The sequence below is a fragment of the Pistacia vera genome, unplaced genomic scaffold (assembly GCF_008641045.1).
Source record: "Pistacia vera cultivar Batoury unplaced genomic scaffold, PisVer_v2 Contig441, whole genome shotgun sequence".
Lineage (NCBI taxonomy): Eukaryota > Viridiplantae > Streptophyta > Magnoliopsida > Sapindales > Anacardiaceae > Pistacia > Pistacia vera.
The window spans coordinates 577,915-650,003 of NW_022196270.1; the positions used below are offsets into that span (position 1 = coordinate 577,915).

General features: G+C 38.6%; 1 protein-coding gene, 1 non-coding gene and 2 pseudogenes across 2 annotated transcripts; 2 read left to right on the forward strand and 2 right to left on the reverse strand.

Moving 5' to 3' along the window:
• Positions 1-6,590: 6,590 nt before the first annotated feature.
• Positions 6,591-8,368, reverse strand: LOC116144343 (annotated as a pseudogene).
• Positions 8,369-14,494: 6,126 nt separating this feature from the next.
• LOC116144344 lies at positions 14,495-16,544 on the reverse strand (annotated as a pseudogene).
• An 11,431-nt stretch (positions 16,545-27,975) lies between these two features.
• LOC116144365 lies at positions 27,976-28,082 on the forward strand. Its single transcript, XR_004130246.1, has one exon. It is a non-coding gene; the product is annotated as a small nucleolar RNA R71 (small nucleolar RNA).
• Positions 28,083-41,051: 12,969 nt separating this feature from the next.
• LOC116144345 (uncharacterized protein K02A2.6-like) lies at positions 41,052-41,492 on the forward strand. The gene has a single exon (XM_031429800.1). It carries the CDS (start codon positions 41,052-41,054, stop codon positions 41,490-41,492), a length of 441 nt encoding a protein of 146 aa, XP_031285660.1.
• Positions 41,493-72,089: the final 30,597 nt, after the last annotated feature.

Consider the following 72,089-nt stretch of genomic DNA (forward strand, 5'->3'; position numbering starts at 1 on the left):
AATTGATATGAGTTTGTAGATGGTAGAGTGAAACTTATTTTTATGCTACATGGCATCCTTGCATTTAAACATTTGCATTTAGAAAGAATTATAAGCATGAAACCATCAATATGCATATATCTCCATAAGAGCATGAAAAAACACTAAAATATGTTAAAGAGAAAATAGAAAGAAACTAGAATATTAAAGATATTCAAATCTGAATTCTTACTTAAAGAAGTATAAAAAAAATAAAAAGAAGAGAAGGTTCTTGCGATAGGGAGCTCGTGAGTGACATAGTCTCACATGCACGCCGCCTTTAGTGGCGGCCTCAGAATTTAGAAAAAGGAATTGTACAGTCCGTTAGAAGTGCGTGTGGATGAGGACTGTACCAAGAATTAGAAAATTCACTCACACGGCTAAGGCTCCAAATCCATGCCTCAACCGAGTACGATCGGCAAGAAAAGAATAGAAAGAAAGAAAGAATAGAAAAGAAAGAAAGAAAGAATAGAAAGAAAAACTAGAAAACAAATAAAGAAATAAAGAAAAAAGAAGCAGGAAACAGAAAATAGAATAAGAAAAATAGAAAAGAAAATGCATACTTTATGCATTTGTGCATTTGCATCATGAATATGCATAATACCATGCTCATTATCATGAGTGGTAAAAAAATTAGAAAACAGAGAGAAAAACATAGAGCCAAACTGAGAAAGAATGGGAAAGAACAGAGAAAGAACAGAGAAAGAACAGAGAGAAGAACAGAGAAAGAATAGAGAATACTCGGGAAATGAGTTGTAAGGAAAGAAAATTCAAGATTTAAGCAACAGAGAGAGAAGGGTAGCATAGCAGGTTTACTTACTGAGCAATTAGTGCTCACTCCATTTTTTTCAATATTTTTGTAGGTAATAGGTGAGTTGTGGTCACCCGGAACGTCACGCAGTGGAAGGGTTGGGCTACACTGTCAAGTTGCTATTTTGAGTATATTTTGTAAATTTTTGTATGTAAAGAAAAATTAAATATTGGCCCATACTTTATTACTCGTTTATATATGTATTTTCATATATATATTTTTAATGAGTTTTATTGATTATTTTACGAGTATACTAGCTAGAAAGAAAGTATTACATAACATAAAAAGTTTCACATGCCCATTGGGAATCTATGGGTTCAATCAATCCGGAACAAGTTAGGCTGAGTAGTCTAGGATTGGAAAAACATCTTGTACTGAATACCATCAGGGAGGATTATAAGTTTATTGAGTTTGGAATAAACATCAAAACCTAGAACCATATCTTTGCTAGGTAAATTAGAACCAAAAACTTTGTGAAAAATAAAACATTCTAGAAAAAATTGGATTTTAATGGGTTTGCTGACCAGATAAGTAGTGAAAGTTTCACTATTAGCACTATAGAAAACTTCTTGATGAGGTTTCCCTCGGAAGGATGGGAGGATCTTTGGATTGATGATAGTGCAGGTAGCACTAGTATCAAAAAATGCTATAACAGAAATAAGATTGGAATATTTAGTGGGGAAGATTTGGACTTTTGTTGTAGGTATGTGAAATGAGAAGGCTAATGATGGAAGAGATTGTGGTATTTGTTGAATATGGTCCTGGTTATGTGTTATGTTTTATGTCCTTAATTTGTTATGTGTTATGTTTTATATCGATGATATTCTCCTCTTCTCAAAAGATGAGGAATCTCATGTTCATCTTCTTCGAAAATTTCTTGATATCATACACTCTTATGGTATTATGCTCTCTGAGAAGAAAATGCAGCTGGGTCAGACAAAGATGGATTTTCTTGGTATGGTCTTTGCTAATTGAAAATATGACCTCTAGACTCATATTGCTAATGAGTTACAAAAGTTCCCAGATGTTCTCATAACCTAGAAAAAAATACAACAATTCTTGGGAATTGCCAATTACATGCGCAGTTTCATTCCCAACATTTCTCAACTCACCTATCTACTTTCCCAGATGCAGAAAAAATCCTCCTTCATGGTCTGCCAAGCAACCCAATGCAGTCAAGAGTCTTAAATGCAAATGCTTCCATACACACTGCATCAACAACATTATCATTCTACTTTCAAGGAATTATTAGCAGTAAAAAATGCTATTGAGAGGTTTGAATTTCATCTGGTTGGACATTATTTCTTTGTTGAAACATATATGAAATCTTTTGATCAAATGCTCCGACTCAATAAGAAAAAAGTTCCACATCAGCAATTACTCCTATGGGCAGAATGGTTCAACAAATATTCTTTCATCGTCCAGCACATCAAAGGTCACACCAATATCATTGTAGATTATTTGTCTAGACCAAAAACTAAACAAGTTTGTTTCATGAACCCTAGGTCAAAACCACTCCCTTGTTTCATGTATCAACCACTAATCCAGTCCAGTTCTTGTTCATCTTCTTCTTTACCAAACCATATGTCGGACACACCTCTTGAATTCGATGACCCATTAGAACTCATACCATTGATGAAAATGTCACCCCTTCATGTTTTCTTATTAGATCCAATGAATTGAAAAGTGTGGACAATCCATGTATGATATGCTAGATGTCCATCCAGATTACCCCTTTTCAAAAATCTTATGTTTACCTCCTAGTCCAGATATCATATTTCTAGAAGAATTATTATGGTTCTTTTGGTATATGTTACACTAGTACCACATTGCAGTTAAATTCTCAGTCCATTATATGTTGAAAATGATTTCCCAGTATCAGACATCCTCAAGCTCTGAGTTACACTTTTTGATGACTTTTCTCGAATGGTTCAAAACCCTGGAAAAATGGAAGCTTGTGTTTGCTCATCAACTTGCTCGATACAGAGGTCCTATGTCAACCAAAATGGCATGGTCCATCATGTTTTTTCATAGACACCACTCCATCAGATCCGATGGCCTATGTTTTTTACAGTATCAAGTCACATTTCATTGATCCTATCCATATGATCTCGTCCATAATATGTTCGACCATCCTCTTGAGATTAGGTCAATTTAGAAAATTCTTTTTTGCGATGATGCCCCGTGGGAACGCTTTCCTCCAGCCTACACTGAGATATTACTCCAAGCCAAAAAACATGTATAAGTGCCATCACTGCTCAATTAAATGCTACTTCAGACTATCTAGAATGGTGGTGCCTAGATTCTTAGCTAGATACTGTGCAGGAAGAAGAGCTTCAATAGTCTCTTGATTACTATCTTCATAAATCCAAGCAACATCAGTACATGCATGCACCAAGTACCTCTGCAAGGTAGTCATCTCAGTCTCCACACATTTCTCTGGATACTTGATGAGAATGCAAAATGTCATATTTTTCCCCCTTTAATGTCTATTCTTTTATACTTATTTGGTGTCTAAATGTACTCATTATTATTTTATTTTGATTTAGGGTGCAAATGGAGGCGTTAAATGCAAAACGAAAGTAATTAGGTGATTTCAGACAGTTTCAACATTGCTTCGTAATCTGGGCACAACTCTCTCATCCGAGCTCCGATTGAGATGATTCAAAATGTTGTGGAACACCAAGAAAGATATCTACAACTTTCATGTTTTGAGTTTGGAGAGATACCCGCTGCATCAAGGTTGGAATTGGGCTTCAAGTTGACACACCTGCACTGCTAACGTTTTGGAACATTCTACCTTATCATGCAATTCAAATATGCAGTTTACTATTGGAAGTTTTGAAGATCTGGTGCACGAAAGTTACAGATGGAAACACCACTTTCCTAGTTTATTAGGACTTTATTTTATTTTTATTTAATCAGATTTGATAAATGTTATTTTAGGATAAAACTTGAATATTTTAGGAGATTGAGTAGAATTCAAAGACTTGAATTGGATATTTTAAGAGGGAGAGAGATCAGATTGGACAGAACACACAGCTTCCTTCTCCTCTTCTTTCTTCTTCTCTTTTGAGTTTTTCATGATGGCCATGAGCGGCTAAATTTTCATAACTTGGTCGAAGGAAACGAGGCCTCGGAATAATAAAAATGTGAGATCTAATCTGTTTTTAGTGTTCAATATATCTTTGAGTATTAGATGTTCTTATGCCTATTTTCATGATTGTCTCATTTAATTACTAGGAGGCCTACTATTTATTATTTGTTGCAATCTAGCGTAAATAGATGTCAAATCTGTAATTGTTTGATCCTCTAATTTGTGAGTAAATAAGAGTTAAGAATTTGCTGCGTCAGGAATTATTAAATCTTAAGAAAAACACTGACTAAATTAAATATAATCGCTTGTGTTTGTGTTGTTTAGCTTCATCGATCTCTCTAGTTCTTAGGCTGCTACTAGATTAAACCTTTAGCGCTGTCTTGGGTTGTTTAGTAGTAAGATTAATTAGATCGCTTGTTCTAATTAACTACAACTAAGGAGAGATAGAAAATAGTTCCAACGTGAATATTCAAAGTGAATTGATATATACTTGCATCTTTGATCAGTGTAAAATTCCGATGGTAGATGTTGATTGACAAGGTTTGTTCTTTTGATTGATTTTGATAATTTAATTTGAATTGTCTCTAGTTGTTTTCCTGAAACTGTTTTCGTTATACTCAAATCCCCCCATCCTTGTTCACGTAGCATAAAAATAGGCTAGACACTTCTGTGGGAACGATCCTTACTCGCACTACAGTATTCTTAGACTTTATTTTGGTTGCCTGCGACAGCACACCAATACTCACTAGATTCATCTTCCGACAAATTCCTACTGACTAGAATCAAGCAAGAGTGTCTCAGTTTCTAAGATAAAGACTCGTGACATGTTAAAACTTGTCAGATAATTAAAGTCTAGTGTCTTAAAATAAATGCTTATGTCCTTTAGTTTTTTCGTAAATAGACGTGGACTATATGAAATTTGCAACTCAAGGCAATAACCCTTATTAAGATAAAAGAGTCAAATATTGTAGGCAAGGTTAATAAATGTTAAAAACAAAAATCCAAAATGTCAAATATGTCAAACATATATTAAATATCTTTAATGTGTATTAAATGTGATGTCTATATTTCTCTATAAATAAAGAAACTTCTCTTCCCGTTGGAGGAGGCATTGTGTAAAATCTAAAATATTTACATGTTTTTTACATTGCTTTCCTGTTAAAAATCTCTTACATTTTCTTTAGCATACATTCTCTCTTGCATATTTCTCTTTTGCACATTTCTTCATTTTCCTTCATACTTTTAAACCTTTCAACCTCAAGGGTGTAGTAATATTCTGATAATGATAAGAATAGCAAAAAGATCTCATATATATCTTCATTTGTGTTTAAAGTGTTTTTTTTTCGCAAGCCTTTTAGATATGTTAGAAGATATGTGAGTATGTGTTGTGTGTGAGATAAGAGGAAGGCTTGACATGATTTGACATATGTTATGTGATCGCTTTCATGTAAGTTAGTTATCATAGTTCCCACATGCATAAAATCTATAATCTTCCAGCACCATCTCTGAGATCTAGTAACCCTTTTGGTTCATCTATTTTAATCAAATATATGTCAAAAAGCGGAGATAAGATTCCCCTTTGTTCAATGGAATATGGATTTTAATCTAGCTACCTACAAATAAATCAAAGTACACAATTTAACAAAACTACTACTTCATCTTGAGCTTTGCATACATTATAAATATTCATTATTTAACAAGTAAATGTTTTAATTTATACAAGAAGAGTAAGATTATAGCAAGGTACTTAATATATCCTTGATTCATAAGCTATCATCACAATGCATATTAGATTATAGATTGCTAACAGTGAAATATTTCGCAGAATATCACAAAAAGTGAAAAACCTTAACTATCATTGATTTAAACCAGAATCATTGAATGTAATGAGCTAAACTATTGACAATAGTTACAGTTCAAAAAATGACTTTCGATTGAAACATTGTCATAACAGGGTAACTCTGCATTTGCATTCGTCATGCTCAGCAGACTTTCCAGCAAATATTAGCCAGTTTCAAAAATGTCATACAACAATAGAAAAGTTGAAAAGAAGCAACATGTAACAAAACTATAGAACAGTTAAAGATGCAATATACATGAAAAATAACCTAATGCCAAGCTATGTCGCATGCCAAACATGCCCTAAGACCACAACATTAACCATCCTTGTCGTAATCATGCTTAAACACTAACAAGTAAATAAAAAAAACAAAAATAAGAAATAGAAAGGTATACCACTTAATTGTACAAAGGCTCCACTTTGCACAATCTATATGTAAACATGAAAACCAAAACAAAAAGGCAATCAGGATCTGAAAGTTGATCCTCTCTTCAACAATTTGATGCAAACAGAATGAGACATTGCAACTATGAAAGCGCATGAGATCATTGTAATAGGCGATGTAAGAAAGTATCAAAATTAAATTATAATAAGCCATTAAAAGTTTAATTTCAAGTAAAAGATACAAATAGAGAAAAGCAACAATAAAAAACAGTTGCAGCTTGAATAGAGCAATTCAGTTATCAGGTATGCAGCAAGCCTGCAGAAATGCCAATATACTATTTTTCTCTCTCAAACGTTCAGATGCCAAAATAGTGCTCTCCAATTTCACCGTTAGATCTCACCAGCATTGCTCTCTGGTTTACAAAACCAAAATTCCCAGCATCACTCTTTAATTTCACCAAACTAAATTCTCACCAGCATTGCTCTCCGATTCATTAAACTAAAATCTATCCTTACTCATTTGTGGGACTGGAGTTTTTCTGCAGCAGAAGCATATGTAAATTTGCTTTTTCATTCAATCCCACATCTTTAAATGCTTGCAAAAGCTGTTACAAGCAGATATATCAAAGTCTGATGTGGTAGATTTTTCCATTGGTCAATAACTTCTTCAATTTCTTTCAGAGCCCAAGCATCAAATAAGAAGAAAGAATGCAATATAGTTTCTGCTTGTCATTTTTTGTTAGTTCACTTAAGGATTTCATATCTGATCGATTTTAACTTTGTTTCCCAAACCTGCATACAAAAATATAAGGAAGTCATAAGTAATCCTTCTCTTGTGTAATACTTTTATCTGCTTCAACCAGAGGGCTAAACTCTGCATTCACAAGATGGCTGGCCTTAATGTATATCCTGACAAGGTTGATGTAATTCAACAAACTATCATTAGAACAGAGTCATACTGATTTCATCCAGAATCTTTCAACTTCATCCATGTTAAGGGTTGCAGCAAGAAATAATCCACAGATTGTAGGTGAATATACAGGCCACATTCTTCGCTTAAGGTCTTCAACAACTAAAGCGACCTTCTCAACTTGACCAACTGACATGTACAAAGTCATCATCTCGTTATACATAAGGGCACTGAATGACAGGTTTGACTCCTTTATTCTTTCATAAAATTTCTCAGCCTTTTCGTCAATTTCGCCCCAGATAAGAGTGGAGGAGAGCAGTACAGGTTTCACTAGTATTTGCAGGGAGCTGTAGACCTTCAAAGTAGCGCTCAGCAGCATCAAATACAAAAACTTTGTCATCAAGTCGATACGAATAGCATAGTCAGAGTCTGATAACGCAAACTCTTCATGAGTAAAAACCATTAGATATCTGCGACTATCAGTTATTAAACAGAATTGCTAAGAATTTCAAAGGATAATATATCTTCTGTACAGCTAGACGCACGCATTTTATAACAGAAACGAGTTTAAGAAATTGCTCCAAAAATAATGCTGGGTTGGCAAGAAAATAATCATGAAAAAATAATTTAAACAAAAATACAATAAGTAATTGAAAAAGCTTCTCCAATTCAACCTGTCTTATTCTTTCACAAATTAGATAGTGATGTATGCAAAGTAAAAATCACTCAAAACAACTAGTAAATATAGATAGTGAATGCGGCCGGTACCATTACTGCCACAGTACATCAGCAGCTCCCAACAACTGAACATGATTTCGGAACATCTCAGATCAAAATAGCGTTTTGAAAGTTAAAATGCTAGAACGGTAATGACCCATTAAAAAAGAACTGATAAATAAAATTTCGTAGCATTTATTAAAAGAAACCTCGGAGAGATGTTGTAACGCTGAGATTTTCTGAGTTCTTTCTGAATCTGTCGAAGTCAAACATGGTTGTTTTGTTCCTTCAGTGACCCATTTCTTAATAACGTTAATCACGCTCCGTTTGGCAGTCTGAGCCTGAAAATTCTAGTTTTGAGATCATCTTTTCCCGGAGCTCGAGTCTCTTCAAGAACGTCACTTGCCAAAACTCCAGAAGACAGAATCTTGAGTGAGAGATTCCCTTGGAGCAGGCGTTGTTCTTGATAATTGTAATGCTTGTTCTGCATATTGAAGAAAGATGTTGGAGAAAGATAATGAAATCGGGAATCTTAAGCACAACTGAATATGCTTACCGTCGAAGACTGAGAAAGAAGGAACGAGCAGCCATGTTTGCAAAGTGACGTCAAATTCGGCAGGTGGATGGGTTATTTGCTTGTTTTTGTTTTCTTGTTGGGCTGTGCAACGGGCTATTCATCTAAAAGGCCCCACACGGGACACTAGACTAAACAGCCAGCAGTTCAGTTTTCTTTTGGGTGAGCTATAATAGTTTAATACCTCTATTACAGAAGCCCATTTCTTAGGACATCTCATTCATATTTAAAATTAAATCTTTTCTAGACACTCATGAATTTCTTAACTGACTGCCCCTTTTTTTTTTTTTTTTAATATCTTAAAAGAGTTAACATTTCAATCCTTCACTTATTTGTTATACCCCCACCATCATATTTATAAAATTTTAGATAATCAATTTGAAAATTCATAAATTAAAGCTAAAAAAAATCCTTATAAATAATCCCAGGAACATAATATAGTTAACATCATATATATATATATAATATATATATATATATATATAGCTTCAATAATTTGAAAGAAAATAATATCAATAATTTATATGTAAACAATTAAAAACTACAATTTTGTATTACTGTAACTTGAATATCTTACAGCAAATCTTTCCTCCACTAAACTATCTTTTGTTTAAGAATGATTTGAGATAAAAAAAAAAATTATGTGATAAAAGTGAGGTGTGAAATTATTTGTAAAGATTATGAAATTGAAGTTAATTTTAATGTTAGTATAGGGATGAATTTGTCATTATAAAATATATTAAAAATTAAGAGATATTTAGTTCATTAGTGGGGTGCCAATAGATCATTCATTTATTACCCATCTTTTTAGGGAAGAGATCTTAGCGCCCATCAAATCAATCAATGATTCAATATACCCATTGCTTAATACCTCAATATATATATATATATATATATATATATATATATATATTTTTTTTTTAAATCCCTTTAATCCTATTTAATACTGAAAATAATTGTTAATTATGTTATTATGGTTTTTGTTTGCACCCTTTTCCCAAGTTTTCAAACATTAATTAGGACTTTTGTTTACACCAACTTTTCCCAATTATTAAAAACTTTTTTTTTTTTTGTTTATACTTCTTTTCCCAATTTCAAATTTGAAACTTACTTTTTCTTTAGACTCATATTCATTATGTTGTGTCATAAGATTAAACTTGTAAAAATAAAAAACATTTAAAAGGGGGATACTGATCAATTTGATAGAGGCTAAAAATCACTTCCCATTTTTTTAGTGTTATTATTCAAACCAATCTCGACATGGAACGCCCCACTTGGGTACGTAGTTTAATTTGTTGTATTATTGATGTTATTGTTTTGTCCTCATTTGAGTTGGTTTGTTTTGTATAGTTTGGTTGACCTTGGTTGAATTGATATTGTGAGTTGGTTGAGTGGTGCCCTGAAATTTGTAAGGTTGGAAATTTTTGTGTACAAACTTCGCCAGGCGAGAAAAAGCTTTGCCGCGCGAGGAAGTCCTGCAACCTAGGTGTAGGTTCTGTAAGTTTTCGCCGGGGGAGAAAAGATTCTTCGCGCGGCGAAGGGCTGACAAAAATGTTTATTAAGTTTTAGAAAATTCTCTTTGGGGCACAATGACCATTCTACCCTAATAGCAGGAAAATGGGGAGTGAAATGTAAGGAAATTGCATGGAGAATAGTTTAAATGGGGTACATTTGCAAAGAATTAAAAGGGCAAAGGTGAAATCCTAAGAAAAGTAAGGGTAAAGGGAAAAAAGTGTAAAATATGAGTAATAAGGGTTAAGTTTTAGAAACCCTTTCATTCTTCTCTTCCACCGCCATACTCATTCACCATTTCTCTCTACTTTCCATCCAATCCTTCAAGGTTTTTAAAGGGTTTTGAGTAGTTTTTGGGTAGAGAGGTGATTTAAAGCATCCTAAGGTAAAGACCTTTATTCTAGATGTGAAATTTAGCTATAAAGGTTAAGTCTTATTGGTTATTGTTTAAAAGTTAGAGAAAAGACATCTACAAAGGAAAAGAGAAGTGCTAGTGGAATCACACCAATCAATAAGTAAATCCAACTCAAGCTAAAGTTTAAAATCCTGAGTAGAGATTTCTTTATGCATGTATAAATGATGCTTGTTGAGAAATTGAGTAGAGATATATGTTTGTTTGTTGAGGAATTGAGTTGAGAGAGTATTAGGTTGTGGTGTTGGATATGCTCTCTTTATGGGAAGTGTTAAGTGTGATAGTTGAGATGAATTTGAGGAGATTGAGTAAATATTTGGGAGTGTTCTTCTATGATAGGAGTTATGTCCATAGAAGGGAATTTCTTCCCATTGGATGGTTACAAAGAGAAAGAAAATTGTAGTTAGAGAAGAGGTTTTGTATGCAACATGAGTTGTTTGAAAAATGCTAAGAGAAGTAGAGAATGAGGATGAACCTTAATTCTTGCAACATGCATTTGGCATTTCCTAAGTCATAATGAGTATGAACATCCATAGCATAATTGTGCATTAGAAGTAGCTTGAGAAAGAGTAGAGAATTCTACACTATGAGTATTAGCTTGAGAAAAGTAGAGACCTTTGTGCTTAAACTACTCTAAGAGTAAAGAAGAGAATAAGTAGGTGTGCGTGGGGAACCGTGAGGGTGAGTAAAGTCACGAGAGTGGGTGCTTTGTGATCCCAGCAGTGCCTCCGTAAGATGAGATCGTGACCATCACGAAGAGTGGAACATGAGGTTCCACCGTGCCTCACGGTAAGAAGGGGCCGTGACATTCGAGAGATAGAAAGAAAGAATGTACACTTACATGGCCAACGGTTCTGAATCCATGCATAATATGATCCAATCGGTATAGAAATGAGTAGAAGTCACGTAGAGCAGGAGAGTTCCTGGTCGTGCCTTTGGTAAGATGAGGCCATGACATTCCCATGAGGAGAATGGGAAAACAGAGAAACAGAAAGAACAGAAAGAGAAAATAAGTAGAGTCACGAAGAGTGGGTTGAGTCCCCAGCCGTGCCTCCGGTAAGATGAGGTCGTGATATACACCAGAGAGTATATAGAAAAGAGTATGAGAAACAGAAACAGGAAGAGAACAGAAATGAGAAAAGAATAGCGTAAGGAAAGAATTAAGAGAAAGAATTACGGGGATAGACGAGTAGAGGATTTACTTACTGAGCATTATTTTGCTCACCCCGTTGTTTTTCTATGTTTTTGCAGGTTCTAGATGAGGACGTAGTCAAATGGATGTCGGTGGGCGAGGAGGAGTAGTTACACTGTCCACCACACTTTTCAGAACTTTTGTAAAGGATACTGACTTTTGTAAAAGAATATGTATATTAAATAAAAGAAAATTTTGGGCCCAACTATTTTTATTAATGTACTCGTATGTTATTATACATATTTTTATAAGATAGTGGTATCAAGCAGTTATTACATTTTTGGTATCAGAGCAGAGATTTTGGGATTTGACAGTGTACTATTCTCAACGCTATGACGTCCGATAGCCGACTGTGTGAGTTAATTCTTTCCTTACTGTGAGTGTTTCTCGAATTGATCAAATGTGGTTGTTTTATAGATGAGGCGTAGAACCTGAAATCATGGTAAAGGTGTGATGAATGAGGGAGAACCTTCTAACCCACCATAATCTACGCCTCCTCCCTTGGATGAAGCTAGAATTCGGGGAATTGTACAGCAAGTTATGGCAGAAAGCCAAGGGAGAGTTGAGACCCCCGTGTAGGTACCACCGACTACTAATGTCGGAAGAGAATAACCGGTGCCTCCCCTAGTACATAATAGAGTTGAACCAATTTATGGTCTTCCCAATCAACATCAACTGATGTGTGTTTCCTACAACATGTTATATGTAGCAAGTATACTAGTCGCTCAAGTAATAAAGTGATGAGTGAGTATCATTCCCACGAGGATTGCTAGCTAAGCACTAAGTTTCCTACTGTTCTCAAGTTGGAGCAATCGACTTCTTTTGGATTAATGGGAGCAAATTANAGCTTCATCGATCTCTCTAGTTCTTAAGGCTGCTACTAGATTAAACCTTTAGCGCTTGTCTTGGGTTGTTTAGTAGTAAGATTAATTAGATCGCTTGTTTCCTAATTAACTACAACTAAGGAGAGATATGAAAATAGTTCCAACGATGAATATTCAAAGTATGAATTGATATATACTTGCATCTTTGATCAGTTGTAAAATTCCAATGGTAGATGTTGATTTAGACTAAGGTTTGTTCTTTTGATTGATTTTGATAATTTAATTTGAATTGTCTCTTAGTTGTTTTTCTTGAAACTGTTTTCGTTATACTCAAATCCCCCCATCCTTGTTCACGTAGCATAAAACTAGGCTAGACACTCTCCGTGGGAACGATCCTTACTCGCACTACTACATGTATTCTTAGACTTTAATTTTGGTTGCCTGCGACAGCACACCAATACTCACCTAGATTCATCTTCTCGACAAATTCCTACTGACTAGAATCAAGCAATGAGTTGTCTCAGTTTCTAAGATAAAGACTCATGACATGTTACAAACTTGTCAGATAATTAAAGCTCTACGTGTCTTAAAATAAATGCTTATGTCCTTTATGTTTTTTCTGTAAAATAGACGTGGACTATATGACAATTTGCCAACTCAAGTGCAATAACCCTTATTTAAGATAAAAGAGTCAAATATTGTAGGCAAGGTTAATAAATGTTAAAAACAAAAATCCAAAATGTCAAATATGTCAAACTATATATTAAATATCTATTTAATGTGTATTAAATGTGATGTCTTATATTTCTCTATAAATAAAGAAACTTCTCTTCCCGTTGGAAGAGGAGGCATTGTGTAAAATCTAAAATATCTTACATGTTTCTCTTACATTGCTTTCTTGTTAAAAATCTCTTACATTTCTCTTTAGCATACATTCTCTCTTGCATATTTCTCTTTTGCACATTTCTTTCATATTTCCTTCATACTTTTAAACCTTTTTTCAACCTCAAGGGTGTAGTAATATTCTATAATGATAAGAATAGCAAAAAGATCTCATATATTATCTTCATTTGTGTTTCTAATGTGTTTTTTGTTTTCGCAAGCCCTTTTAGATAATGTTAGAAGATATGTGAGTATTTGTTGTGTGTGAGATAAGAGGAAGGCTTTGACCATGATTTGACCAATCGTTATGTTGATCAGCTTTCATGTAAGTTAGTTATCATAGTTTCCCACATGCATAAACTCTATAATCTTCCAGCACCATCTCTGAGATCTAGTAACCCTTTTGGTGTCATCTATTTCTAATCAATATATATGTCAAAAAGCGGAGATAAGATTCCCCTTTGTTCAATGGAATATGGATTATAATCTAGCTACCTACAAATAAATCAAAGTACACAATTTAACAAAACTACTACTTCATCTTGAGCTTTGCATAATTATAAATTATTCATTATTTAACAAGTAAATGTTTTAATTTATACAAGAAGAGTAAGATTATAGCAAGGTACTTAATCATTCCTTGATTCATAAGCTATCATCACAATGCATATTAGATTATAGATATATGCTAACAGTGAAATATTTCGCAGAATTATCACAAAAAGTGAAAAACCTTAACTATCATTAGATTTAAACCAGAATCATTGATAATGTAATGAGCTAAACTATTAGACAATAGTTACAGTTCAAAAAATGACTTTTCGATTGAAACATTGTCATAACAGGGTAACTCTTGCATTTGCATTCGTCATGCTCAGCAGACTTTCCAGCAAATATTAGCCCAGTTTCAAAAATGTCATACAAACAATAGAAAAGTTGAAATGAAGCAACATGTAACAAAACTATAGAACAGTTGAAATGATGCAATATACATGAAAATAACCTAATGCCAAGCTATGTCGCATGCCAAACATGCCCTAAGACCACAACATTAACCATCCTTAGTCGTAATCATGCTTAAACACTAACAAGTAAATAAAACAAAAACAAAAATAAAGAAATAGAAAGGTAATACCACTTAATTGTACAAGAGGCTCCACTTTGCACAATCTATATGATAAACATGAAAACCAAAACAAAAAGGCAATCAGGATCTAGAAAAGTTAGATCCTCTCTTCAACCAATTTGATGCAAACAGAATGAGATACATTAGCAACTATGAAAGCGCATGAGATCATTGTAATAGGCGATGTAAGAAAGTATCATAATTAAATTATAATAAGCCATTAAAAGTTTAAATTTCAAGTAAAAGATACAAATAGAGAAAAGCAACAATAAAAAACAGTTGCAGCTTGAATAGAGCAATTCAGTTATCAGGTATGCAGCAAGCCTGCAAGAATTGCAAATATACTTATTTTCTCTCTCAAACGTTCAGATGCCACAATAGTGCTCTCCAATTTCACATAGTTAGATCTCACCAGCATTGCTCTCTGGTTTCACAAAACCAAAACTCGCCAGCATCACTCTCTAATTTCACCAACTAAATTCTCACCAGCATTGCTCTCCGATCTCATTAAACTAAAATCTATCCTTACTCATTTGTGGGACGGAGTTTTTCTGCAGCAGAAGCATATGTAAATCATTTGCTTTTTCATTCAATCCCACATCTTTAAATGCTTGCAAAAGCCTGTTACAAGCAATATATCAAAGTTGATGTGGTAGATTGTTTCCATTGGTCAATAACTTCTTCAATTTCTTTCAGATGCCCAGCATCAAATAAGAAGAAAGAATGCAAATATAGTTTCGCTTGTCATTTTTTGTTTAGTCATCCTCAAGGATTTCCATATCTGATCGATTTTACTTTGTTTCCCAAACCTGCATACAAAATTATAAGGAATTCATAAGATCCATTCTCTTTGTGTAATACTTTTATCTGCTTCAACCAGAGGCTAAACTCGCATTCACAAGATGGCTGGCCTTAATGTATTCCTGACAGGTTGATGTATTCAACAAACTATCATTAGAACGAGAGTCACTACTGATTTCATCCAGAATCTTCTAACTTCATCCATGTTAGGGTTGCAGCACAAGAACTAATCCACAGATTGTAGGTGAATATACAGGCACCACATTCTTCCGCTTAAGGTCTTCAACAACTAAAGCGACCTTCTCAACTTGACCAACTGACATGTACAAAGTCATCATCTCGTTATACATAAGGGCACTGAATGACAGGTTTGACTCCTTTATTCTTTCATAAATTTCTCAGCCTTTTCGGTCAATTTCGCCCCAGCATAAGAGTGGAGGAGAGCAGTACAGGTTTCACTAGTATTTGCGAGAGCTGTAGACCTTCAAAGTAGCGCTCAGCAGCATCAATACCAAAAACTTTTGTCATCAAGTCGATACGAATAGCATAGTCAGAGTCTGATAACGCAAACTCTTCATGAGTAACCATCCATTCAGATATCTGCGACTATCAGTTATTAAACAGAATTGCTAAGAATTTCAAAGGATTATATCTTCATGTACACTAGACGCCAAGCATTTTTATAACAGAAACGAGTTTAAGAAATTGCTCCAAAAAATAATGCTGGTTTGGCAAGAAAATATCATGAAAAAATAATTTAAACAAAAATACAATAAGTAATTGAAAAAGCTTCTCCAATTCAACCTGTCCTTACTTCTCACAAATTAGATAGTAGATTGTAGCAAAGTAAAAATCACTCAAAACACTAGTAAATATAGATAGTGAATGCGGCCGGTACCATTACTGCCACAGTACATCAGCAGCTCCCAACAACTGAACATGATTTCGAAACATCTCAGATCAAATAGCGTTTTGGAAAGTCTAAAATGCTAAGAACGGTAATTGACCCATTAAAAAGACTGATTAAATAAAATTTCGTAGCATTTATTAAAAGAAAACCCGAGAGCATGTTTGTAACGCTGAGATTTTCTGAGTTCTTTCTGAATCTGCGAGCTCAAACATGGTGTTGTTGGTTTCCTTCAGTGACCCATTTCTTAATAACGTTAATCACGCTCCGTTTTGGCAGTCTGAGCCTGAAAATTCTAGTTTTGAGATCATCTTTTCCCTTGGAGCTCGAGCTCTCTTCAAAGACGTCACTTGCCAAACTCCAGAAGACAGAAATCTTGAGTGAGAGATTCCCTTGGAGCAGGCGTTGTTCTTGATAATTGTACTGCTTGTTCTGCATATGAAGAAAGATGTTGGAGAAAGATAATGAAATCGGGAATCTTAGCACAACTGAATATGCTTACCGTCGAAGACTGAGAAAGAAGGAACGAGCAGCCATTGTTTGCAAAGTGACGTCAAATTCTGGCAGGTGGATGGGTTATTTGCTTGTTTTGTTTTCTTGTTGGGCTGTGCAACGGGCTATTCATCTAAAAGGCCTCACACGGGACACTAGACTAAAACAGCCCACAGTTTGATGTTGTTCAAGTTTCTGTTGAGTGAGCTATTAATAGTTTAATACCTATTACAGAGCCCATTTCTTAGGACTCTCATTTCAATATTTTAAAATTAAATCTTTTTCTATGACACCTCATGAATTTCTAACTGCCCCTTTTTTTTTTTTTTTTATATCTTAAAAGGTTAACATTTCAATCCCTTCACTTATTTGTATACCCCCACCATCATTATTCTTATAACAAAATTTTAGATAATCAATTTGAAAATTCATAAAAATAAAGCTAAAAAAGAATCCTTATAAATAATCCCAGGAACATAATATAGTTAAACATCATATATATATATATATATATATATATATATATATATATATATTAAAATAGCTTCAATAATTTGAAGAAAAATAATATCAATAAATTTATATGTAAACCAATTAAAAACTTACAATTTTGTATTACTTGTAACTTGATATATCTTACAGCAAATCTTCTTCCTCCACTAAACTATCTTTTTGTTCTAAGAATGATTTGAATAGTATAAAAAAAAAAAAAAATTATGTGATAAAAGTGAGGTGTCGAAATTATTTGTAAAGATTATGAAATTGAAGTTAATTTTAATAGTTTAGTATAGGGATGAATTTGTCATTATAAAATATATTAAAAATTAAGAGATATTTAGTTCATTAGTGGGGTGCCAATAGATCCATTCATTTATTATCCCCATCTTTTTAGGGAAGTCATCTTAGCGCCCATCAAATCAATCAATGATTCAATATACCCCATTGCTAAATACGCTTCAATATATATATATATATTTTTTTTTTTAAATCCCTTTAAATCCTATTTAATACTGAAAATAACTTTGCTTAATTATGTTTACTTATGGTTTTTGTTTGCACTCCTTTTCCCAATTTTAAACTTAATTAGGACTTTTGTTTACACCAACTTTTCCCAATTATTAAATAACTTTTTTTTTTGTTTATACTTCTTTTTCCCAATTTCAAATTTGAAACTTACTTTTTCTTTAGACTCATATTCATTATGTTGTGTCATTAAGATTAAACTTGTAAAAATAAAAATACATTTAAAAGTGGGGGATACTGATCAATTTGATAGAGGCTAAAAATCACTTCCCATTTTTTTAGTGTTATTATTCAAACCCCAATCTCGACATGTAACGCCCCACTTGAGGTACGTAGTTTAATTGTGTTGTATTACTTGAATGCTTATTGTTTTGTCCTCATTTGAGTTGGTTTGTTGTTGTTATAGTTTGGTTGATCCTTGGTTGAATTGATATTGTGAGTTGGTTGAGTGGTTGCCCTGAAATTTGTAAGGGCTTGGTAAATTTTTGTGTTACAAACTTCGCCAGGGCAAAGAAAAAGCTTCGCCGCAGCGAGGAAGTCCTGCAACCTATGGTGTAGGTTCTGTAAGTTTTCGCCGGGGCGAAGAAAGATTCTTCGCCGCGACGAAGGGCCTGACAAAAATGTTTATTAAGTTTCTAGAGAATTCTTCTTTTGGGGCACAATGACCATTCTACCCCTAATTAGCAGGAAAAGTGGGGAGTGAAATGTAAGGAAATTGCATGGAGAATAGTTTAAACAGGGGTACATTTGCAAAGAATTAAAAGGGCAAAGGTGGAATTCCCAAGAAAAAGTAAGGGTAAATTGGGAAAAAAGGTGTAAAATATGAGTAAATAAGGGTTAAGTCTTAGAAACCCTTTCATTCTTCTTCTTCCACCGCCATACTCATTCACCATTTTCTCTCTACTTTCCATCCAATCCTTCAAGGATTTTAAAGGGTTTTTGAGTAGTTTTTGGGTAGAGAGGTGATCTAAAGCATCCTAAGGTAAAGACCTTTATTCTAGATGTGAAATTTAGCTATAAAGGTATTAAAGTCTTATTGTATTATTGTTTAAAAGTTTAGAGAAAAGACATCTACCAAAGGAAAAGAGAAGTGCTAGTGGAATCACACAATCACAAGGTAAGTAAATCTAACTCAAGCTAAAGTTTAAGAAATCCTTGAGTAGAGATTTCTTTATGCATGTATAAATGATGCTTGTTGAGAAATTGAGTAGAGATATATGTTTGTTTGTTGAGGAATTGAGTTGAGATAAGTATTTAGGTTGTGGTGTTGGATATGCTCTCTTTATGGGAAGTGTTAATGTGTGATTAGTTGAGATGAATCTAGAGGAGATTGAGTAAATATTTGGGAGTGTTCTTCTATGATAGGAGTTATGTCCATAGAAGGGAATTTCTTCCCATTTTGGACGGTTACAAAGAGAAAGAAAATTGTAGTTAGAGAAGAGCTTTTGTATGCACATGAGTTGTTTGATGAAATGCCTAAGAGAAGTATGAGAATGAGTTATGAACCTTAATTCTTGCAACATTGCATGTTGGCATTTCCTAAGTGCATTAATGAGTATGAACCATCAATATGCATTAATTGTGCATTAAGAAGTAGCTTGAGAAAGAGTAGAGAATTTCTACACTATAAGTATTAGCTTGAGAAAAAGTAGAGACCTTTGTGCTTAAACTACTCTAAGAGTTAAAGAAGAGAATAAAGTAGGTTGTGCGATGGGGAACCCGTGAGTGGTGAGTAAAGTCACGAGAGTGGGTGCTTTGTGATCCCCAGCCATGCCTCCGGTAAGATGAGATCGTGACCGTCACAAAGAGTGGAACATGAGGTTCCAGCCGTGCCTCCGGTAAGAAGGGGTCGTGACATTCAAGAGATAGAGAGAAAGAATGTACACTCACATGGCCAAGGGTTCCTAATCCATGCATAACCGAATCCGATCGATATAGAAATGAGTAGAAGTCACGTGGAGTGGGAGAGTTCTTGGCCGTGCCTCCGGTAAGATGAGGCCGTGACATTCCCATGAGTAGAATGGGAAAACAGAGAAACAGAAAGAACAGAAAGAGAAAATGAGTAGAGTCACGAAGAGTGGGTTGAGTCCCCAGCCATGCCTCCGGTAAGATGAGGCCATGACATACACCAGAGAGTATATAGAGAAGAGTATGAGAAACAGAAACAGGATGAGAACAGAAATGAAGAGAAGAGCATAAGGAAAGAATTAAGAGAAAGAATTACGGGGATAAACGAGTAGAGGATTTACTTACTGAGCATTATTTTGCTCACCCCGTTGTTTTTCTATATTTTTGCAGGTTCTAAATGAGGACGCAGTCGGATGGATGTCGGCAGGCGAGGAGGAGTAGTTACACTGTCCACCACACTTTTGAGAACTTTTGTAAATGATACCGACTTTTGCAAAAGAATATGTATATTAAATAAAAGAAAATTTTGGGCCCAACTATTTTTATTAATGTACTCATATGTTATTATACGTATTTTTATAAGATAGTAGTATCAAGCAGTTATTACATTTTTGGTATCAGAGTAGCGATTTTGAGATTTGACAGTGTACTATTCTCATCGCTACGACGTCCGATAGCCGACTGTGTGAGTTAATTCTTTCCTTACTGTGAGTGTTTCTTGAATTAATCAAATGTGTTGTTTTGTATATGAGGCGTAGAACCTGGAATCGTGGTAAAGGTGTGATGAATGAGGGAGAACCTTCTAACCCACCAGAATCTACGCCTCCTCCCTTGGATGAAGCTAGAATTCGGGGAATTGTACAGCAAGTTATGGCAGAAAGCCAAGGGAGAGTTGAGACCCCCGTGCAGGTACCACCGACTACTAATGTCGGAAGAGAACAACCGGTGCCTCCCCCAGTACAGAATAGAGTTGAACCAATTTATGGTCTTCCCGGTCAACATCAACTGATGCGTGTTTCCTACAACATGCAATATGTAGCAAGTATACTAGTCGCTCAAGTAATAAAGTGATGAGTGAGTACCGTTCCCACAAGGATTGCTAGCTAAGCACTAAGTTTCCTACTATTCTCAAGTTGGAGCAATCGACTTCTTTTGGATAAATGGGGGCAAAAAAATTAAAAAAAAAATAAAAACTAAAGCTGAAATTACTAACTTAAAAATTTAACTATGAACGCGAGATGAAGAACACGGATAAATTCAATTCAATTAAAACGGGTAGGGTTTTGACTTCATTCAGACTTTATGGGTTAAACCTAAGAATTAAACTAAATTCATATTCATATGCATTGGTTGTAAATCGAACTCTCTAAAGTGTTAAACATACCTTCTCAGGCTTATGTTTTCCTACTCTTCCTTATTAACCTTCTGCACCCAACAATTTGAAAGTTAACAAATCCAAGCTTATTAAGCATAAGAATCCTATAATGATTTCATTGATTCTTGAATCTATCTCTAGCATCCAATACTACAATGGTGATTAAACAAGAAGCCTAACATGATTCATTTCTCAATCTCATCATGTTCATCACATATAAGCATTAAAACTCAGAGCAAACACACAATCAAAGCATAATCATATGAAAAAAAAACAATCAATCACTTAACCCATTAAAATCCGAATTATAATCAAAACCCTAACCCAAAATGGGTTAGTTCATAGCTAAATCAACACTACAAACAAGAAAAACAATAATATTAAAGTTCAGCATAATGAAAATAAGAGAAAGACAAGAAATCTCCCCAAATGATGAATCCCCTGGTTCAAAATCGAATCTTCACCCTTGTTAATCTCTAAATCGCTCCAAAATCAATCTAAGAAAATGTAAAAGCTGCTAACCCTACTTCCTAAACCACCCTTTTGCCAAAAAGGCTAAGTGTTTCTTTTATACCTCGCCCAAATTCCTCAGAAAAACATGCAAAAGTAAAACTGTGCGTTTTACAAAATTGGAAATTACGACCGTCGTCGCGGCGAAGAAGAAATCTCGCCGCGACAAAGAAAGAAGCAGATATGGTGCGTGATTGGGGCCCTTCGCCACGACGAAGAACAAATCTTTGCCGCGGCGAAGCTTCTTGAAAAGTTCTAAAATTATAGAATTGCCACTCTGCTTGCATCTTCGCTTGATTCTTCGATCCTAGGTGCTCTCCCTTGGGAACAAGCCTCATAGTGCTTTATCCTGCTTCAGAACTCTCCCAACTTTTGAGATCCGCTAACTTCTGAGTCCAGAATTTCCAATTTTGTCCTTATCTGCTCAAAATGTCCATTTTAACCTAAGACACGAAATGTAAAGAATTAAGCAACAATTCAGGTCAAAATGAACTAGAAAGTACGTGAAATCCGACTAAAAAGTCTAATGAAAATATTATAATCCACGGATTATCAAATACCCCCAAACTAAAGATATGCTCGTCCCCGAGCATACAGTACAAAACTCACTGAAACAAAAACAATAAACAAATGAACAAAAACACGAAACACTCACACAACAAAACTGAAAAATTAACAAAAACCAACAAAACTCAAACTCAACAAACGAATTGCCTAGAATTTACACAACTCTCAAAAGTTGTTGAAAAATGATTATCAGGAAATGTTCAACACTCCAAGAAGTTATAAGCTATATCGACTGTCTTCCTCAATCGGTCCACCGAGTAGGTGATCCCCACTTCAATCCACATTCCAACTTCCTGGATTATTTTATGCAAAAATGTAAAGTTTATCAAATGGTGGTAGACTCCATAAGACTAAATATCGAACGACTCTCCACTAATGAGGACTAGACAAAGATGAGAATCAAAAGGTCTTTAAAAGCTTGTAACGTTAAGCTCGGGTAGTGGGTTCCAAGAAAAAGGATAGGAATAGCAAATTAAGAAAACTCAGTTTTCCTAATGCAAAAACTAACATCAAATCGAACTCCACTTCTTCTCAACCACCAATCAAAATGTCCACTAATTCACATCCCTCAACTTGTATCTTTCTTATTTCGGAAACCAACAATGCGGCGGGGGAATTGCATTTAAGGTGTACGTGGCATTGTTATACCAGAGGTTGCCAAGTACTGCTAGGCAGTTTTTAAGGTGGGTTCTGGTTCCAGCTGGTATACCCTTAAACTAGGCAGAATCGTTTTTTTTTCTTCTTCTTTTGTTGTTTTTTATTTTATATAAAACAACAGAAAAGAAATTCACAATTCAATTGATTTGAGGTGACTACCTCTTTTGTTTTTATTTCTCTTCTCCCAACCCCCAAACTATTCTTTTGGCTAATTCGTACAACTCTTTCTATTCCTTGTGTTTGCATTAGGACCGAATTCTCCTAAGGGTACGATAAAGTGTTTAGGGTATAAGGATTGGACAATTTTGTTGTTCTCCAAGAAAAATAAAGCAATAAAATTCATACGGCTCAAATGGGTGACTAGGGACAATTTCATTCATGGGTCGGCTAGAAAGGCTCAAACGTTCCAAAAAAATGCCTAAATCATCTTCTCAACCAAGTCTAATCCTAGAATTTCGACTCAAGCACTTCTCTACTAGGTTCTAGAGTCCACCAACATTATCAAACTTCACCTAATCACATAAAATGAATCTAAGCATACCGAAATAAATGAAAATTGTGGCTGAACCACTCAACAAACCTCAATCAAAATCCAGTCAATAAACATAAACTTGAAGTAATGCTTAACATTTCTCAACAATAAAATTGCAACAACCCTATTCTCATCATTGATTTATACAATTCATCATCGGCAAAAACAATCAAACTAAAGAAAAATAACTAAAGTTTTTTTTTTTCGTTTAAGGTGTACGTGGCATTGTTATACCAGATGTTGCCAAGTACTACTAGGCAGTTTTTAAGGCAGGTTCTGGTTTCTAGCTGATATACCCTTAAACTAGGCTTTATTTCTATTTCCTACCCCCAAACTAAATGTGACATTGTCCCCAATGTTCCATTACGCATAAATCAGGAATAGAAAATCAAAAATAACAAAGGTATGAAAAAGCTCCCTGGTTAATCCGTGAAGTGTCGCTCCACAATGCACACCCAGTCTCGGACTTTTCATCACCCAAAATCTGTCAAAACAATTGAAACTGTGGTGTCCCTTGTGTTAGCAAAATTCACAAACTAAATTGAAAATATTACAACCTAATCTCGTCCTTGCAACAACTACAAATTAAAAGAAAACAACTAAAACAACTACACAATCCAAAACCAAAAATATAAACTGAGTTTAATGTTTCAAATGAAAAACCGATTTAACTAAAACAAAATAAAATAAAGAAAAACAAAAACAGGAGCCCATCCACTCATTTGAGTCCCAATCAGCCCATTGGAATTCGGTAGTGTCAACATTGAGCTTGCCGAAACTACTCTACATATCGTACATTATGTTCAACCAACCAATCCTGCCGTTTTGTCAAATGTTTCATCATGCCCATCATCTGCTGCATCATCTCTTTCTGTGTAGCTGTGGAGTTGGAGGATGTGGCAGGGCCTTGTGTGGTTCTCTACCGTTTTGCCCTTGCTCTTGGTTACGCAGCTTCTGGACGGTCGAGATGTTTCTGATAATAATCTGAGTCTAGGACTGGGGCAGCATGAATACAGTGCTCATCATCCTGAACCTCGACTCTAGCTCTAATGCACAAGACTGTGATGAGATGTGGGAAACCGTAACTTGTTTGCCCTGGTTTGGCAGCCTGCTAAATGCTGTTCCAGATCATGTCTCCCACATCGATACTCTTCCCTGTGGCAATAGAGTAAAGCAATACTGCCTTCTCATGAGTAACTGTGTTGTAGTACGATTCTGGCATCAATCTCGCACTAACAAATATTGCCACAGTCGAGCCATCGGTGTCAACTGAGTTCCCTTGATGGTCTTCTTTTGTTTCTTCGATACTGCCCAATTTGCATCCAGTTTTGCAATGACCAGAAGGATGATACTGTCCTCAAACTGTGATCTCTTAAATTGTACGTACTCATCTTGATCAAGGTTAGGCAGGTTGTAGAACTGATTGATCACCCTTTCCGTAAATGGCACATCAGCCCCTCTCACAAACACAGTACCTTCTTGACAATCCAGGAGATTGGCATAGAACTCCCTTACTAGCGGCTCTATAGCTGGTTGTGCAGTAGTACTCATAAACATCTCCCAACGTCTCCTTCTACTCTAGTCCAAGGCCTAACTCGCAGTCAATCCACGCTCAGGAATAATACTCTTATCTTTCCTTTGGATGGCCCTCTCATACCTTTTACGGGCTTTCTCACTCACAAAGCAGTTGTCCACTTTCTTTCCTTTGCCCTTACCCTTGTATGGATGCTTAATTTTGGCAGGCATTGTTCAAAATTAAAGTTCACTCAAAAATTATACCCCAACAATTCAAACCTAGTTGTTCTACACAACCAATTCAATCCTGCAAAAACAAACAACACTTCCAAAAATTCGCACTTTACCCTCCAAACTTCAAATTTTCAAATTTACACAAACACTCCAATATTTCAAAACCCATACTCCTCACAATCACCCAATGCACGAACTACCCTTCCTCTAACAAAATCAACGCTCAAAATCATCCAAATTCTAAAACTCAACTGCAACAAAAAATTTTCAGATCTACAAACCAAAATGTGAAATGGTGCGATAAAAAGGTTAGGAAACTTGAGATCTTACCAATATGAAGGAGTATTCGCCACCAATTGAACCAGAAACAGCCCAAATTAAAAAGCCCTAAATTCTTGATTCAAAAATTTTCGTGAAATTTTTGCAAAAATCGTTGTTGAAATGAGTTGTTTTGGTGTTTAAGAGGGTTAAGGAGTAAGAAATTTTGTTGGTTAAACTCTGGGAAAGCAAAAGATTTAAGTTTGAAAATTTTTCTCTCAAGTGGGTATGAAGAGTCGTGTGAAGAATGAAAAAGAAAAGTGGGTATTTATAGAAAACACTCGTCGCCGTGGCGAAGTTCTTCATTCAAGGACCCTAATAAAACCTAGGTTTCACCGCGGCGAAGAACAATCTTCGCCGCGACAAAATGCCTTAGTCAAATTAGTCCCACCTTCTTCGCCGCAGCGAAGACAATTTCTTCACCGGGGCAAAAACTTCCAGGAGCTGACCTGTTTTCCAGGTTGCTTCGCTGTGGCGAAGAATACATCTTCGCCCCGGCGAAGTCTGGGACTTTCACACCATATTTTTCTACATAATGCTTCACCATGGCGAAGAATACTTCTTCGCCTCGGCGAAGTCTGGAGCATTTTAATTCCTTTCTTTCACTAAAAACTTCACCTGAAACACCCCAAAACACACACATTACAATTCATACAAACTAATAATGATTTCAAACAAATTCAAACAACCAAAATGAAAAACAAAAATTTTAAAAACACTTGGGTTGCCTACCAAGAAGCGCTTGTTTATAGTCGATAGCTCGACTCTCTCAATCTTTCACGTCAGTCCAGATTATCCAAGTACATCACATCCCAGAATTTTCCCTTGTACTGAAGCTTCTTTTGTTGATGATCTTTTTCACTCATGGTTCTTGTTGAGAGTTTCACCACCCATTTCTATCCTTTGGTCATTGCTTTGGTGGTTTGACTCTTCTCACTAACCGCTTTCCATTTTTTTTACTTTCCCTCACCCTTTTTAAGCTGAGACATTTATTCTTTTTGAAGACGCAATCTTGAGTGAGGTTCATCCCGAAATGTTTTGCAACCTTTCCCGTTATGGTCCTCACTCTTGAACTGATTCGGTTTGACAATGCAGCTCTTAATTTCCACCTTAAGATTGTTCAGTTGGAAGGTTTCAATTTTTGCCTAGTCCACCACATCGATTTTTAAACATGACTCTTCTTTAGGTGGAGCTCTCATTGAATTAATGACATTAAATGTTATTTCTTTATCTTGCATCCTCATGATCAACTTCCCTTCTTGAACGTCGATTAAAGCCCTTCCGGTAGCTAGAAATGGTCGTCCCAGGATAAGAGGAACCTCTTTGTCTTTTTCCATATCCAACACAAAGAAATCCGCAGGAAAAATGAACTTGTCCACCTTAATCAACACATCCTCTATAATGCCTCTCGGATGCTTTATTGATCGATCTGCAAGTTGCAAGCATATGGTCGTTGGCTTTACTTCACCAATTCCTAATTTCCTGAAAACAGAAAAAGGCATAAGGTTAATGCTAGCTCCTAAGTCACATAAACTTGATCAAAGGTGATATCTCCTATAATGTAAGGAATAGTAAAACTCCCTGGATCTTTGAGTTTCGGGGGCAGCTTCTTTTGTAAGATGGCACTGCATTCCTCCGTGAGCATCACCGTTTCCTCATCTTCTAACTTCCTCTTGTTTGATAAGATTTCCTTAAGAAATTTCGCGTAGCTCAACATCTGCTACAATGCATCTGCAAAAGGAATGTTAATATGCAGTTTCTTAAAAACATCAAGAAATTTAATAAACTGCTTATCCTGATTTTCTTTTCTGAGTCTTTGAGGAAAAGGCACGGGTGGTGTGTGATGCGCCAACTCTACTGGTATCTCAGCGAAGGGCAATTTCTCCTTCTTCTTTTTCTTTTGCCTCTCATCCTGCTTCTGTTCGCCTTTCCTAGGGATGGGTGGTTTCCCTTCAGCAATGATTTCTTCATTCACTTCCTCATCAGATTCTTCATTGTTCCTTGATGGACCTTCCCCTTTCCTTGATTTTTCCACCTCTTCTAAAATTATCCCACTTCTCAACGTAATTGCATTTACTTGCTCACGTGGGTTAGTCACCGTGTTGCTTGGTAGAGACCCATGTGATCTATCATTTAGCTTCTCGGCCAATTGGCCCATCTGTACCTCAAGATTCCGAATAGACGCCCCTTGATTTCTAAAATTTGTCCTCGTCTCATTCATAAACCCCATGGTTTCCTGCATGAATTTTCCAAACATGTCCTCCAACTTTGTCACTCTTGGATCTCCCGGTTGATTATTCACCCCTAGTTGGTTGTTTGGCAATGTCCTTTGGTTCCATTGATTATTTTGCTGGTTTTGATTGCTCCAAGCCAGATTTGGATGATTTCTCCACCCTGGGTTGTATGTGTTGGAGTACGAGTTGTTTGGTTGCCTCTGATTTCTTGCCAAGTAGTTCACTTGGTCCGTTGATGAAGATGACGAAACAAATGTATTCCCCACTTGACACTCGCTGTTCACATGGTTTCCTGCACAAAAATCACAAGTTAGTTGAGGTGCTTGAGTAGAGTTTACCTGCATACTTCCCAACTGTTTCTGAAGTGCCGTGAGTTGGGCTGAGATGGCTATAAAAGCATCAACTTCATGTAGACCCAAAGATTTTCTTGGTATTGCTCTCTCATTTGGTCTTTGATAGTTGTTGCTTGCCAAAACCTCAAGCAACTCATAAGCCTCCTCTGGTGTCTTATTCTGCAAGGCTCCTCCTGAAGCTGCATCAACCATGGTTTGCACATTACCCATTAGTCCATTGTAAAATGTTTGGACTTGAAGCCAGACTGGCAACCCATGGTGTGGACATTTCCTCATTAACTCTTTGTATCTCTCCCAAGCCTCATACAATGACTCAAACTCATCTTGTAGAAATGATGTGATATCATTTCTGAGTTTTGCTGATTTAGCTGGAGGGATAAGGAACTTCTGTGCTAAATCATTCCAAGTTGTGATAGTTCCCAGTTGTAGTGCCATTAACCACCCCTTTGCTTTATCCCCCAATGAGAATGGGAATAACCTCAACCTAATGGCATCATCTGACACTCCGTTCAATTTGAAGGTGTCACAAATTTCTAAGAAATTTGCAATATGCTGATTCGGATCTTCTTTCAAATCACCATTAAATCTTACTGACTGCTGGATCATCTGGATGATTGCCGGCTTAATCTCAAAGTTGTTGGCTTGTACCGTAGGCCTAGTAATACTCGACCCACTGCCATTAACAGTGGGAACTGAAAATTCCCTCAACCTTCTGTTTTCTAGTTCTGCCATTTCAACAGTACTTCCTCGACTTCAACCACTATGTCCTCTCTTTCTCTTCTCTCTCTGTTAAGTCGTCTGACGGTTCTCTCAATCTCAAGATCAATAGGAACCATTGGTTGACGTCTCACTCTTCGCATAAACTGCAAGAAAAGAAATGAAGAAAAGTGAGATCACACACCAATTGAAAATTAAAAACGAGAATAAAACAGATAATGAAAGGAAAAAAAAAAAAAAAACTCCAATCTAGCTAACTATAGAAAGACTCAATGTTAACTTAAAACTCAATCCCCGGAAACGGCGCCAAAAACTTGATGCATGTTTCCTACAACATACAATATGTAGAAAGTATACTAGTCGCTCAAGTAATAAAGTGATGAGTGAGTATCGTTCCCACGAGGATTGTTAGCTAAGCACTAAGTTTCCTACTGTTCTCAAGTTGGAGCAATCGACTTCTTTTGGATTAATGGAGGCAAAAAATAAAAATAAAAATAAAAACTAAAGCTGAAATTACTAACTTAAAACTTTAACTACGAATGCGAGATGAAGAACACGGATAAATTAAATTCAATTAAAACGGGTAGGGTTTTGACTTCATTCGGACTTTATGGGTTAAACCTAAGAATTAAACTAAATTCATATTCATATGCATTGGTTGTAAATCAAACTCTCTAAAGTGTTAAACATACCTTCTCAGGCTATGTTTTCCTACTCTTCCTTATTAACCCTCCGCACCCAACAATTTGAAAGTTAACAAATCCAAGCTCATTAGGCATAAGAATCCTACAATGATTTCATTGATTCTTGAATCTATCTCTAGCATCCAATACTACAATGGGGATTAACCAAGAAGCCTAACATGATTCATTTCTCAATCTCATCATGTTCATCACATATAAGCATTAAAACTCATAGCAAACACACAATCAAAGCATAATCATATGAAAATAAAACAATTAATCACTTAACCCATTAAAATCTGAATTACAATCAAAACCCTAACCCAAAATGGGTTAGTTCATAGCTAAATCAATACTACAAACAAGAAAAACGAAATTATTAAAGTTCAACATAATGAAAATAAGAGAAAAGACAAGAAATCTCCCCAAATGATGAAACCCCTAGGTTCAAAATAGAATCTTCACCCTTGTTAATCTCTAAATCACTCCAAAATCAAGCTAAGAAAATGTAAAAACTGCTAACCATACTTCCTGGAAAACCCCTCGCCAAAAAGACTAAGTGTTTCTTTTATACCTCGCCCAAATTCCTTAGAAAAACACGCAAAAGTAAAACTGTGCATTTTACAAAACTGGAAATTACGACCGTCAGCGCGACGAAGAAAGAAACAGATATGGTGCATGACTGGCACACTTTGCCGCGATGAAGAACAAATATTCACCGCGGCGAAGCTTCTTGAAAAGTTCTAAAATTACAGAATTGCCACTCTGCTTGCATCTTCGCTTGATTCTTCGATCCTCAGTGCTCTCCCTTGGGAACAAGCCTCATAGTGCTTTATCCTGCTTCAGAACTCTCCCAACTTCTGAGATCCGCTAACTTCTGAGTCCAGAATTTCCAATTTTGTCCTTATTTGCTTAAAACGTCCATTTTAACCTGAAACACGAAATGTAAAGAATTAAGGAACAATTCAGGTCAATATGAACTAGAAAGTACCTGAAATCTGACCAAAAAGTCTAATGAAAACGGTATAATCCACGAATTATCATCAACCCTCAGAGTTTAAGGGTACTACAGACCCAGTAATAGTAGAAGAATGGTTTAGGTCCGTAGAGCGTACAACAGGTTTATTCCCTATGATGGACCGGAAGAGGATCCGGTATGCGAGTTTCTTATTTTGGGTGATGCCCGAATTTTGTGGGAATTAATAGAAGATACTCATGATGTTGTAGTCATAACCTGGGAAGAATTTAGTCGAGAGTTTGAGACCGAGTATAGAATAGAGGATCGAGTTCATGAGAAGGTCCAAGAGTTTATTGGTTTGCAGCAGGGGTCCAATACAGTTAAAGAGTATTCAGTGAGATTCAATGCCCTTGCCAAATTTGCACCAGGAATTGTTAGTACTCCGGTCTTGAGGAGAGATAAATTTGTTCATGGGTTGAAACTGGAGATAGCCTGGGACATAATGGCGGGTGCCGATGCCTCGCAAACTTATAGTCAGGCCTTGAGACGAGCAATGAGGGCGGAGATATTTGAGAACAAGATCACCCTAGTAGGTCCCTCAATAGAAGGATCGAGTGAACCGTCATCCGCCCCACAGAGAGAAAAAGTTGAGGGTGGAAAGAGCAAAGAAATAAAGAGTAATAAAAAGAAGTTTCAGCTTAGATAGAATAGAAGGGATTGGAGGAGTAAACGACCTCGGACAGAAGGGTTTCCCCCTTGTCCTAAATGTGGGAGGAACCACTCAGGAGAGTGTTTGAGAGACCAGAACGTATGTTATCGGTGCCGGCAGCCAAGGCACTTGAGGAGGGATTGTAAAGCTCCTCTCCCATCAACAGTTCAGAGTTCTAGAGGTACTAGTGCCAGAGTGTTTACAGTGGCACAAGGTGAAGTAGAGGCCAGTCCATCAGCGATAACTGGTCAGTTATTATTCCATGCTATTCCTTTATATGCTTTAATTGATTCTGGAGCCACTCATTCTTTTATATCTTATGGGATGATAGAGAAATTAGGTTTGAAACCTACTAGAGTGAACCAACCCATTAAGATAGAGTTACCCGATGGGGTTAGTGTTGTGACCCATGAGATGTTATCAGGAGAGTTGATAGTGATCCATGGACGAGAATTAGCAGTGGATCTAATAGTGTTTGATATGCCTGACTTTGATGTCATATTGGGCATGGATTTCCTAGGGAGGAATGGAGTAGAGATTGATTGTCAGAAAAAGAAAGCGAGATTTAATCTTGATAACGGAGACAAGTTTAGCTTTGGAGAGGGTCATCAGTTGAGCATGTTGATTAGTAGCATGAAAGCTAGAAAGATGTTAAGAAAGGGGTGTTCAGGGTATATTGCACATGTAGTGTAGAGTGGTGATGTTCTTCAGTCAGAGATTCAGATGGTGCCAGTAGTTTGAGAGTTTCTAGATGTGTTTCCGGAAGAGTTGCCAGGTTTGCCTCTAGAGAGAGAGGTTGAGTTTAGTATTGAACTAGCGCCAGGAACAGCACCAATATCTAAAGCCCCTTATCGAATGGCCCCAGTAGAGCTTCAAGAATTAAAGAAGCAACTCCAAGAGCTTTTAGATAAAGGCTTTATCCGACCGATTCATTCTCCATGGGGAGCTCCAATTTTGTTTGTGAAGAAGAAAGATGGGTCACTACGGATGTGTATAGACTATAGATAGCTGAATAAAGTAATAGTGAAGAATAAGTACCCATTACCTTGTATTGATGATCTGTTTGATCAGTTGAAAGGCACAGCAGTGTTCTCCAAAATTGATTTGAGGTTAGGGTACCATCAAGTAAGAGTGGCCGATCAAGATGTAGCAAAGACTGTTTCCGTACAAGGTATGGGCATTATGAATTTGTAGTGATGCCTTTTGGTTTGACAAATGCCCCAGTAGTATTTATGGACTTGATGAACCGAGTATTCCATGATTGTTTGGATCAGTTTATAGTGGTTTTCATAGATGATATCCTGGTTTATTCTAAGTCGAGAGAAGAGCATGAGGAACACTTGAGATTCGTGTCGCAACGATTGAGGGAAAAGAAGCTGTATGCTAAGTTTTCCAAGTGTGAGTTTTGGCTGGATCAAGTATTATTTTTGGGCCATACTGTGTCTAAGGAAGGGATTTCAGTAGATCCGAGTAAAGTCAAGGCAATTCTTAAATGGCAGAGGCCGAAGACAGTAAAAGAGGTCAGAAGTTTCTTGGGCCTAGTAGGGTACTACCGGCAATTTGTAGCAGGGTTCGCCCAATTCGCTAAACCGTTGACAGCTCTTATCAAATAGAGAACTCCTTTTACATGGTCAGAAGCATGTGAAGAGAGTTTTCAAGAGTTGAAGAAGAGGTTAACGACAACTTCCATGTTAGTGTTACCATAGGAAGGTGTAGATTATGATATTTATACAAATGCTTCTTTGCAAGGACTTGGTGTTGTGTTAATGCAGGTAGGTAGGGTGATAACATATGCCTCTCGGCAATTAAAAGAGTATGAGACGAGATACCTTACGCATGACTTAGAGTTGGCAGCCGTGGTCTTCGCATTAAAGATTTGGAGACATTACCTTTATGGTGCCAAGAGTAATATCTACACCGATCATAAGAGTTTAAAGTACTTCTTCACTCAGAAGGAGCTGAATATGAGACAGAGAAGGTAGTTGGAGCTGGTTAAAGATTATGAGTGTGAGATCAAGTATCAACCGGGGAAAGCCAATGTAGTAGCCGATGCCTTGAGTAGAAAAGCTTATTTGTCCCGGCTCACTAAGCAGAAAGAGTTATTAGCAGAGTTGTGTAGAGAGCAGATTGAAGTAATTCTAGGATGGATTGCCAGGTTAGAGACCCAGTCTACTTTACTGGAAGAAGTTAAAGAAAAGCAAGTGGCCGATGAGTGGTGTCAGAGAATAGTTCAGCAAGTGTATGAGGGCAAGACATCAGAGTTTTATTTAAAGGATGGTGTCCTCTATTTCAGAAATAGGTTGTGTATTCCTCCAAGTGATGAGTTAAAGAAGAAAATTCTTGCGGAGGCTCATGACACACCATACACTGCTTATCCTGGAGCAACCAAGATGTATCAAGATATAAAAAAAAGGCTATTGGTGGCCAAGTTTGAAGAAAGATATTGTGGAATTTGTAGTTAAGTGCCTAGTTTGCTAACAGGTGAAAGCAGAACATCAAAGGCCATCAGGGTTACTTTAGCCGCTTAGTATTCCAGAGTGGAAATGGGAGAGCATTTCGATGGATTTTATCACAGGTCTCCCTAGAGTACAGAAAGGATATAATGCTATATGGGTGATTGTAGATAGACTATCCAAGTCAGCCCATTTCCTTCTAGTAAAGGAAAGCACTACTACGGATCAGTTGGTTCAGATTTATATGAAGAAGATAGTCAGGTTGCATGGAGTGCCCAAGACAATAGTGTCAGATAGAGATTCCAGGTTTGTTTCAGCTTTTTGGATGAGTCTACAGAAGAATTTGGGTACTCGTTTAGCATTTAGCACCGCCTACCATCCTTAGACAGATGGCCAAACGGAGAGAACGAATCATATGCTTGAAGATATGTTGAGAGCTTGCTGTATGGATTATAAAGTATCCTGGCATGAAATGTTACCCTTAGTGGAGTTTGCCTACAATAACAGTTACTAGTCTACAATCAAGATGGTGCCTTACGAGGCTTTATATGGTGAACGATGTAAGTCTCCCCTACATTGGGATGAGATAGGTGAGAAGGATCAGTTGAGTATAGTTCTTGGGCCAGAAATAACTTAGAAGATGATAGAGGATGTAAAGTTAATTAGAAACAGAATGAAGCAAGCCCAAGACAGACAGAAAAGTTATGCTAATCTGAAGAGAAAAGATGTAGAGTTTAGAGTGGGTGACAAAGTGTTTCTAAGAGTTTCCCCCTATAAGCGGGTAATGCGCTTCGGAAGCAAAGGGAAGTTGGCACTGAGATATATAGGTCCATTTGAAGTATTGCAGTGAGTGGGCAAGATGGCCTACAGATTGGCACTACCACCTAGCATGGACAAGGTGCATGATGTTTTTCATGTCTCAATGCTTCGGAAGTATATAAGTGATCCCTCTCATATCTTAAGTATAGAGGACATTGCTTTAGAAGAGAATTTTGTGTATGAAGAGCGCCCAGTTCAGATTTTAGACCGAAGGATTAAAGAACTTTGCAATAAGAGTATTCCGTTAGTGAAAGTCCTTTGGAGAAACCATAAAGTAGAAGAGGCCACATGGGAGGTAGAACAAGACATGCAGGATCGTTACCCAGAGTTGTTTGTGTGAATTTCGGGGACGAAATTCTTTTAAGGGGGGAGAATTGTAACGCCCCACTTGAGGTACGTAGTTTAATTGTGTTGTATTACTTGAATGCTTATTGTTTTGTCCTCATTTGAGTTGGTTTGTTGTTGTTATAGTTTGGTTGATCCTTGCTTGAATTGATATTGTGAGTTGGTTGAGTGGTTGCCCTGAAATTTGTAAGGACTTGGCAAATTTTTGTGTTACAAAATTTGCCGGGGCGAAGAATAAGCTTCGCTGCGGCGAGGAAGTCCTGCAACCTGAGGTGTAGGTTCTGTAAGTTTTCGCCGGGGCAAAGAAAGATTTTTCGCCGCAGCGAAGGGCCTAACAAAAATGTTTGTTAAGTTTCTAGAGAATTCTTCCTTTGGGGCACAATGACCATTCTACCCCTAATTAGCAGGAAAAGTGGGGAGTGAAATGTAAGGAAATTGCATGGAGAATAGTTTAAATGGGGGTACATTTACAAAGAATTAAAAGGGCAAAGGTGGAATTCTTAAGAAAGAGTAAGGGTAAATTGGGAAAAAAGGTGTAAAATATGAGTAAATAAGGGTTAAGTCTTAGAAACCCTTTCATTCTTCTTCTTCCACCGCCATACTCATTCACCATTTTCTATCTACTTTCCATCCAATTCTTCAAGGATTTTAAAGAGTTTTTGAGTAGTTTTTGGGTAGAGAGGTGATCTAAAGCATCCTAAGGTAAAGACCTTTATTCTAGATGTGAAATTTAGCTATAAAGGTGTTAAGGTCTTATTGTGTTATTGTTTAAAAGTGTAGAGAAAAAACATCTACCAAAGGAAAAGAGAAGTGCTAGTGGAATCACACCATCACAAGGTAAGTAAATCCAACTCAAGCTAAAGTTTAAGAAATCCTTGAGTAGAGATTTCTTTATGCATGTATAAATGATGCTTGTTGAGAAATTGAGTAGAGATATATGTTTGTTTGTTGAGAAATTGAGTTGAGATGAGTATTTATGTTGTGGTGTTGGATATGCTCTCTTTATGGGAAGTGTTAATGTGTGATGAGTTGAGATGATGTTGGAGGAGATTGAGTATATATTTGGAAGTGTTCTTCTATGATAGGAGTTATGTCCATAGAAGGGAATTTCTTCCCATTTTGGATGGTTACAAAGAGAAAGAGAATTGTAGTTAGAGAAGAGTTTTTGTATGCACATGAGTTGTTTGATGAAATGCCTAAGAGAAGTATGAGAATGAGTTATGAACCTTAATTCTTGCAACATTGCATATTGGCATTTCCTAAGTGCATTAATGAGTATGAACCATCCATATGTATTAATTGTGCATTAAGAAGTAGCTTGAGAAAGAGTAGAGAATTTCTACATTATAAGTATTAGCTTGAGAAAAAGTAGAGACCTTTGTGCTTAAACTACTCTAAGAGTTAAAGAAGAGAATAGAGTAGGTTGTGCGATGGGGAACCCGTGAGTGGTGAGCAAAGTCACGAGAGTGGGTGCTTTGTGATCCCCAGCAGTGCCTCCAGCAAGATGAGGTCGTGACTGTCACGAAGAGTGGAACATGAGGTTCCAGCCGTGCCTCCGGTAAGAAGGGGTCGTGACATTCAAGAGATAGAGAGAAATAATGTACACTCACATGGCCAAGGGTTCCGAATCCATACATAACCAAATCCAATCGGTACAGAAATGAGTAGAAGTCACTTAGAGTGGGAGAGTTCCTGGTCGTGCCTCCAGTAAGATGAGGCTGTGACATTCCCATGAGTAGAATGGGAAAACAGAGAAACAGAAAGAACAAAAAGAGAAAATGAGTAGAGTCACGAAGAGTGGGTTGAGTCCCCAGCCGTGCCTCCAGTAAGATGAGGCGGTGACATACACCAGAGAGTATATAGAAAAGACTATGAGAAACAGAAACAGGAGGAGAACATAAATGAGAAGAGAAGAGTGTAAAGAAAGAATTAAGAGAAAGAAGTACGGGGATAGATGAGTAGAGGATTTACTTACTGAGCATTTTTTTGCTCACCCCGTTGTTTTTCTATGTTTTTGCAGGTTCTAGATGAGGACGCAGTCGGATGGATGTTGGCGGGCGAGGAGGAGTAGTTACACTGTCCACCACACTTTTGAGAACTTTTGTAAAGGATACTGACTTTTGTAAAAGAATATGTATATTAAATAAAAGAAAAATTTGGGCCCAACTATTTTTATTAATGTACTCGTATGTTATTATATGTATTTTTATAAGATAGTAATGTCAAGCAGTTATTACACAACAGTTGTTCAAATAGATCATAGATAAACTCAAATCCCGGATATTTAGGAAGGGACCAGATCGACAGTAATGATAGTGCAATCTCAACGCTTAATCGCGAGAATTTCAGAGTTGCATTCCAATCTTGATTATAATCCCTTTATTTTTGCTTTTTCCTTTGTAAAAAACTTTTACATAAACCTCTTTCAACGATGGAAAAGGGGTTAACAGATTAGTCTAGGCATTATATTGAATTTCTTTTAAGCTGTCAAAGCAAAATAAGAAAACAGTGGATGTAGGCTCAAGATCATAACTTGCCGAACCACCTTAAAATCTTTTTGTCATTTACTTTACTGCTTTTGATTCATATTTTGCTAGTTATCATTAATCACGCACACACATTCCGATTCCATCACGGCCAGTCAGATCACTCTAGTTGGTGCGAATCTCGTATCAACATTTTGGCGCTAGAAGGAGGGGCTCAACCAAATTTCACAATTTCCAGCAATCTTTTTCAGTGACTCGATAACCTGAAAATTCAAATGGCCTATACTAGATCAAAGACCAATACCAAAAACCACGACAACATGGAAACCACCAATTAAGAGGTACATTAGACTGTTCCTTCAGGTTGATCACCAATGCCACTAGTGCGGTAGATCGCTAACCAGTAGGGGGTAAGGATGCTGAATCCCGAGAATAGGCAACTTGTGGAAATGATCAAAACAATGGTTGCACAAGCGGTGCAACAGAACGTGGTTGAGTTAAGAAATCAACAATCGGCCCCCCAAGACCTATACTAGCCATGCTTCACGAATGCTACCTTAACAAGTCGGAACTCAACAGGTGACCAATCTAGTTTGTTTGCACCAAGGAGCAATCGACACCCTCAACACCACAAGGTACATTCCACTTACGAATGTGAGTCCCGCATAACCAATAGGGGGTAGGGACTTTGAATCCAGAGAATGGACAACTTGTGAAAATGATCAAAATAATGGTTGCACAAGCAATGCAATAGAATGTTGCTGAGTTAAGAAATCAACAATCAGCCCCCCAGGACCTAGACCAGCCATGCTTCATGAACGCTACCTTGACAAGTCAGAACTCAGCCGATAACCAATCTAATTTGTTGGCACCAAGGAGCTATCGACACCCTCAACACCATAAGGTATATTCTACTCACGAACGTGAGTCCTGCGGGCAAACTAACCTGCGAAGGTGACTAGGGAAGCAGCCCATGGGGGAGAATGAAGGCAGTGGTCGTCCAAGGGATACTCGACCTACTCGACGATATCCCCAACGTCAACGTGCCAATTTTAACCCACGCCAAAGGTGGGCTCAAACCTCGCAAGCTTACAAGATGAGTCACGCACGCCAATCTGGCAATGACCGACATTTCGATTTTAACTTACGTCACGAGTAGTGCACTGACGAGTATGATAGCACCTACCAACCTAGCCATCATGACTCAACCTTGCGCATCAATGCATATGATAGAGAAGGCTCACAAGCAACTAATCTCCGAACTCACCTGTTCGAGGTAAGGCTGAATAAAGCCTACAGACAGAGTACTCATAATGAAGAATTAGATCGGGTGCAAATAATATTTGATGATCTAAGAGCTCGCTAGAACAATGCGGTGAAATAAATAGTGAGTTTTTCGTTCATAGAGGAAGTTCACCAAGCCTTGCTTCTTCAAGGATTCAGGGTGCCAAAAAGCAAGTTCAATGGAAAAGGGGATCCTAGAGACCACCTTAACTCTTTCAATGACTTATGGAGCTGCATCAGGTCTATGACTTGGCAAAGTGCTGCTGTTTTACAGTCACATTAGTTGTAGATGCCAAGAGGTGGTATAAGAGGCTCAAGGCGAACTCAATTCAATCTTGGCAATAGTTCTCCTCGTTGTACCTACAGTAATTCCAAGCGAGGAGACAGTTTGCAATGTCGCTCAACTATCTAAGTAATATTTGTTAAGAAAGAGACGAAACACTGACCTCATATTTAATGAGGTTCTAGAATGAACAAGCAAAGGTCACGGATGCGCCTGAAGAGTCGATCCAGACTTTGTTGATAGTGGGAATAAGGCCATAGGTGAAGTTGTGGAAAGAGCTCCAAAGCGAGGATCAAGTGAGCCTAGCCAAGTTTTATCAAATGGCCGCCAAACATCAGTGGGTGGAAAGCTCGCTGATAGCCTTAGCTAGAAGCTTGCCAAGAAAAGCCCCCGATAGGTGACAAGATCGCCCAATAGATAAATGAAGGGGCTAAGATTGCATTGACAAGGACCAGAACGGGTTCCAAAAGAGGCAAAAAACAAATAACCATAGGGATAGGCAACCTTTCCCGCGATATGTAGAATACACCCTTTGACTCAAGATATGGCTCATATCTATGAGGTCTCTCGCGAGGCTAAGAATTTGCTCATGTCGGAAAGAATGAGAGGGGCACCAGGCAGAAGAGATTGCCAAAAATACTGCCAGTACCACCGAGACATTGGGCACAACACTAATGAGTGTCAGGCTGTAAAAGACACCATCGAAGATCTGATTAGAAGAGGCCACTTGAAAGAATTTGTCAAGAAGGCACCAGCTTGCGAGAGTATAAGCGAGCAAAATAATTAGATCCAACAAGCCCCAACAAACAACGAAGTTCTGGTGGGCATAATATATGGGGGGCTCAACATCATAGGGGGCTCAAGGCGTTCTCATGAGCAATATGCTCGAGAGGCTAAGGCACATTCGGTCCCCTAGGTAATGAGCTGTGAACAAAAGTCGTCGAAGCGGCCTAAGCAAGAGAGCGAGGTGATAGGATTCACTAGGGAAGAATGCGAAGAATCTTCTTGTCATAATTATGATGCGATCGTAATCGCGGCAAGGATCGGTAATGCCCGAGTTCTCATGGTAATGGTCAACAATAGCAATGTAGTGAACATCATCTTCTTGGGGGCATTTCAAGAAATGAGGTTCACTAAACGAGACTTGAAGGCAAGTCCGTCACCATTTTACAGATTCACCGGGGAAAGCTTGGTCCCCAAGGGAATAATTGACTTACCCATGACTCTTGGGGAAGACCCTAAGATCAGGATGGTGATGGTCAAGTTATTAATGGTTGACTACCCAACCACCTATAACATCATCTTAGGAAGGCCTACCCTAGACGACCTAAGTGCAGTCACTTCAGTGCGCTACTAAGCAATGAGATTCCCAACTCCATGAGGGGTCGCAACAATCTAGAGTTGCAAGAAAGATTCTCAGGAACATTACAATCGGGCCATTCATGTTGCACAAATTTGGCCGCTCCTGAGAACCATGGTCATTGCTGAGTCTGACCCAAAACCTAGACCCAAAACCTAGACCCCTAGAAGATACTAGGGATCCTCACATCCACAAGGAAGAGCCCACTGTAAGGCTAACAGAAGAGTTGCGAGAGTTATCTATCAGCAAGGAAGACCCAACTTGCATGTTGAAAATTGGTAGTAGTCTGAGCGACAAGCTGGCGAACAATCTTGTGGGGTTCTTAAAGAAAAACGTTGACGTGTTCGCTTGGGTACATGTGGACATGGTGGGGATCAGCCCTAAGGTAATGTGCCATAGGTTGAACATCGACTCAAGGGCTCGACCAATTAGATAAAAGAGAAGATTTATAGATGTTGAATGGTCCAGAGCGCTTAAGGATGAAGTTGATAAGCTCATAAACATCAACTTCATCAGGGAAGTAAAGTACCCATACTGACTCGCCAACCCGATCTTAGTGAAGAAGTCGAATGGCAAGTGGCAGACTTGCATCAACTTCACTGATCTGAACAAGGCTTGTCCCAAAGACAGCTTTCCACTACCCTAGATTGATCAACTAGTAGATGAGAAAGCCAAGAATGCACTACTAAGCTTCATGGATGCATACTTGAGATACAACCAAATCCCGATATATCAGTCCGATGAAGAACACACTCTTTTATTACTGACTGAGGTATTTATTGTTATAGGTAGCTCGCCTAGCTTCAGCAATGAGCAAAGAAGCGATTGATTCTTTATTCTGGTTAGATTTCTTCCAAGTCCCAGCATCCTCGTATCTTTGGAATCAGTTTTGGTAATAGGGTAGAGGTGCAGCTAGATGGATGCAATAATCATGTACCTAACAGATGAGATAAGGCTGGAGGGAAGAAATGAAGCTAAAGCCAAGACCCTTCGAGCAAAGTCAGCTCGGTACATGGTTATCAATGACAAATTGTATAAGTGTGAGTATAACTCATTGCTCTTATGGTGTATTAATCATGAAGACGCGGAGTACGTCTTGAAGGAAATCCACAAAGGCATTGTGGGAACTATGTATGAGGCAGATCTCTAGCATACAAAGTACTTCGCCAAGGATATTATTGGCCGACAGTCTTTAACAATGTGATAGACTTTGTATGCAAGTGCGACAAATGTCAGAGATTTACAGATGTTCCATGAGCTCCACCCCAAGAATTGACAACTTTGACAAGTCTTGGCCTTTTGCAATCTGGGGGATCGATCTAATAGGCCATTTGCCTCAAGGAAAAGGGGGTGTTAAGTTCATAGTGGTTGCAGTAGATTACTTTACCAAGTGGATAGAATTCAAGCCTTTGGCTACCATCACTTCAAACAAGCTAAAGGATTTTATCTACAAGAACATCATTTGTAGATTCGAAATGCCTTATACCATAATAACTGATAATGGGAAACAATTCGATTACAAAGACTTCCAATCATTCTACGAAAGGCTCAGGATAAAGAAAAGGTTTGCCACTGTTTACTGGCCTCAAGCCAATGGTCAAGTAGAAGCTGTAAATAAAGTGATCAAGCACACCATCAAAAAGAAGCTTGATGCCCTTGAAGGAAGATAGGCTGATGAAGATAGGCTAATGAACTGCTTGAGGCCTTATGGTCTTACAAAACAACCGCTAGAAGCTCGACAGGAGAAACCCCATTCTCGCTTTCATACGGATGAGAAGCAATGACCCCAGTTGAAGTGGGGATTAGTTCATTTTGGAGAGAGGTCTTTAATGAAGAAACAAACGAAGATCTTCTTCACCTAAGGCTAGATCTAATTGAAGAACATCGAGCCAAGTTTTAGCTAAGGCTCGTTTCCTATCAATAGCAAGCCAAAAGATACTTCAACTCCAAAGTCAGAATTAGAGACTTTGGGGTGGGCAACCTAGTTCTCAGAAAGGTTGTCCCAGGTACACAAAACCCAAACTTGGGCCCAAATGGGAAGGTCCTTTCAGGATCCCCGAAAAGTTCACACCAGGAACTTTCCACTTGGAACACCTCAATGGTGAAGCTATAATACAAGCATGGAATGCCAAGCATTTATGAAGGTACTACCAATAAGCAGCTCAGGTTTCAATTATGTTTTGTCTTTTTACTATTTGATGTAAGGTCTCTTACGACCAGATTTCATTCATTAATAAAGAGGTATTATTCTTAAACTTTGTTTGCTTGTTATTTTTTATCTATTGTTTCATGATCGCAACCTAAACGGCCACATCCAAAAACTCAGAGTCAAGAGTTCGAAAAAAATGCAGCTTAGCTCTACAAGCCATGCCAAAATTCAACTTATTGAGGGAGAAATTCCCTAAATCGACAAAGTTAAAACTTGGGGAAAACCTGAGTAAAACAAGTTGAAAGAAAATCAGTCCCAAATCGACGACCAACCAAAATTTGAGATAGACAACTAGTCCAAACTCAATGTTATCGCACGAAAGGTTTTCTTTTTGTTCGAAAAGTTCCTAAAGAGAAGCGAGCCACGCATAACTTAGAACTGTTTTGTTCCTAAAGAAGCAGGTCATGCATAACTTGGAGCAAATTCAAATTTTTCAAGTTAAGTTCGATCAGAACAATTAAAATGACTGCATAAGTGAAAATGTTACTTGACAAAAAAATGAGAAAACCAAATTTTCATTGATCAATGTAGTTTAGTTACAAGCTAAACTTAAAAAAAAAAAAAAAAAAAAAAAAAAAAAAAAATCTCTAAACAGTAGGTGCAGAGTAGGGGTATCATCGCCTATGGGGGCAGAAGCATCGTCAGTAGCAAAAGTCTTGGTAGCTTCTTCAAGGGTAGGAGCTGGGAAATCTCTCGAAGGCTCGACCGGGGGAAGGTCAAAGGTAATAGCATGGAGCGAGGCTAGAGGAGTTAGGTCTTCAACTTCTTGTTTGACCACGGCTTCTTCATCCTCTTCTTTGATCACCTCCTTATCCTCGTCGTTGGATTTAGAGCTTCCTGAATAGACGTACTCCATGCCTTGTGGCTCAGTCTTTATCCTATCAACCTCCTTCTGATAAGCCCTTGGAAGGAAGGAAAAGTCGAGCGAGGGATGATCTTCCCACAACTTCTACACTAGGAAGACCGAGGTATCCCAGGTATGGCTCTTGACCATCGACCTCAACTCCTTGACGTCAAGCTTTAGCCTCTCAGCCTCTAACTTAGCCTCTTTGCAGTCTTCCACTTTCGTGGAAAGGTCGCACGAAGCCTTCTCATATTTGGCCTCCTAGTCCGAGGCATTCTTCTGAGCCATGGCAAGCTCGAAATTCAGATTATTATTGACACCTCGTTGCTATGCCAAACTCTTCTCGACCTTGGCTAAGTCCGCCTCAGCCTTTGCGCTAGTAGCCTCACTCGCCTTAAGTTTGTTAAGGAATTCCCCTTCCTTGACCTCGAAGGCCTCAACCTCATTTCTCAACCGCTTGAGTGTTAGAGTAGGTGCCCCAGAGCCAATCAATTATTGTAGAATTGACTCTTTGTAATAATGTTTATTAATCAATAAAAGAAATTTTATTCTATATCGTGTAAATCATATATGTATGTATTGATATATGTCCTTAGGATGGTAGAACTGTGACGAGGTTATCAAGTGTTTCATCTTGATAGTGAGAACCCTATGATCACATATGGTGGCCATTCTAGAAATGTTGGTAGCCCTAGTATTATTCTGACCGAGGACACAAATAACATGGTAAGGCTATCATAACGTTGAATGACCCTGTCAAAAAACAGTGACTAATCTCACTTCGGTCGCAATTCAGTAAATGGCAATAACACTAAATCTATGGCCACGGTGGGATTGAGTTGTTGCTCAATCCAATTTATTTATCCGGTCATTGGTCTAGTACCTGAATACAAAGATATCAAGAATAACTGAGGTTGACATTATTTTTGTACCTCAGCCTTGATGAGATAATGGATGATGAAAGGATTTGATTTCAGGGTAACCATGTCATTGATAGGTAGCTATTTTGCTGAATCTGAATCTATTAGGTGGCCATGATGCCTTGCTAGGGGCCAATCTTGGTCTGTGTGTAGTGAAATGATTAATTGGTGTTAATCGCAATACTACTTACTGCCGATATGATAAGGAGCCTACGGGTCACACATTTAGAGGATAATTTAAGAATCAGTTTGTGAAAAGGGTATTTTCGTCTTTTAGGACGAAAGGGTATTTTGGCAATCTCACAGTGCAATTAAATTTGCTGAGGTTGTTGCCTGTATTTAATTTAATATTAAAATTAAATTAGTGAGATTATATATAAATATATGTGCGCATATATTTAAACGGATTATTATTATTAATTAAATGTTAATATATTTTATAAATATGTTAATTAATTATAATAATAATTAATTAAATTTTAAAATACCAATTAAAGGGTGTTTGGTTGCAATGGTGAATTAGGGTTGGAGCCCATGACTATTTCTTATTGGAATGGGGTTTTAATTATTGCACTATATAAGTGCAACATAAATTAAAACAAAACAACAATTTCATTTAATAAAGAAAAGGATCCAGCCACCTTTTTACTCCCTCTCACATTCTTCTTTATTGAGTGGAAAAGAAAATTTTTCTTCTTGATTCTTGAAGCCATCAAATGGATCTAGCAAATCCCTTTTTAGTTCTTCGGATTGTCTTCGTGTGGATCAACGTTCATGTGGTTCTACATTGAATCGGAAGCAAAATAAAATCAAAGACACTTGAAGGAGCCTCAAAACGTGCGTAAGATTTCTAATCCTTGAATGGATTAATATTGTTTTGTGTAGAATTTTGTTTTAACATGTAAACTATATAATTGATTCCCGGATCTTGGCATAAAGGGGAATTAATTTATCCTTTAATTTTTGTTTTTCCGTTGCGTTGGGTAGATCGATTCCTAACATCAAGATCGGCCTGCAGCGAGTCCCCTCTTTCTTTGCCACGTTGGCCCTAACCAAGGCATCCTCTTTCATATTCTTCGCTTCCTGCCACCCCACATGGGTACCTTCCAATGTGAGGTAGCTTTCATCAAGGAGGAGCTTGGACACCATGCAAGCCTGAAAAGGAAGAGATGATTAGCAAGACATAAAAGGGGAAAACTTTGAATAAAAAGAGAAAGGCAGGCTATCAATACCTTGGTGATGTAGCTGCAGGCGTGAGCAAGCTACTTGTGGGGAAAGACGTCTCTGAGCGTCTCATGAGTCCACAGTGAGATAGCCTCCCTAGCCTCAAAAGCTCTGATGTCAATGTGCTTTAGGAGCCCACCGATCATTGCTTCGAGTGTAGCCCAAGCTATCTCGTTCACCTTCCTTTTACCTCATCACAGAGGCAAGCTTTACCTGCTTCTCAGGGGGACGACAGTTTCACCCACGAGAGTAGAATTCTTTTTGCCCAAGTCCTTGGCCGCAACTTTCTTTGGGCCACTAGCTTGCTCATCAACCTTTTTGCCTGAGCCTTCCTACTGCTCAACAACCTTTTGCTTTCTCGAGCCTCGCTACTACTCGGTCGAATTTTTCTTACTTGAGCCTTCCTTTTGCTCAGGCATCTTGTTCTTGCCCAAGCCATCTTGTGGCTCGGACACTTTCTTCTTCCTCAAGCCTCCAACTGGCTCGGGGCTTTTCTTTGCCAAGCCCTTTGGGAGCTCGAGGGCATCTTTCTCCTCGATTGCCTTGGTAGGCTTCTTGGCACTTGGGCCTTCCCCAAGTTCACCACTGTTGCATTTGAGGATTGGACATGAGGTACCTTGCCCAGCTGCCCCAGTAGTTTCCATAGGCTATTTCTTCGTCGGAGAAATCAACAGCTTCTTGGTAGCCTCGAGAGAAATCCCACATATCTGCAAAGGAAAAGCAAGTTGTTGGTGACCCAACATCACAATAGAATAAGTAGCGAGCTATAAGTACTTACCTTTCTCAAAAATGGTATTGAACTTGGCGTCGTCGATGTAGAAGTGATATGCTTTCAGCTAAGAAAGCGTAATGAGCTCGGTAACGTCGCGCTCACTATTGGGGAGATCGCTAAATCACTGAAGCCGCTCTAAGCTCGCCTCATGAAGGAAGTTCTGCTTGACATTCACTATAAAACATAGAAAATTGATTAATTTGCCTGTCGAGGTTGGAAATACTCTTTGTACGTACAAGGGTCAAAATCTTACTAGCTACTAAAGCAAAAATGCTGGTCTCCTTGGTCTTGTAGAAAAAGTATTGAGAGTCCCAATATGAAATTTTCTTTGGGACCTCAGCCAAATCGTTGAATTGTATTTTCCTTGCCTTGGAGAGGTAGTACGTTTGGTCTTGGCTCTTTTTTAACCTATATAAATGGACGAGCTCGTCTATAAATAACTCACCTAATTCAGCTAATGTACATGCCTATAATAAATATATACTAGTTCCTCGACAACTGAAGGGGAACAATGCCAAACCGTTCTAAAATGTTGGCAATGAAGTAGTGAGGTGGAATGAACATTCCACACCTTAAGAGGGTATTAGAAATCACCACGCGACCCCAACACAATGATTGATGGGCTTAAGCTCCTCACAATGAGGTCCTCAGAAACCTATTGGACTACTTCCCCCTGAATAGCCAAGGTCGTTGGGGAATCAAACAGTCGGTCTATGTTGTGGCTACTAGATGAAGACATTCTAAAAGCTCGCCTCTGTAAACCTAAAATAGAAGTGACCAAGTGACAGAGCTCAAACATTCAACAACCTATCCACACTTTGCTTTCAATTCAGGCACCCAGGGTAGCCAAGCTTCGATCAACAAATATGAGCTAGCTACCAGAATTCTTGCAGCCACCTCCTTAAACCCTTCTAAAACCCAAAACCGATAATGTGGCCACGGCCACAGAAATGGCCACCCTCAATAGCAAAAGACGTTAAAACAGGTTTAAAGTGAGTAAAAAAGGAGAAGGAAGCCTTATTGAAGTGTAAAAGTGGAGACTCATCAAAAAAATGTCATGCAGTCAAGAGAATAGCGACGAAGCTAAAACAAAGAAGGTTTGAGTATTTTTGCAAAGTGTGTGAGTTTTTGATGAAGGTTACCAGCTTTTATAGTGGTGTAGATGGGAGACGAAGAGGTAAGATTCGATTGTAACCGTCAATCTATAGTAAATCTCAGCCTTCCATTCATCAAGCAATTTTGACCATTTGATGTGGCCACGTATCAATCATCCACGACGGTCTATCAAGCATCAGACCTCTGCAATCATAACCGTCGCTACACATCGCCTTGACTCTATGCGTGGACAGCTGTAGTTGCCCACACGTGACAAAAAGTAATTGCAAAAGCCGATTGTATTTAATGCGACAAGACCACGTGGAAATTACTCACATGCCCTTCATTTCAAATTCTGAGTTTATTGAGAATGTCATAGTAGAAAAGTGCCAAGTGTTGTTAATGTCGACTGAGATCAAACCCGATTCAGGAAGCTCGACAAATTTTTATTCAGCGCACAACTTGCGAAGTCCAAGCTTGACATCAAATAGAGCAATTAATCTTCGAAGCTCGAAACAAGCACCGAACACTTAGGGGCATATGTTGTGTGTGATTTTTCCATCAAGCTTGGAGAAATCAGATTTCTGTGAGGTCATAGCTCAACCCATAACCACTTCGGCTCAAGCAACTATCCGATCCAACATAAGCTCATCGAGATATAGCTCGACCCAACATAAGCTAGTCCTGACCAAGCTTTATAGTTATTCAATCAGATCACAGATAAACTCAGATCTCGGATATTTCAGATGGGATCAGATTGACAATAATGATGGTGCAATCTCAACGCTCAATCACGAGAATTTCAAAGTTGCATTCCAATCTTAATTGTAATCCCTTTATTTTCGCTCTTTCCTTTGTACATAAACCCCTTCTAACGATGGAAAAGGGGTTAGCAAATTATTCTAGGCATTATATTGAATTTCTTGTAAGCTCTCAAAGCAAAATAAGAAAATAGTGGACGTAGGCTCAAGATTATAACTTTCTGAACCACTTTAAAAATCTTTTTGTCATTTACTATACTGCTTTTGATTCATACTTTGTTGGTTATCAATAATCACGCACACACCCATTATGATTCCATCATGGTTAATCAAATTACTCTAGTTTGTGCGAATCTCGTATCAACAATGTTACCTCTCATTTCATTTTCCATTCTATATCTTCTGGCTTGAAGTAAAACACTGAAATTTTTTTCTTATTTCATTAAGATAATTTTAAAATAAATTATCTGATTTAGCACAACATTCAATTCTTGCCTTGAAGAAATCCTCATTGTTTATTTTGTTGTTTCTTAGTCATGACTTAATAAAAGAGAAATAAAAAGGATTAGGAAAGTAAAAAAATTTAAAAAGTATTAATGAAATAGTAATTTTGGAATAAATTAAAATTTACTTTTCATTGTTGATTTTGGGGTGAGTTTGGTTGGGGCTTAAATTATACTCCTCTTTTTTTTATTTTTCAATTTTGACATGTTGAACTTTGATAAAATTATTATAAAGAATACTATAGGTGTTGCAAAAATTACACCAACTAGAGTGATCCGATTGACCTTGTCAGGACCAGAACTGATGTGTGTGATTATGGGTAACTAGCAGTAAATAAATAATAAATGCTTTATAGTAAATGGCGAAGAGAATTTTAGAGTGGTTTGGCCAGTTGGACTCTTGAGCCTACGTCAACTATTATTGTTTTTCCATGAGAGCTTACAATGATAGTCCTAGAATAATTTGCTAACCACTTTCTCATCGTTGGAGGGGGTTTATATATAGATTGTGTACGAAGGAAATAGCGAAAATAGAGGGCTTACAATCAAGTTTGAAATGCAATTCTGATATTCTCGCGATTGGGTGCTGTGATTGCACAAAGATTGCTATCAATCTGATCCTTCTCGAGATATCTGGGATCAGAAGTTATATGTGAATTGGTTGAACAACTGTAAGGATTGGTCACGACTAGCTTGTGCTAGGTCAAGTTATAACTCGACGAGCTTAAGCTAGGTCAGACAATCGATAGAGTTAAGCTGGTTCTGGATCAAGCTATAACCTCGCAATACTCCGAGCTTGGTGGAAAAATCACACATAACATCTACCCCTTAGTGTTTGGTGCTCGTTTCGAGCTTCCAAGACTAATGCTTGATTTGATATCAAGCTCGACATTCATCTGTAGGGCATTGGATGTAGATTCAGTTAAGATTCAAGAGTCGAACTCAAGCCCAGTCGATGTACTCCACACTTGACCTTTCCTCTTCTGTGACATTCTCAACAAACTCAAAATTTGAAAGGAAAGGGTACTTGTGTAAATTCCATGTGGTCATGTCGCATTAAATGCGACAGCCTTTGACAGTTACTTTTCGTTACGTGGGTGACTACAACTGTCCATGTGCGAAGTTGAGGCAACGTGCAGTGATAGTTATGATTATGGCAGTTTGAGGGTTGTTCACCCCTTATGGATGATTGACACATGACCATGTCCAAGGGCCGAGATTGCTCAACAAATGGAGGGTCAAGATTCAATGTAGATCGACGGCTACGATCGAACCCCGCCCTTTCATCTCTAATGCCAACCACTATAAAAGTGGGCAAACTCGTCAGAAAGCTTACACACCTTGAAAAAACTCTCATACGTTCTTGATTATTCCATCGTTGCTTCTTCATCTTCATGGTGCTTTTCTAGCAAGTTCATCCTATTCTCTTATTTCGGTAAGGTTTCTTTTCCCTTTCCTTAGTTGTTTTCTTGATTTTTGCAGTTATGGGTTGTAACACCCATATCAAGGTATGTACCCTAATACCCTTAGTTGGATTTCTTTGAAGTTACCTTAGACAAATGTGAAGAAAATTCCTTAAAAGTTCATTAGGGGTAAAATGGTCTTTTCACTCCTAATTAGATAAAAAAGCGGGAAGTGAAAGGAAGCAAAATAATGTGAAGAAGATAATAAAAATGTGGGTATTTTAGTAATTGACTAAAGGACATAGATGGAATTTCATAGAAAGTGCAAGGGCAAAATGGGAATACATGCTTATATTATTTGATATAAGGTTTCATTTGAAGGAACCCTAACCAAAATGCAGCCCTTGTTCACGCCATCTTCTCCCCATTTTCTCTCAATTTTCTTCACTAAATTTCAAAGGGAAATCATAGAATTTGGCTTGGATTTTCATAGATTTTCAATCCTAAAGCATCCTAAGGTAAGATTCTAGCAAAAGGAGTGTGATTAAACTTTAAAGTTTTAAATTTTTATGGTTTTTATATGATCTAGGTCCAAGAGGAAGAGATTTTGAGCAAAAGGGAAGTGATCTCACATATTCAAGGTAAGTAAACCTAATTTGAACCTTAATTTGAGCAAGACTTGTGTTGAATGAATTTTTGCATGTTTGTATGTGATGGTATGAGAGAATTATGGGCTGTTTTTGATGTTTATTGATGTATAAATTCTAGCCATGAGAAGTAGTGTATGGTTATGTGATGATTTGGTGAAGTTGTGGAAGATTTTGTGATGAAATTGTTGGAGTATAGAGAAATGAGAAATTTGGCCAGGTTTGATACTAAATTTAGTGAGTTTTTGGCTCACAATTTGGTTGAATTAGAGAGTTGTGGAAGTGTAGCCAACATGGTAGTTGCATGTGCATATGAAGTGTTTGATGAAAATCCAAAGACAAATTGCATGCATGAGTTGGCTAAACCCTAATGAAGAAAGGGTTAGAGAAAGGCAAGAATTGAAGTTTGATTGTCTATTATTGATCTTTTAACATTTTTTCACAGGGGAAATGGTTAGGAAAGGTTAAGGAGTAAGTGGAGGTAAATAGGTATGGAAAAGCCTTAAAGTGGGCATGTTACCAAGGTTGCCCTGTCAAATCCATGACCTTCTGAGTGAGTTTTGGGAATTTTACCTATCGAACTAGGTTGAGACCTAAACATAAAAGTTGTAGCCCTTTCTCTAAGCTTTAAAATGAGACTAAGATCATAGCAATCTGATGTGTGTAACTCAAGATATGCCTTCTTGAATATGACCTATGCAGTATGACTACCTCAAGAATGCTTCCAATTTATTATTTTATTTTTAGTCTAATAATCTATGATTAATTTCAAGTATGGGAATATTGATGGTAGAGAATACTAGTTCCCTAATGATATCTTTATATGCCATAATGCATTCTCGCATTCTCACATTCTCACATTTGCACTTAGAAAGAATAGTAAAGAATGAGCATATTTCCATGCACATACACATATATGAAGCATTAAAGAATAAAGAAAAAGAAAGAAAAGAACTAAATTCTAGAATCATCCTCTAAAGAATATAATTAAAGAAGTTCAAATCTGAAATTTATTTAAACAAATGTAAAAAGATAAGAGAAGAGAAGGTTGTTGTGATGGGGAACCCGTGAGTGACAGAGAAGAAGAATAGCCCACATGCACGCCGCCTTAGTGAGCGGCCTCAGAATAAGAAAGAAAAATTTGTACAGTCCGTTAGAAGTGCATGTAGATAAGGACTGTACCCACTCACACGGCCAGGGTTCCAAATCCATGCCTCAACCGAGTCCGATCGGCAAAGAAAGAATAGAAAAGAAAAGAAAGAAAGAATAGAAAAACAATAAAAACATAAAAGAAAGAAGAGAAATGGAAAAGACAGAATAGAAATAGATAAGAAAGAAGAGAAACAAGAAAAGAAAGAAGAGAAACAGAAAAAGAAAGAAAGGCAAATAAGAAAGAAAACAAAATAAGAGAACATAAAAACAGAAAAGAAAATACAATGCAATGCATAGAAAAAGTTTATGCATTTGTGCATATGCATCATGCCATTTCTACTATCCTGAGTTAGTTTCCCTATTTGTGCTTACATATTGGTAAGTGAGAAACTAGAATCTTAGAAAGGGTAGAGAAGAATTGAGAAGTTTGGTGTAAGGAAAGAAAATCCAGGATCTAAGTTACGGAGAAAGAATAGAAGTATTGTGGGTTTACTTACTGAGCAATTAGTGCTCACTCCATTGATTTCACTGTTTTTGTAGGTAATATATGAGATGCGGTCGAGAGGAACGTCAAGTAGCGGAGGAGAATGGCACCACTGTCTGAGATTACTTTGTACTTATTTTTGTTATCTTGTTACTTAATGTAGAGACTTGTATATAAAGTCAAATTTATTTTGGGCCCACTATTACGTTCTTATATATATATATATATTTTCTATAACATGTTAGTGAGTTTTTCTTATATTTTTCCAAAGAACATACTAGCTAGAAGGAATATTACATGGGTGGCCATTGATATGGCCACATTGAGTCTTTTAGGGCTCCATTAGGGTTTTAAAGCGTGTTTCTGGTGGTCATGGGTTTAAGGAGGGTTTATCATGGCGGCTGCTAGAATCCTTGATAGGTCGCATGTGTTTGTTGTCCGACGCGAGCTATCTCGGATGCCTGAACTGAAAGCAAAGTGTGGATAGGTCATTAAGTTTTTTGAGCTCTGACACATCTTCGCTTCTGTTTCAGGTACCCATAGGCAAGTTATAGTCATGTCTTCAACAAGCAGCCACACAATTGACCACATGTTCGATTCCTTTGCAGGCTTGACAGTCCTTGGGGGCATAAGTCTTGAGGTTTCCGAGGAGGTCGTCGCATGAAGCTTGAACCCTGACATAGCGGGCTTGTCCGACCACACCTCTCTAGAGGTCGCTCAGTCAAGGAGATCTTCAATTCACAGACCGCAGAAGGAATCGCAGTCCTTGATTAATGCCAAGGATCTTAGGTGCATAAATGAGACTTATGTGTCTCAACTTAACTTGAGGGTTACGAGAGGCTTTTCCCAAAAGAATCCCCCCACAGGTTGGATGACAATTTTTGAGACCCTTCTGAGATGTGGGATGTCTATCCCCCCTCACCATTTCATGGACAACATTTTGAGACAGTTCAACATCGTCCCTCTCTAGCTATCCGTGAACTCATACATCATAATTATAGGTTTGTACATAGCGTACCAGATTGTTGAGCTGGGCGAGCCATCTGTTGAGGAGCTCATCCATTTGAATAGGTTGAAGAAGGGTCAATACCAAACTTACTACCTCTCCAAGGCAAAGAAGGTACATTTTAACGGTCTGTATTTTTGTTTCAGAAGCTAGTAAGACTTTGACCTCCAGTGACTACAAAGAGAGCTTTCAAGTTTGACGGTCAAACTAACCTAACTTCTTTGTTGTGTAGTTACCGTCGAATAGAATTTTCTCCCCACTACAAGCTTACAGAGGCTTCAGTGACCTTTTCACCAATAGGGAATGCAACATCAACGAGATCATCTCGCTTCCTCGCTGAGGGCTAAAAGGGGCTGGCGAAGAAAGCATTCGAGCCGACTGGAGGCTTGAAGAAACAAAAAGCCCTCGAGCAACATGATGGCTTGGGCAAGAAAAAATTGACCGAGCCTCAAGGGGCTAAAGAAAGTAAAAGGTTACTGAGCAGTAGGGTGGTTCGAGCAAGGAGGTTGTAGGGAAAACTGGTGGCTCGAAGAAGTTAATGGCCAAGGACTTAGCCAAGAAGAATTTTGTTCCCATGGGCGAAGCTGCCACTACTGTGGGGAGTAAATTAAGCCCGCCTCAGCAGAGAGGCAAAAAGATGGATGAGGCGGCTCGAGCTACGGTTAATGAATTAATTGATCAACTCCCTGATCATATTAGCATCGGGGCAACAACAGCTAGGGATGGCATCACCCTGCAAACTTTCGTGGGCGTCAAGGATTCGTCTCCACCATAACTGCTGGCTTGGGTATGTAGCTACACGACAAAGGTACTAGTAGCTCACCCCCTTATCTTTTTGTACATGCTTCCCTTATTCCTCACTGACTTTCACTTTTCCTTTTCTAGGCTTGCATGGTGATGCAGGTACTCTAGATGAGTGATATACCACATTGTGGAGGGCAACCTCAAGGATGGTAGGAAGTGAAGACGCTTAAGAAGGATGTCCGCTAGGGCCCAAGTATAGAGAGAATGAGGAAAGACACAAGCAGGTCGATCTTGAGCGGCTAGGGAAGAGATGGCAACCTTCGTGGTCAAGGAGAGAGAGAGTTCCTTGACAAGATTAAAGTGAGTGAGGCCACTCAGGCGAAGGCTACTAAAACTAAGGTGGTCAAGCTAAGAAGAACTGGTGCAACAGCGAGCGGTGCCAATTGTTGGAATTATGCATTTTGGACATGGAATGGAGAGAAAATGATGATCAAGATGATGGATACAAGGTAGAAAACAAAAATACATCAATGCACATTTTTAAAGAAAGATAGTATATACCATATTTGCTTTAAAAGCTTAATGTTGAAAAGTGGGAGTCTAGATGCTTCAAAAGAGAATTAAAAAAACTCAAATGAAATCCACCCAAGCCAAAGATGAGAGAGAGCCGAGAGAGTGAGAGAGAATGAGAGAGTGCTTTTGTTTTCAATTGTTGCAATTTAATTAAAATGGTATAATACTTAATTTATATACCATGGGCACAAAGTGTAATTTTAAATTGTCTTGGGAAGTCCTCAACAATTTAAAATTAATCTGGAAAAGAGCATTTATGTCAAGTCCTGGTTTATGGGTAATTCATAATTAACCAAATTTAATCCTATTAATTATCTAAACTCTAAGAATAAACCATCACTTTGTCCCTTATTGAATGCAATTCATAATAATATTTGGGTGTTTGGTTCGGGGTGAAATAGGATTAATCCTGTATCTTTATTAATTTTCAAGATTCCACGTTTGGTTGCCAAGTAATAAATATTACGGTAGTCATTCATTGTAAATAGTGTTTACTATTGGTAATATTGGGGTAACCAGTTACCTTCCTAGGGGGTGTTAATATAAGATACCAAGGTAATCTTATTTTTACCCCATTTTGCCCTTAATATTTTATCATCCAGACACATTTGCCCTATATATCTTCAATTACAAGTTCCCCAAATTCAATTAGGATGACTCTCTGCCCCCATATTCAATTTATTAGACAAAAAAGCCCCTGATATTTGAAAAAATTATAGATACATATTATGTGCTATTAAACCCTATCTACATTTCATTTTCTTTCCCCACCACGAAAACCAGCGCACTATAGGGTTCTCTTTGTTCTCCAATCGACGTGAAGCACACAAGGTTGTTCCTTCACCACAATCAGTAATATTTTGAGTTGCTATTATTAAATCGTATGTGATGTGTTGATTTTGTTGTGCCCGAGCAATTCCAGTCCCAAAGTCCAGCAATTGTCTCTATCAATCTCTGTCATTTTAATCGAGTTGGTGAGTCTGTACCACAGTATTTTGAGTGATTCAATTGTCCATTTTCACTAATCAAACAACTTTGATGAAAAGGGTAAAAAAAAATTATCAATTATACACACAAACTGCACACAGATATATTGATTGTCTTCGAATGAAAAGGTGTTGTGTGGCATGATTATCTTGGTTGTGAGTGCAGTGTTGGGCATGGTTGGATGGTCTTTAGTTTTAATATGATATGGTCGCTGTACAGAATGGAGCATGTTGGTTTAAATTCTAGGTTTCAGATTCTGTGTTTCAATTTGTGTTGTTAAGGCGGTATGCATGTGTGATACAGTGATTGTGTGGAGTGTCTTTTTCTGTGAGGTATGTTTGAAATGACCATTTATATCTAATAAAGCGTACACATTGGTAGCCTTGGGTTTTAATTTTGTTGTTTGGTTAGGGTGGTTGCATTCCACATTGTCTTGACTGTTAGTGCACTGGCTTTGGTGTTGATGTACTTAAATGTGAACTACAAGTATAGGTGTTGTGAGTAATATTATGCTTCTTGGTACATGGATAGGTGAAAACATCATGGATCGGTTTACCCCTAAGGTAGAAGATGCGTTTGGTCACAGTATTACTTTGCATTGACGATGATGGAAAGATGTTCACCATGCTTCTAATTTTGGGCTTGCTGATGAGAATGCAAAATGACATATTTTCCCCCCATAATGTCTAGTCTTTTATACTTATTTGTTGCCTAAATTTACTCATTATTATTATTTGATTTAGGATGCAAATGGAGGAGGTTAAATGCAAAACGAAACTAATAGGTGATTAGGACAGTTTATCACTTCGTAATCTAGGCATAACTCTCTCATCGAGCTCAGATTGAGATATTCAAAATATTGGAACCCTAAGAAAGGTTCACAATTCATGTTTGAGTTTGGAGGAGATAATCACTGCATCAAGGTTGTAATCGGGCTTGAAGTTACACACCGCACTGCTGACCTTCTGGAACATTCTGCCTGTCATGCAAGTCAATTAGGCAGTTTATTTGGAAGTTTTGAAGACCTATTGCCACAAGTTACAGTGGAAACACCACTTTTTATTTATTATAGGACTTTATTTTATTTTCATATATCAGATTAGGATAAGTGTTATTTTGGATATTAGAATATTTTTAGGAGATAGTAGAATTCAAAGACTTGAATTGGATATTCTTAAAAAGGGGAGAGAGATCAGATTAGGGAGATTACACACGCCTCTCTCCTCTTCTGGAATTTTTCTCTTTTGAGTTTTGATTATGGCCATGAGCGCTAAAACTTATAACTTGGTCGAAGGAAACAGAGCTCCTGATCAATAAAACGTGAGATCTAATCTGTTTTTTTTTTATTATTTGTGTCAATATATGTGAGTATTGGATGTTCTTCTATGCCTATTTTCATGATTGTTTTCATTTAATATAGGAGGCCTACTAGTTTATATTTGTGTAACTATGCTAAGTTAGATATCAAATCCATAATTGTTTGATCCTCTAACTTGTGAGTAATTAAGGTTTAAGAATTTGCTGCGTCAAGAACATTACAATCTTAAGAAGAACATTCAACTAAATTAAATACAACCACTTGTGTTTGTGTTGTTCAGCTTCATCGATTTCTCTAGCCCATAAGGCTGCTACCAAATTAAACCTTTAGTGCTTATCTAGGGTTGTTTAGTAGTAAGATTAATTAGATCGCTTGTTTCCTAATTAACTACAACTAAGGAGAGATAGGAAAATAGTTCCAACGGTGAATACTCAAAGTAACAATTGATATATACTTGCATCGATGATCAGTTGTAAAATTCCGATGGTGGATGTTGACTTAGACTAAGGTTTGTTATTTTGATTGATTTTGATAATTTAATTTGAATTGTTTTTCCTGAAATTGTTTTCGTTTTACTCAAACCCCCATAGCCTTGTTCACGTGACATAAAACTTGGCTAGGCACTCTCCATGGGAATGATCCTTACTCACACTATTACATGTGTTTTTAGGTTTTAATTTTGGTTGCCTGCGACAGCACACCACTTGCTATGCTGCATAGGAATGTGAATACTAGGGGTTTTATAACTTACATAGGTAGGCGTTCTGTGAGAGCAATGGGTAGGCGTCCTATAAGATATGTGGCCGATCAAATTGATGGACATAATGTTAGGTCACTGAATTTACAAAACATGGTTTTCAATAGTGATACAGAGTGTCTTGAGAATTGTAGAATGGATGTCAAATCGTTTGACAAGTTATGTTATTTACTAAAAAGTATTGGTGGGTTAGCATCAACTAGAAATACAACTATAGAAGGGATGGTAGCTAGTTTTCTTCACATAATTGCACACCATGTGAAGAATAGAGTTCTTTAAAGACAAACAAAAAGATCTAGTGAGACAGTTTCATGAAATTTCCATAGAGTGCTGTAAGCTGTGTTGAGACTGCATAGAATTTTACTGAGAAAACCAGATCCCAACCTGGAGAATTCAATTGATGACAAATGGAAATGGTTCAAGGTAGACATTGTACACATTCAATTTATCATTTTCATATTTGTTTGCTTATGACATTATCCATAAATTAATTTAATCTTTCCCTGTTTTTGTTATCCTGTTAGAATTGTTTGGGTGCTTTAGATGGAACATATATATGGGTTCACGTGGACTTAGTTGACAAACCCAAGTGTTGCACCCGAAAGAATGAAATTGTAGCGAATGTGCTGGGTGTTTGCACACTTACGGGCTGTTTGGTTAGTGGTTATAAAAGATTACTCTGGTAATCTATCTTAAAATCAGGATATTACCTTGTTTGGTCATTAGGTGATAAAAAATTACGGTAATCTTCCAATGTCAATAGTGATTACTGTAGGTAAGTTTGGGGGTAATCTTATTACTGACTGAAATGGTGCGATTTTAAGACTACTAGGTAATCCAATTTTTGTTCCCATTTTACCCTTAATTAATTAATATTTCCGACACAAATGCCCTCATATGTCTAATAAATAACAATTAGCCCAACAGTGCAAAATGACTTATGTAACCTCATAAATTAATTTTTTGGACAAAAATGTCCTCATTTTATACAAATTAATCTTAATTTTGTTACTATTTTACCCCCAAGTAATTAAATTTTTGGATAGTAATACCCTTATTCTAAAAATTATTCACATGAATACCACCCAAAACACATAACCACCCAAGATGATTGCTGGTCGTCGGCCACTACTATCAATCGCTGTCGATAGTCATTAGAACGACGCATGGTCAGTTGGATCCACGATCATCTAGCTGTTTTTTACCATTGATCTAGTTGGAAATGACCAGATTGGCGCACGATTGGCCAGATCCGACCAGTCATGCGCCGTTTAGCTGACTGCTAGCGACTGTCGATGTTGGTGGTTGGCAACTGGCAATCATCTTGAGTGGTTGGGGGTATTTTGAAAAATTCTAAACTTTTGTTGTGGTTGGAGTGTTTTAGCTAAATTCTCAAATGTAGGGGGTTAAAAGTAATATCTAAATAATAAAATAGTAATAACATTATTATAATAATGTTTTTTTTTAAAAAGGCAATTCAGTAAAAGCTCTTCTAGAATTCTTTTTTTCCCTTAACCAAACATTTTAATTATTTATACCCACCAATGTAACCCAACATATATAATATAACATTCTCCTTGATCTTCAAGGTAATCTATTCCATTGGTAATTCTATCTTTTTAGTAATAAAACATACCCGAAACCAAACAGGCCTTTATCTATATCTTCAATTACCATAACCTTCAAACCTTTGAACTAAAAGACATTGGAAGATTAACAGCGTGTGAAACAAAAAAAGAACCTGAGAGGTCGGTTAAGCTATGAAACGATTATGTTTATTAGTTAGCCTTTCTCTTATGAAATATGTTGGTGAAATCTATCCCAGCAGCGAAATTGAGGAAAATTTGGATTGTTTAAATCCATATTGAACTGCACCCCGCTGATTTTTGGAAACACTTAAGCCGATTGAATTGAACAAGAACACCAACACCAACACTAGGACAACTCTTTATAATTTATAAAACACAAGTTGTTAAAGCACTCCTAGAAATTCATCAATCATTAATCTAACTTAAAGAAAACCTACATAGTTCCTTCCTAAATTTCTCATAAAACTTATATATTCTATTTGTTATGCCTGGAAAAGTAGGGCTGACGCAGAGCCCTATCAGCGTAAGCGGTCAGACCTTAGGTAAGTCCTACAGCCATTCAGATGCAGCCACGTCACACGCTGATGCAAGCAGTATGCTCTTGCCAGTGTAGTGGGTGTGCGCTAGGCTGGTGAAAGGCTGGAGAAGATCCACGTGTCCAATCCCTGTAAGAGTCGAGTAAATCACTCGATTAGGTGAGTAACGAGACGCAAGGAAGGATTTGCACGACAATCTGACCTACTCCCTGATTTAGTAATCATTACCTCAATTCATCTGGCTATAAATAAAGGGATCCTCTCCCGTTTGTGGGATTAGCTAATTTCTCTCTAGAATAGCATATATACTCTCTCTCTCTTGTAACCTCTTGTAAGTCAGCTCGCTGAACGTGACCTGATCTCAAATATATTAATACGATACCAGTGGACGTAGAATTTGCTTACTTAAGCATCTGAACTACTTTAAACATTGTTCTTCATCTTCTATTCAGTTCAAATACCCCTATACACATGTGTCTTCTAAGCTAGCTCAATATTTCCCATGTGCGTTTAGTTGGTATCGAAATCACGCATCAACAGTTTAGCACCAGAATGAAGGCCTGATTTAGTATTCGTCATTCATCAAGAAAATCTCTAACTAATCGATCCAACAACAAATGGCTCACAGATTCGAATCTGAGCGACCCAATCATGGTAAGGGAGAGATCCCCCAGGTACAAGAGAACACTTCATCTGAAGTGCCCCCAGTCTTACAAAATCTCGTGGGGCATATCCCTTCTAGCTCACAGCTTGATCCAGCCGTCATGAGCTACCTGGAGAGGTTCAACAATACTCTCCAAATGGTCAACCAAAGGTTGGACCATTTGGATTGGGTTGCTCCGCCTGAATCAAATGAGGCGGTGTCACCGCCAAAAACACATGCAGGTCACATGAAAGCACGCAAAATGGCGATAGCCTATGCCGTGCATACTGCAGCGCGTCAAAAGAAGGGAAAACAGGTGACAAACAATGGGCCTAGAGGATCTGAGGGACTAGCGAACACTGACCGCACCCCGGGTAGAATACCCATGGCACACGAACTCGGTGACAAGTCGCAGCCCAAGTTTTCCCATGCCACATCACGCGAGCACTCCCATAAAAGTTCAAGGCGAGGAGATTCCCATTATTGCCAAAATAACGATTCTGATCGTTATCTCGCGGGAAGTTCTCACCGTCTGCATATCGGTTCACACCATTGCGAAGGTCGGGAAAGTTCCCCAAACTAGTCAGCGCCATTGCATGACTCGCGATGGCCACGTGTGTTAAGAGCGGCCAGAACTGCCGGCCAAGGCAAGGAGGAATCCGACCTTTGGACTTTCCTCAACCGCAATCACAAGGGTAGAACCCGCATAGGGGAAAGCAACCCGCAGATGGCTTCGCTGCCTCAGATTGAGGAGCTACAGTGAGCTCTGGATCAGCTAAAGGCTCAGCAAAACGAGAGGGGGCAGGTCGTAGAGGCGTCCCCCTTTTCTTTGGCTGTATTAGCCACACCTCTCCCATTTAGATTTAGAATGCCCGTTATGCGGGCATTCGATGGGAATTCTGATCCATAGGATCATTTGTACGAATTCAACGACCTGATGGAACTTCACCAAGTTTCTAACTTGGCAAAATGCCGATGCTTGGCAGTAACTCTTATATCTTATGCTAAGCGGTGGTTCAGGTCGCTCTCGGCCGGATCTATGAGCTCATGGAATCAGATGAGCTCGACATTCTTGAGACACTTCCAAGAAAACAGGAAGTTTTCAATGCCTTTGAGCTACCTCAGCAACATAAGGCAAGAGAGGGATGAATCCCTCCAATCTTATATCGATAGGTTACATAGGAAACTCCATAAAGTAGCTCATACTCCCGAAGAGTCCGTTCAGACTCTCATCATAGCGGAAGTTCATCCACAGACAGATTTGTGGAAAGAGTTACAAAGGACGATATTTCCCTCACCCGCTTTTACAGCCTTACGGAGAAATACCTCCGTATTGAGAACTCTGTGGCGGCGCTCCACCGCCACGACCCCGACACTTCAGGCAGTGCACCAGGTTGGGGGAAAAATAAGAGGGCTAATCACCAATGGGCTAACAATGATCAGCAAAAAGCAAAGAAACAGGGGTTTGAGCCCAAGAAGTCTTATGCTCTAGTTCCTCGTCGCGATCATGACAGAAATCAATATACCCCTTTGAATGCATCTGTCTCGGCCATTCTTGAAAAGGCAGAAGAGGCTGGCCTGCTCAGAGAACCTGAGCCCATGAAAAAGCCCCCTTCAGCTAGAAACAGTAAAAAGTACTATCGTTATCATCAGGACAATAGGTGTCACACTGATGAGTGCCGAGCTCTCAAGCAGACAATCAAAGATCTTATCAAACAAGGGCATTTCAAAGAATATATTGATGACTCTACTCCCGTAAGGGAGAAAAATCGAGAGGAACCGAGTAAGAAGCATTGTGATCGCAAGGGTATATGTAGAGTGGGGATCATCTTTGAGGAACACACCTCAGGGGAAACTCGCGAGGTGCCCAAGAAAGATATGCTTGCATAACCCATCACGACCCTATCCGTGTGATGAACATGATGTGGCGACCATCAAAGGTTTGCAGAGAGGATGAAATCACCTTATCCGAAAAAGAGTAGTCTGATTGCACCTTTCCCACGATGATGCTTTCATCATCACGCCCCAAATAGGGCGCTGCGACGTCCACAGAATGTTGGTGGATAACAGAAGCATTGTGAACATCCTGTTCCAGCGAGCTTTCGAAAGAATGAAGTTGGATGAGGCCAACCTGAAGCCCGCCTCGAGCCCTCTATATGGTTTTACAGGGGATTACCTGATCCAAAGGGAATGATCTCGCTTTTAGTCACGCTGGGTGACTTCGACGAAGTGACCAGGGTCACTGAATTCTTGGTAGTGGACTATCCCTCCGCTTTCAATGGCATCCTAAGGCGACCTCTACTGAGAAGCTTCAAGGCAGTCACTTCGATCTACCATCTCATGATGAAGTTCCCCACCCCAACGGGGATAGGGGAAGTAAGCGGATCTCAGCGCTCATCTCATGACTGCTATGTAAGGGTAGTACAGATGGCATGCAAGGGGAAAGGCATCCCTTGTGGAATTCCTGAACAGGCAATGGCGATCAGTCGGATCGAACCACAGTCTAGCCCAGCCGAAGATAATATGAATCCACGTATCCAGGAATGCCCTTCTAGTGGGCCAGTTGAGAATTTATCAGAAATGTCAGTTGACCAAAATGAGCTGAGTTGAGTGTTGAGGATTGGAAGCAATCTCAACCCCCAGCTCGCTACTGATCTGACCCACTTCCTCAGAGAAAATATTGATGTGTTTGCATGGACGCATGCTGATATGGTCGGGATCAGCTCGAACATTATGTGCCATACCTTGAACATCAATAGTAAAGCTAGGCCGGTCTGCCAGAAAAGAAGGGCTATGGATCCAGAGCGATATGCCGCCTTGAAAATCGAGGTAGATGATCTCCTCTATAATGGGTCCATCTGGGAAGCGCTCTACCCGAGCTGGGTTGCCAACTTGGTTCTAGTAAAGAAGCCCAATGGCAAGTGACGGACCTGTGTTGACTTCACTTACCTCAACAAAGTCTGCCCAAAGGACAGTTTTCCCATACCCAGGATCAACCAGCTCATTGATGCCACCTCCAGGCACGAGCTGCTGAGTTTTATGGATGCATACTCGGGATGCAATCAAATCCCGATGTATGCGCCGGACGAAGAGTATACCTCATTTGTTACAGATCGAGGGCTGTATTGCTATAGGGTTATGCCCTTCGGCCTGAAAAACACTGGAGCGACTTACCAGCAGCTAGTTAACCAAATGTTTTTCAAGCAGATCAGAAAGTCGATGGAAGTCTATGTTGATGACATGCTAGTTAAGTCGTATGTCACTTCAGATCACATAGAGCATCTCGCTGAGATGTTTGATATCCTCCGGAAGTACATAATGAAGCTCAATCCTTTCAAATGCTCATTCGGAGTATCCTCAAGAAAATTTCAGGGGTACATGGTTAACCAGAGGGGAATAGAGATCAACCCCGAAAAAATGCAAGCTCTCCTCGACATGAAAAGCTCGACCAACTGAAAACAGGTTCAAAGTCTCAATGGGCAAATAGCCGCACTTAGTCGCTTCATATCGAGGGTAACAGATCACTGCTTGCCATTCTTCAACATCCTTAGGGCCAATAAGAAGTTCGAGTGGTGTTACACTTACTGAAAAATTGAGATGAGATGTGTGCTTAGTCATAGTTGTTGGATATGCTTAAATTATAAGTGTTTTTGATGTGTGATGAGATAGTGAAATTGAGTTGAAGTTGGAGGAGTTTTGTATGAATATTTTTGGGAGTGTTTTCCTTGGAAGGAATTATGACTATATGAGGGAGTTTTCCTCCCATTTTGGATGATTAAAGAGAAGAGTAGAGTTATAGATAAGTAGCGCTTTGGTATGCATATGAGTTGTTTGATGAAATGCCTAAGTGAGAAACTGCCCTGTCACAGCCGTGACTTTCTGAGTAATTTTTTGGTATCTTACGGATAGAACTGGGCTGAGACCAAAACATAAACGTTATAGCCCTGTCTCTAAGCTTTAAAACGAGACCAAAACCGTAGCAATCCGATGTGTATAACGAAAGTTATGCCCTTTTTAGTGTGACCTGTGCAGAATGACGATTTTAGAGCAACATTGCATTTGTTCATTTCATGAGTGCATTAATAAGCATGAATCATCCATATGCATTAGTTATACATTAGAGAAAGAGTAGAAAAAGAGTAGATAACTTTGAGTGTGAGCTTTCTTAAGAGAAAAGAGAGAGAAAAAGAGAAGAGAGTAGGTTGTGTGATGGGGAACCCGTGAGTTATGGGTAGAGTATTCCCGCATGTACGCCGCATTGAGAGAGCGGCATGAGTATGAGAGAGAGAAGTGGTGTAGCCCGTGAGAGTGCATGCGGATGAGGGCTATACCCGAGAGTACCCAAGAGAGAGAGAGATTATATACTCACATGGCCAAGGGTTCCGAATCCATGCATAACCGAGTCTGATCGGCTAGAATGAGTAGAAGTCACGTAGAGTGGGAGCGAGTCCCGGCCGTGCCTCCGGTAAGATGAGGCCGTGACTACTAAAGAGAGTTAGTAGAAAAAGTTATGAGAAAGAGAAAATAGAGAGAAGTGTAAGAGAGGGAGTAAACGAGAATTGTAAGGAAAGAATTAGAGAGAGATAGTTACGGGGATAGATGCATAGAGGATTTACTTACTGAGCATTATTTGTGCTCACCCCGTTGTTTTTCATGTTTTGCAGGATCTAGGTGAGGATACGGTCGGATGGACGTCAGCAAGCGAAGGGAAATGGCTACACTGTCCATCTTATTTTTGATGTTTTGTACATATTACAATGTTTGTGAAAAGAATGTTTATGTACCTATATATGTTTAATGAAAGAAAATTTTGGGCCCAACTATTTATGTTATTTTACATGTGTTTTCATTATGTGCATATTTTATGAGTATTTGAATAGAATGGAGTTATTATAAGTGTGAACAGGCGTTTCAGAGCATTAAAGAGCACCTCGAAAAACCACATCTTCTATCCAAGCCTCTCCCGCAGGAAATTATACTCCTGTATTTGTCTAACTCTCAGTACGCGGTCAATGCAGCTTTAGTTCTGGAAGAGAGCGGGGTTCAATGGCCGGTTTATTACGCGAGCAAGCATCTGCTGGATGCCGAGATGCAGTATTCGAAAATGAAGCAATTGGCTTATGCCCTGCTGATCACTTCCAGAAAGTTGCGACCTTACTTCCACGCCCACACAATCCATATAATGACCAGTTACCCGCTCAAGTAAGTCCTCTAGAAGCTAGAGGCATTGGGTAAATTGCTCAAGTAGGCCATGAAACTAAGGCAATTCGATCTGCAGTATAGACCGAAAGCAACCATCAGAGGGCAGGTTATTGCAGATTTCATGGCGTGCTGTCGTAGGCACCCAGAATTAAAACCCTAAAAATACACGTAGTAGTGTGAGTATGGATCGTTCCCACACAGAGTGTCTAACTGAATTTTATGTTATGTGAACAAGGCTGGGGGGGATTTTGGTAAAAACAGAAATAATTTCGGGAAAAGAAATTCAACCTAAATTACCGAAATCAATCAAAATAACGAAACTTGGTCTAAGTCAACATCCACCATCGGAATCTTACAACTAATCATTGATGCAAAAATAAATCAATTCTTACTCTGAGTATTCACCGTTGGAACTATTTTCCTATCTCTCCTTAGTTGTAGTTAATTAGGAAACAAGCGATCTAATTAATCTTACTACTAAACAACCCTAGACAAACGCTAAAGATTTAATCTAGTGGCAGCCTTAAGAACTAGAGAGATCGATGAAGCTAAACAACACAAACTCAAGCAGTTGTATTTAATTTAGTTGAATGTTCTTCTTAAGACTTAACAATTCCTGACGCAGCAAATTCTTAAACCCTAATTGCTTCACAAGCTAAAGGGATCAAACAATTACGGGTTTGATATCTAACTTAACAGTAGATTGCAACAAATAATAAACTAGTAGGCCTCCTAGTAATTAAATGCAACAATCATGACAATATGCATAGAAAAATATCCAATACTCAAAACATAAATTGAACACTAAAAACAGATAGATCTCACAATTTTATTGATTCCGAGGTCTCCGTTTCCTTCGACCAAGTTATGAAAATTAGCCGCTCATGGCCATCATGAAAATCAAAAGAGAAAATTGCAGAAGAGAGGAAGAGAGGCATGTGTGTTTTCTCTCAATCTGATCTCCCTTTAAAAATATCCAATTCGAATTATAATTCTACTCAATCTCCTCAAAAAAATATTCTAATATCCTAAAGTAACATTTACCCTAATCTGATTCTGATTAATTGAAAATAAAATAAAGTCCTAAAATAAAATAGGAAAGTGGTGTGTCCAGCTGTAACTTGCGTGCAATAGGTCTTCAAATCTTCCAATAACAAACTGCCTAATTGACTCGCATGATAGGGCAGAATGTTCCAGAACGTTAGTAGTGCAGGTGTGTCAAATTCAAGCTCAATTATAACCTTGATCCAACAATTATCTCTCCAAACGCAAAACATGAAAGTTTTAGATCTATTTCTTAGGGTTCCACAGAATTTTGAATCATCTCAATCAGAGCTCGGATGAGAGAGTTATGCCCAGATTACGAAGTGATGTCGAAACTGTCTGAATTCACCTAATTAGTTCCGTTTTGCATTTAACGCCTCCATTTGACTCCTAAATCAAAATATAATAATAATGAGTACATTTAGGCAACAAATAAGTATAAAAGACTTGACATTAAGGGGGTAAATATGAAATTTTGCATTCTCATCATTTTCATCTCAGAATTCTCATATTAGCTGATAAAGGAATCCGAGCAACAAGCCAGCGAAGTCACCCAGGAAACTGTTTAGAACCTGTCGACCTGGAGCCTGTATGTCGATGGATCATCAAACAGGAAATGGGCCGGAGCAGGTCTTCTCCTCCTGAGTCACGAAGGGACTCGCATTCTGTTAGGAAACGACCCAGTTACGCAGTGGAAAACAAAAAAAAAACATAAACTCTATGGATCGTTCCTTAGAACCAAGATCCGGGTACAAAAATCACAGTTTATATAAAATAATCAAATCTGCAAAAATTCAGTTCAAGGTTTGAGAAACCATACCCACGTTTGGAGGCTCCACCAATATTGTCTCTGAACGTGTTTGCTACCGATCCAAGTGTAGGATCGAACCGTAGAGGTCCACACGAAGACAATCAACAAGAACCAAGGAGGGATTTGCTAGATCCTCCTTGGCCTTAAGAAATCAAGAAGAAAATCAGTATTTGATTTTTCAATCAAACAGTGAGATTGGCGTGAGAGAGTGTATAAGGGGCTGCTGTGTTTTTTTTTTTTTATAAAATTAAAGAATGAATCACACACTATTCTTTTTATAGGCAAACCAAGTTGCCCTATTCCCACATGGAATGGGCTTGGGCTCCAACCCAAACACCCCATGTTGCCAAACACTCCCAATTTGATATTTTAATTTAATTCATCATTATCTTAATTAAAATCAATTAATATTTAATTAACATTTAACAATAATGATGATTTAATTAAATATGTGCGAACACACATTTAACCGTAATTTCACTTATTTAATTTTTTAACAAATTAAATAATAGGCTACGACCTCAGCAAATTTAATTGCACTGTGAAATTACCAAAATACCCTTTCGCCTAAAAAGACGAAAACGCCCTTCTTTCTTCTTGGCTCTTAAATTATCTTCTATGTGTGTGACCCATAGGCTCCTCATCATACCGGTAGTGTATAGTATCGCGATTAACACCAATTAATCGTCTCACTAATACACAGACCAAGATTGGCCCCTAGCAAGGCATCATGGCCACCCGATAGATTCGGATTCAGCAAAGTAGCTACCTTTCAACGATATGGTTACCGTACAATACGATCCTTTCATCATACGTTATCTCGACGAGACGAAGGCATAGAAATAGTGTCAACCTTCGGTTACTCTCGATATTATATATTCAGTTTCTGGACCAATGACCCGTATTATAATCTGGATAGAGCAACAACTCAATCCCACTGTGGCCACAGTTTTAGTGTCATTGCCATATACTGAATTGCGCCGTGAGATAACTTCTCCCGTACCCGGGAGTGATGAATCCTCTGTCAATCCACCATAGTCTTGATACACTCCTTGATATAGCCAATCACCACCGTACTGACAGCTCTGAATAGAACTGCGTTAGGCTAGTGTCAAACTGTACCAATCGGTGCACAAGGCGCTCCGATGATCTCAAGTCTAAGGATCACATGCACCACCATTCGTTAGAGGATTTGTTCCACAGACACTAGGGTTACCATCCATATGGAATCCTCTGGTGGGTCAATCCAGTGAACTTACTGCGGTATATCCGCCTACAACAAACACCCATGTGCTGCACCAGGTTGTCACCAAACAACCTTGACAAGTGAGATCAGTCACTGCCTTTCGACAGGGTCGTTCAACACTATGATAGCCTTACCGTACTATCTGTGCCCTTACTTCAGAATAATATTGGGGCTACGGACGTTTCTAGAATGGCCACCATATGTGCTCATAGGGTTCTCACTATCAAGATTTGAAACACTTGATACCCTCGTCACGGTTCTACCATTCTAAGGACATATATCAATACATATTGCAATAGTAATGATTTACGCGATATAGAATAAAATGCCTTTTATTATTGATTAATGAACATTATTACAAAGAGTCAATTCTACAATAATTGATTGGCTCTAGGGCATCTACTCTAACACATTCATGGTATTCTATGCTTTGGGTTCAAAGCGACCAACAATGAGGCCGAGTATGAAGCTCTGCTCGCTGGATTGTGGTTGGCAAGAGAAATGGGATCAACCGCGATCAACATCCACAGCGACTCCATGCTAGTTGTCAACCAGATTTTGGGGGAATATCAAGCCAAAGAAGAAAACATGATCGGTTATTTGAAGAAAGCTAAGGCCGCACTCGAGCCATTTAAGCACTTCACGATCACACAAATTCCTAGGGACAGCAATTCTGTCACAGATGCCTTGGTAAAGATAGCCTCATTGTTGGACTTGGATGCGCCAGAGGGCATTCCTATTCGATTCATAGAGGCCCCCAGTATCAGTTCTCCCGAAAAGGTCATGAATGCAACTGAATCAGTCTCCTAAATGACCCCCATCATTCAGTATCTCCGAGATGGGATATTGCCCAACGACAAGGTCAAGGCAAGAACCCTACTAATAAGAGCTGCTCATTACACACTTATAGGAGATCAGCTGTACAAGCGAGGGTTTAGCGCCCTTCTTCTCCGATGTATAACCAATGAAGAAGCAGATTATATCATGAGGGTGATACATGAAAGAATCTATGGTAATCACATGGCCGCATGATCCCTTGCCAACAAGGTGTCAAGGGTATTACTAGCCCCTGATTTAAGAAGACACCTAAAACTTTGTTAAAACGTGTGACAAATGTTAGCGGTTCGCACACGTACCACGAGCTCCTTCTCACTAACTAGTAACTATGTCCAGCCCTTGGTCATTCTCCATGTGGGGAATCGATCTCATCGGACCCATTCCAGTTGGTAAAAGGGGAGTCAAGTATGCGGTGGTTGCAGTAGACTACTTCACCAAGTGGGTCGAAGCAGAGCCATTGGCCGCGATCACCACCAAAAAGCTCAAGGACTTCGTCTTCAAAAATATTGTGTACCGTTATGGGATTCCTCATACCCTTATCTCTGATAACAAGAAGCAGTTCGATAACAAGGAGTTCAAGCATTTTTTGCGATGAGCTAGGTATCCATAAGAAATTTGCCTCAGTCGCAAGATCGCAAGCAAATGGTCAAGTTAAAGCTATCAACATAACCATCAAGCACACTCTGAAGGCCAAACTTCGTGCAGCCAAGGGGAATTGGGCCGACGACCTTCCTGAAGTTCTGTGGGCATATAGGACAACTTCGAGAACCTATACCTCATAAACCCTTTTTTCGCTAGCATATGGCTGCAAAGCAATGATCCCTGTGGAGGTAGGAACCGGTTCACTTTGGATGGACCTATTCAACGAAACAGACAATGAGGCGCTTATGTGCGCAAGTCTGGATCTTGTTGAAGAACATCGCAGCAAGGCTCAGCTAAGAATAACAGCCTATCAGCAACGCGTGAAAAGGTTCTTTGACTCTAAGGTTAGAAGAAGAGACTTCCAAGTCGACAACCTCATTTTAAAGGAAGTCCTTCTCGATACTAGAGAACCAAGTACGGGAGTTTTGAGACCAAACTGGGAGGGCCCATACCGCATTGCTAAAGTGACAAGACCAAGGACTTATCATCTCAAAAGGCTGAATGGTTTTGAAGTACCGCGAGCTTGGAATGCTGAACATCTCCATCCTTGTAAATAACAAGTGTATAATTCTGTTCTTTTGTAATCATTTTCCCATGTATATAATTCTATTCGCATAGACTTTTTCCAATGTCATTGTAAACAGTTAGAAAGCAATCTCATGTATAACATATAGGGTACGAAAATTGTAAGTTCTCGCGAAAGATTAAGAAAGATATGCATTTATTCATTGATAAAAGGGAAAGTACTTAAGTGAGCAGGAAAAAGACTACAAAAGCAGATCATTGATTCTCGTCCCCAGGTCCCGGAGGGGCGACCTCAACATCCTCAGGCTGGTCGCGGATCACCTAATCGAGTGTGAGCTCCTCTGGGACGTGCTCCAGATGCTCCTCTTCCAGGTCAGGTCCTCGAGCAGCTTCCTCATCCTCAGCCCACGCCATGAAAGCAAGTTCATCCCGGTACTCGTCGGGAAGGTTGGATAGATCCATCATAGGGTTCTTCAGTTGAAGGGCGAAGATGGACTGAATCGTCCATTCTGCAGCCCTCATCTCGATCTCCGCCTCCTGCTACTGCATCTCTGCGGTTAGCGAAGTGACGCGATTGCAAGTGAATTGGAGCTCAGCCTTAAACGCTGACCGCTGCTTCTCAATAGTCTCCCACAGCTCACCTCTTTCCCGCTCTGCTCGTAAGGCCTGCTAGGAGGTTGTTTTCAGCTCCCGGTCTTTCTCGCCAACCTCCTTGGTGAGTCTAGCCACTGTCCTTTGGAGCTCATTTATCTCCTCTCCGTGCTTCTCCAACTCGGCCTTCTGAAAGTCCATCGTGCGAAATGCAGCATCCCTTTTGGACAAATGCTTATTCGCCTGATTGATGGATGAGTCTCTGTCTGCTCGTACGACCTCTAGTTCCCTCTTGAGCCACGCATTCTTTTCCCTCGACTCGACCAGTCCCTCAGCAGCCCTCAACTGAATCTTCTACAGGTACAGGTGCATAGAAAGCAGGGTCTGCGTAACGAAGAGAATAAAGAGTTAGTTCGATCCAAAAAAGCAAATATAAGTCCTCACCGAGGACAGCTCGCTTACCTTGCTCAGGTGTTGGAAGGACGTGGACATCAGGTCCATAGGGTTGGAGGCCACGAATTACTCGAATGCCTCCGCGAGCCCGCACTCTAGCAGGGTGAAAACCACCTGTTGCAGATGATCCGGAAGTTGCCCTATCGAATCCAGCACGGGTGTGCCTGTGCCCCCAACAGGTAGAGTTCCCTCCGCTGGCTCTTTGCCCAACCTCCTCCCAGGGACTACGGCCTCCCTTTGCCTTGTTTGTGGACCCCCTTAGGGGCAATGGAGATGCCGGTCACACCCTTGGGTGGCCTTTCCGAGCAAAATGCTTGGTAAGGCTACGACCTCTCAAGTTGAATGCCTAAAGCCTCCATTTCGGACTCTGACTCCTTGGTCCGAATTTGGTTCCTCTTCTTGGGCTTTTGGGCCTTTGTTTTCTGCTTCGGGCAAGCAGCCGCAGGTCAGACTAGAGCACTCACTGGTGTCCCTCCGATGGGGGGACTGTTGGGAGTCACTTTGGCTGGTCTGGTGACACCAAATCGGGGGAAGGCAAATTGCTTTGGTCGCGGCGATCTAGACACCCTTGGAGGCATGGTCGCTATATGCGAACATCGTTAGCAAAACAGTTCGCTACATGAAAAATCTGAAATTAAGCTAAGGTTACGAAGCTTACTTGGTGTGGTCTCTAGGGTTGCTTCGGAGTTAAAGAAACCGTACCTCCAAAAAATTTACGGTTGTCACGAGCAATCTTGCGTCGTGACTCT

Coding starts and splice junctions, on each gene's coding strand:
- LOC116144345 (XM_031429800.1), top strand. CDS start 41,052: ATGTCAGAGATTTACAGATGTTCCATGAGCTCCACCCCAAGAATTGAC.